This window comes from Nelumbo lutea, chromosome 3 (assembly GCF_056320005.1).
Source record: "Nelumbo lutea isolate HS-2025 chromosome 3, American lotus-T2T, whole genome shotgun sequence".
Lineage (NCBI taxonomy): Eukaryota > Viridiplantae > Streptophyta > Magnoliopsida > Proteales > Nelumbonaceae > Nelumbo > Nelumbo lutea.
Genome location: NC_142686.1, coordinates 45167783 through 45239871, shown reverse-complemented (window position 1 = coordinate 45239871; position 72089 = coordinate 45167783). Strand labels below are relative to the sequence as shown.

General features: G+C 40.5%; 2 protein-coding genes across 4 annotated transcripts in view; both read right to left on the bottom strand.

Annotated features, from left to right (window-relative positions):
* Window positions 1–1048, bottom strand: part of LOC148864651 (E3 ubiquitin-protein ligase SINAT2-like) — a 4720-nt gene extending 3672 nt beyond the window's left edge. The window contains exon 1 of one of the 3 annotated variants that reach the window (XM_088978909.1): window positions 693–1048. The gene's annotated coding sequence lies outside the window, so the exon portion shown is untranslated. Of the gene's footprint in view, window positions 1–390; window positions 469–509 lie in introns of those variants that run through there. The other 2 variants (XM_088978910.1, XM_088978911.1) reach the window with 2 other exon arrangements.
* Window positions 1049–21206: 20158 nt separating this feature from the next.
* Window positions 21207–62386, bottom strand: LOC148864650 (protein transport protein SEC23 B-like). The gene is made up of 5 exons (XM_088976327.1): window positions 62285–62386; window positions 59011–59172; window positions 58607–58870; window positions 54722–54826; window positions 21207–21569 (listed from the first exon to the last, which is right to left on the bottom strand). Exons 1-5 carry the CDS (start codon window positions 62384–62386, stop codon window positions 21429–21431), a joined length of 774 nt encoding a protein of 257 aa, XP_088832453.1. The 3' UTR covers window positions 21207–21428.
* Window positions 62387–72089: the final 9703 nt, after the last annotated feature.

The following is a 72089-nucleotide window of genomic DNA, read 5'->3' as shown; positions in this document are numbered from 1 at the left end:
TCCATCCATAACATGTAAAAGTTGAAAAGCTAACGAATCTAGCTTTCCTACTTGTTGATATTACCAATATCTAGAATATAAAAATAAACAGAAGTTAGAATCAGCAAGAAAATTAGAAAGAATTTACATAATAATTGTTAAGAAAACTAAAAATCCTGGAAATTATTCACAAAATATACTTTATTTCTTCTTAAAGAATCACTTATAAAAATTCAAAATAAATTCAGCTCAAGCACCCGTTTCACACGAAGGACTAATCTATCAGAGTCGAAGTAAAACATAAACAACATGCAATTCAGTTTCAAATACACAAATGTAAGTCCGAGTCCAGATGCTGCTAAAGAAACAGGAAATGCAAAAAATAAAAGGGTGAAAGGAATTTCCACCGACATAAACTCAACCAGACTCAGACCCCCTAAACTCACTGATTCAAACCATTCGACCAAAACCCATTTGAAATTCAAGCAAACCCTAATAACCCAAATCCCCAAATGTCACATTTCAAGTACCTGCGGATGGAAAGGGAAGTTCCACAACAAAACAAAGCGACAGAAAAAGAGATAAAGAGGGTCAAAACCCTAGAGAAAACAGTAGAATCTGTAACTCCACGGTTGAATTCAAGGACTAAACAAGCCACAAGGAAATCGAAGAGGATAAAGAGAAGAATCTAAAAGGGGAAAGAGATTCATCACCTCGACAACGGCCGAGAGGAAGATTACGAAAGCGCAGAAAAAAGAGAACCCTAAAAAGTTTGCTCCGACAACGCGTGGGGGTTTGATGTCGTATACGGTTCCCTGAGTTTCAGAAACAACGCGATTTGTTCTGTCTGCTTAGCCTTTGTCCATTTGTATGCGAGTCACCGCTTTCACTGAAGAAACCTTCTAAGTTGTAAGCCTAGCATACTACACACCGAGAGAAGAGGGGAGACGGTGGTGGTGTTGGCGGAACGGAATAACGTAGACCAGATCGTGCATTGGATTGGAATCTTTTTTGCTCCCCCCTCCTTTACTTTTTTCTTTTTTTCTTTTTCTTTTATGTTAGCGCCCCCCCCCCCCCCCTTTACTTTTTTCTTTTATGTTAGCCCCCCCCCTCTACCGTGAAACTTTGAGATTCCAACGTTTTACCCCTATCTAGTAATGGAAGAGATTCAGTGGATGTGGAATCATCATTTCATAAATTAACTAGTTAATTGAACTTTTGTTGTGTTGATGTCATTTTGATTGAACACATGTTATGCTTATTATAAAATCTTATTTGTTTTAACTGTTTGAAATGAATTGTTTGTTGTGTTTTAGATACTATTTATATTTAGATGATTTATTATCTATTGAAATATTATATTCAATTGTTTAATCTGTAAAAATTATTTACGGCAAAAATCAAAGTGAACTATAGGCATTGGTTTTCCCATTGTCAAGTGAGAGGGGATCATACTTCACAATGGTTCTTTAGGTATATATTTGGTATAGTTTCCGTTTATTAAATAAATGTTTATATTTGATTTGTTTTCAAAATCAAGAAAAGCATTTGATAAATCATTTATAAATAACTACGCATCATTAGGCACCTCATCATGGAATAGTGAATAAACGCTTAACCATCGAGGAAAATGTTAAAATGAACATTCCCCTAACGGTTGATGCACACATAAATCATACCTACTTTTGTGAATACCTATGCATACGGATCAACATGATGAGATAAATGATGATTTGGCAATAACATGCATGACACCATACAAAACACCGCCTATATAAACAAAGCAATATTTTGATACACACCAAATGCCACCTCAATCTCATTTCAATTGGCTAACTCCTTCAACTATGTCCATAGCATAACAACAAATATTTTGATTTTATTGTATTTTGTGGTTGAAACATGATATAATGTGTCTTATGGGTGTGGGTGTAGTTAGTAATGATCTTAATAGTCTTGAAGTGATGGAGGGATAATTTCTTAATTACTATGTTTGATTAGATGATTCAACGTACAGATTTAGCTTTACAAAAATTATGTTTCAGCCTAGGTTCGTTAGATAATTTCTTGCCATGGAAAGCATAGTTCAACATAATGCATGAGGCGTGAAGAACTCATATGGGCGCATTAAAAAAACATTTCATGCATGGGATGGGATGTGAGATAAAGCATGGGACATACGCTTAAATACATTATTAGTTTGAAAGAAAAATATAATTATAAGTTTAAATATATATGCATAAAGAGTTTATTATGGCTTATGACATCTCTTGGATTTCCATTTTGAACAATCCAATCGAACCGTTGGACGTATATCTTGATATATTTTAATTGTTGGGTCTCTAAATAAGCAAATATTGGTTGTTAGATAGGAAGCTAGCATAAGATAAACATCAACCTATGTTGGTGCAATATATGCGTCATATACTTTATCAAAAAAATCACCCACAATTGTTTCACTTCAAACCAAAATGAATTACAACGTGAAAACATTGCTACTTTTCCTATATGACAACGACAATATCAAACAACAAAAGTAGTGTTTTTGTGGTCATTTTTACGTCTTGTTTGATGATTAAGTACTTGTTTTATAATTATTTCTTAAAAGTACTTATTTTAACAACTACTAAGGTTGTTTGGTGATCTACTTTTCAAATCACTTATTATGTTTTTAATCCCTTATTGAGATGGCAATGTTTGGTAAGCTACTTTCCCCATAAGTGTTTATATTGACACAAATGACAATTTTAACTATCACTTCACTCATACATATATACAATGGTTTTCACATGTTATAGTATACATTTCAACTGACAGTCCATGTGGGCTGTCATGTGGATTTAATTAATAATAATAATAATAGTAATAATAATAATAATAATAATAATAATAATAATAATAATAATAATAATAATAATAATTACTATTAACAACAACAACAACAATAATAATAATAATAGGGGAAGACGACAGAGAATAGGTCTCCAAGTTGATGCAAGATGCCGACAAGTCCAGTCATAGCAACGCTTTCAAGTAGCGCTTCGGGATCATCTTTATTAGCAGCTCTGTACAGCTTCGGATCCGCGATGTTGTACTCGTTTCTTATCCGTACCTTGTAATGGGAATTTCGTCCAAGTATCACAAACCCTAGTTTCTGAAATTGAGTCTCCACTCTAATTTCACCGCAATATTTCCGCCATTAAAAGCCCCTAACAAATTTTCATAGGGAGGGAGAGAGAACAACATCAGGGCCTATAGGAAATGCAATACGCAAATTCAAAAGTTTTGATGATAGGAACCGCCACTGGGAGCAGTTATAGTCTGCCAAAATCCTTATTGAAACTGACAATGCGATGAAGATTCCAACGCTATTGAACTTGTTCTACATAGAAAAAAAGTTCCAACTAAGAATTGTAGTAGCAAGGAGAGAAATAGGGGAGAGATTGGGAGAGGAACTTACGAAGAGGGACCAAAATTTGAAGAATAGAAGAAAAGAAAGAAGAAAGGTTTCCAATGGCAAAGTTGGTCAGCGGGGAGGTGAGGTAGATGAAGGGACAGAGCAAGGGAGGGAGGGGCAGAAGGAAGATGATGAAGCTAAAACCGTGAAGCGTCAAATTGGGGAGTAGGGACAAGTCAAGGAAGAAGATGATGAATGGTGCTTTTTGGGCGTGGGGGTATTTTAGGCATTAAAAAAATTATCAATGACTGGTTCATTCTGTTTTTTTTAGAAGTACTTCTTCAAAAAGTACTTAAAAAGAGCCGATTTGAAGTCACTTTTCCAAAGAAGTACTTCCCCACTTTTTTACCAAACACTCATAAGTACTTAAAAACCACTTAATGTGTGGTTCCATGTCTTAAAAGAAGTACTTATTAACTTCTTTTAAGTGTTCTCAAACACTACCTTAGTGTGATATGGTGTTTTAGTTTCCTCCAAAAAAAAATGCCTCACTCGATGCTGCCATGATACCAAACACCATCTTAGTATCTTATTAATGAGTTCAAAGATAAAAAACAAAATTTCTAAAATGCCCATCTAACGTTTGATGGACTAAGAGTCTACAACTTGAGAGAAGAAAATATTAAAAGAAAAATCATGAAAATAGGCATGTTAATTAAAAGCCGGGTTAATTTCTCTTGTTGTATTTTAAATTTTTTTGCATGTTTCTATTCTTTTTTTTATTTTATTTTAATGTATTTTATCAATTTTCTTTGAAATTCTTCAAAATGGTCTCATGAAATGGGGAAAATCTATGATGCCGGAAAGACATGGTGTCAAAAGAGCCTTGACCAATCAAAAATCATAACCCAGATGTGAATTTTGATAAATACCACCCAATTGACTAACACATTTATGATACCAGTTGATTGAATTTTGATAAATATCATATCTTTCTAGTATCATAGTCGAACCCCATAAAATGTTATAAGGGTATTCTGGAGTTTTAGAAGCCATATGAAAAATCTTTTCTAAGTCAATTGACTGGATATTAAAGGAAGGGGCAAAGTGTTGGAATCTAAAAGTCTAGGATGGGTATTTATTGCAAGTGAAAGTCGAGGGAACTAAGTATGACTACCTCAAATTATAGGATGGGAATATGTAATATACCTTTTCCTTCCTCATTTTGGTCTGTTATCTAGTTTTATCTAACATATATAGGGCTGATTTGGCAAAACAGACTGTCCATTGATAAGGACATGTTGACTTTACATGTCAGCCCTACATCGGCTAAACCCCACCGCTCCACCCATTTATTAGAGTGATTGCTGAAAGTGAAATTTGTAACTGAAAAGCTTTCACCATTTTACTTTCAAAGACATAGCCAAGGAAAGGACTGGGTCTTGCCTTTGCCTCTTCTTTTTTTAGCCACCTGACAAGAGCCTAGGGGGCGGTAGGGGTTGAGAATTGTAATCCCTCCGATTGATAAACAATAAGAAAGAAAGGAAGTGAGTAATAAATGGTGAAGTGAACTCAAATTGAATATCTATCACTGCTTGTAAGGATGAATTGAGTGATGATGATGACAATGATGAAAGCTCTTATTCAGGGCCATCCTTGGGATACAAGCAGGGAAGATAATTGAGCATGGCAGCACAAATTTGGAATTCTGATTATTCTGTTGTATGTGTAATCCACATATTAACAAACTTTGATATATATGACGTTTGGGGTGATTAGTTGTTAATTAAATGGAATTGAAACCCAATTTCACTCCCACAATCTGATTTTGCAGAAATAGACATTTTAAGTTCATTAGAAAGGAACTGAAATGCTGTATTAGTTATCAAAATCAGTCGCATTCAAAACATTATTGGGCTTTTGAATACAATTTCCAAGGAATTTTTTCCCATCTGAAAGAAAAAAATGCATCATTTATACGTTACTAAGAGGTGGCAATTGGCTGGATTTGGCACGGGTTGAGGACCAACCCACCCACTAAAGTGCGGGTAGAATAGAGGGTGTTTGTGTGTAGGTGCAAGTGGAAAAATTTAGCCAAAAAGTTAAGCATGTAATTGAGTGGGTAATGTAAAGCTTCCAAACAGTCATGACTCACGACACGTTACAATAGTGTGGGGCAAAAGAGTATTTGCAACCAATATTCTTTTAGCCAAAAAGACAAGCAAGGAATTGAGTGGGGTAATGTGTCATGTGCAGGAAGCTTCCAAACAATTTGGGCTGTTTTTTTCCAAACAGGCAAAGTTTTCCCGTATAATTTGGGTTGAGGTAAACCCTAAACCAACCAAAGTTGTTGAAGCTTTACCGCTGATCTAAGTCATTTGGGTATTTCTTTACTTTATTATGCTCAAATGTTCTTATTTCTTAGGCTTAAGATTGATGGGTTAGGGTAACTGATTTTAGAATTATTATATATTGGAAGAGAGTTATGGTGCTTTAGGAGTAATATAATTAGGGACTGTTTGGTTCATAGTTGAAATTGGAATCAAAATTCCTCAGAACCAAAATCAGAATAGTCTAATATTTCCATAGTTTGTTGACTCTAGATCTCCTGCCCATGTCTACTCACAACACACTATCCCCATGAATTGGGAACATCTCCCCCTGCATAATACTATGTAGGAGGATGAGATGTTCTTCATGTGTGGCTGAGATGTTATGTGGGTAACATGGACAGAGTTTGTGTGGGCAGGAGATCCAGACTCTTGTTTGTTTGATTCAGTCAGGAATTGAAATCAGAATTGGATGACATTGGGCATTTCATTCCCAAAGAAGGGGAGTGAATGACCATTCCCTCAAATGGGGGAATTTCATTTCACCAGAAATGGAATGGAAATAGAATTCCAAAATAAGAATGCAATTCCAATTTCGTCTAACCAAACAATTGGAATTGGAATGACCCAATTCTAAACCCCTATTCCTGGTTCCTGCAACCAAATAGTCCCTTATGTCACACTAGTGTCAGCCGTATCTGTTGATATACAACTTTTTTTTTTCTTTCTATTGATATACAACTATTACAAACCAATGCATGCCACTACAAACCATTATAAAACCGATATCTGATTGCTATGTACAAACCATTAGGTAATAGGTATTATCCACACTCAACTTTACAAAATTGATATAAATCCCTAGTCAACCACTATAAACCTTAACCATTTTAAACCAATACTCAATTGATGCAATTGTTATAAACCCATAATCAACAGTCACAAATCATGATCAATTGTTATAAACCAATACTCAACCATTGCAAACTGATACTCGATTGGAGAAGCTTCAAGAACTTTCAGGGCAAATAATTAATTTTAGGGAAATTTCTTGATTAGTGATGAAAGAAGATTTGGCCCGACCTCGTAATTATGCAATACGTGGTAAAGGCAACAACTCGGCACAAAAGCACGCCTAAGGTGCAAGCATCAAAGGGAGGAACCAGCGGTCCGAACTCCCTACCAGCAACCCGAACTCACTACTGGGAACCCAAACTCACTACTGGGAACCTGAACTCGCTACTGGGAACCCGAACTCTCCCTTAGGCCCCGAAGCCAAACCCGAGCTGGCCTGCCCTGTGGCAGTTCGGAACACACCTCCGAACTGGCCTGCCTTATAGCAGTTCGGGACACACCTCACCAAACTGGCTTGCCTTATAGCAATTCGGGACACACCTCACCGAATTGACCTTCCCTATGGTAGTTCGGGACATACCTCCGAACTCAAGACTTCATCTCGCTCACCACTCCAGCACTTTGCCTCCAGGATGCCAAGCTGAACAAACCGTACCATGACTGACACCAAGGAAGTTCGTATCCAGGGGCGGCGCACCTGACTAATTTGGGATCTGACGCTTGACAGTTGCACTTCAAACGGCCACCGCCACCTGACACTGCCATCTCCAGTTACAGAGACGGCTCCGACAAGGAGCAGTGGCGGTTCTGTCCTAATAGAAAGGATGACACCCGAACTGGTAGAAACACAAAAGTAATCATACCCGACCTGACAGAGGCCTCAGAGTGAGTGCTCGAAGTGGTTATAAAAGGCTCCTACCCCCCACAACAAGGTATGTGAACTTTGCGCCATCTGGTCTTTATCTTGCCTTTGAGAGAATACTAACTTGAGCTTCGGAGTTATCTCACCAGGTTCCCCCTGGAGTTCCCTCATCTTCTCCATTTCAGGCTCCCCATTGCTCCAGTCAGAGGCAAGATCGTTGACAGCTAGGACCGGCCGGATTGCGCACCATCAATTGGCACCATCTATGGGAACGCTTCTAAAAGCCTCCCTCCAAATCTCTCTTACCTCTCTTACCTACTCTTCTTCCAAAAAACTCCAACACCCATGGCTTCCTCCAACAATGCCAGACATGGCACAAAAACGGTCGCCACCGGGGAGCAACTCCAAGTTCCCGTGATGTGTATCGGGCAGTTCACCATCCCTCTTTTAGTGGATGGGATCCCCAGCCTGAATGTGCCACGAGCAGTGGCGCCCCTGAACCTTCTTGCCTTGAGCACCCCTCTTCCACTCCCTATCGAAACAACCTTCACTGAACCAACTGTTGTCCCATTGGTGACCTGCCAGAACCAGTTGGACGACCTAATGCAATGCATGCAGGCAATGCAAGCCCAAATGCAACAATTCTAGCACCATCAACTCCAGCAGCACCAGGTACTACACCACCTCTCCCAACACCATTATCAGTAGTAGTTCCCTCAGCTAACCCTAAACCAGTCACTGCTTCCCCCCCGATACCCTGTTTCAAAGCCGGTTAAGGCCTCCCCTCAAGGTGGACGCCCTCACCGAGGAGAAGCTTCCCAACTCCAAAACCCCCTAATAGCCAGGCCTCATCCCCAGGCCGAAAGCAAAGAAAAATTACCCCTGCCTTGCAGCTCGCAAGTGGGTCGGGAACCTCGCCCACAAAGTCAGCACCTCGGTGCTCCAAGCCTGAGTTCCCACTCACGAAGAACCGGTTCAGCGCCCTAGTAGTAGACCAACATTCCAGGCCCATCAAGCTCGGCAACACGGAGGCCAGTAGCGCCAGCACCGACCCGCTCAACGAAGGCACCGACGAAGTCGCCGAACTGTTACCCGTGTTCTACCCGAGCTCAGAGGCAAGGAAGAGACGAGCTCAGACGAGGTAAAAACTATCCCAATTCTCTCAGTTCCTTCCCCCCTCACATCAGAACTTCTGGCAGTCCCCATGCCCAGAGACTTCAAGCTTCCATCTCTGGACAAGTATGATGGGTCCTTTGACCCCAACGACCACGTCGACGCTTTCCAGTCGCAAATGCACCTCAATAGGGCCAGCGAGTCATGCATGTGTGTGGCCTTCACCACCACCTTCAAGGGGGTGGCCCCCACTTTGTACCGGAACCTAGCCCCCGGGTCAATAAGAAGCTGGGCCCGATTCATGCAGATCTTCACCGCACACTTCGTTACCAGCAAGCAGTGCCCCAAAACCGAAGAAAGTATCTTCGGGGTAGTCCAGAGGGAAGGGGATCCATCCGGAGCTACATCAAGTGGTTCAATGAAGCATGCTTGCAGATACCGCGATTAGACCCCGCGGTATAGCTCGCGGCGGCCAAGAGAGGGGTAACACACAAGGAGTTCAAGTGGCACATGGTGGCTAGCCAGCCAGCGACTATGGTCGATTTCCTCAAGCTCGCGGACAAGTTCATGAGAACAGAGGAAGAAATCAACCAAAGAACCGAAGGCGGGGTCGAGAAAAGAAAAAGGGAAGGTGAGCCCTCCAACCCAGGCGATAGAAGAAGCAAGGCCTGAGAGGCGAAGCCAAGCCAGCCATCCCGAGCTCCCTTAGCAGTTCGGACGGATTATACGCCATTGAACACAAGGCGGACCGAGATCTTGATGACGATCAAGGACGCCCCCTACGTAAAGTGAACACCTCTCCTAAAGAGTAATCCAAACGAGAGAAATAAAAATCTATACTGTAGTTTTCATAGAGATCACGGTCATAGTACCGAACAATGTAATAATCTCTGGGACGAGATAGAGGGACTCATCCGTCGTGGATGCTTGAGAAATTTTGTACAACATAATGACAACAATAATAAAGCAGGTCGGCAAGGGGAGCACGGGAAGGATGCCCCGGAGTCCAACAATAGACCGGCCGAAGCGTTGCAGTGACCTCCTCCAGAAGAGAGGCCAATTCGGGGAACCATCAATGTGATAGTGGGTGGTTCGGTGGTAGCAGGTTGCACTTCGGCAGCAGCACGGATGTCAGTTCGCGAGGCAGCCCGAGAAGAGCAGAACCCTCCAAAGAGGCCAAAGATGGAAAAACCGATCTTTTTCACGGAAGATGACACGCGAGGTGTCCACTATCCCCATGATGATGTGCTCGTCATAAAACTAAGGATCAGCGACTTCGAAGTCCGGCGCGTACTTGTGGACTTAGGTAGTTCGGCGAACATCCTCTTCAAATCGGCGTTCGACCAGCTACAGTTGCAGAGAAGTGAGTTGAAGCCCGCAAACACTCCTCTAGTGGGCTTCAACGGAGAGGAAGTCAGCCCCCTTGGGAAGATAACAGTACTTGTGGAAGTCGGCACATGGCCTTGCGTGGTCAGACTCAACCATGATTTCCTGGTGGTCGCGACCCCCTCCCCATACAATGCCACAATAGGGCGGCCGATCACGCATATTCTGCGAGCAGTGGTCTCCACCTACTATCTGGCAATGAAGTTCCCCATGGACTTCGGTGTGGGGGTAGTGCGGGGCGACCAGCTTGAGTCCCACAAGTATTATGTTGCCGCCTTGAAGGGAAAAACCAAGGCAGCCGACGACCTCGAACTGGAGCAGCCTATGGAGCAGGGCGAGGAATGAGCTTCGCCCACTGAGGAAACGGTGCTTCCGTCAAGGGGCCTCTACGAACTGAACTAGTGAGTTTCTTACTTCAAAATTTAGATATTTTTGCATGGTTCGCAGTGGATATGCCCAGTACTGACCCTGGCCTTATAACTCACAAACTTAACACTGACCCTGTAGTCAGACCCATTAGACAGAAGAAATGCAACTTAGCCCTAGAGCGCTGGAGGGCGGTCGACGAAGAGGTTGAAAAGCTCATCGCAACAAACTTCATAAGGGAAGTTCATTACTCGAGCTGGGTAGCCAACCCAGTGCTGGTGAAAAAAAGCAAACGGCAAGTGGCACATGTGCGTTGACTACACCGACCTGAACCGAGCTTGCCCAAAAGACTGCTTCACCCTGCCCCGAATTGACTGACTAGTGGACGCGACCTCGGGACATGAACTACTAAGCTTCCTTGGACACCTACTCAGGCTACAACCAAATCAAGATGGACGAGTCCGATGAGGAAAAAACCAGCTTCATAACCGAGTTCAGCCTATACTGTTACAAGGTCATGCCCTTCGGACTAAAGAATGCTGGGGTGACCTTCCAAAGACATGTAAATAAGCTTTTTCGGCCCTTAATTGGCACGAAAATAGAATGTTATGTAGACGACATGGTTGTCAAAATGCAGTTCTCGCAGGAATTAATAAAAGACTTAGATTCTGTCTTCCAAATTCTGCGTCAATATAGCATGAGACTGAACCCAAACAAGTGTGTCTTCGGTGTCACATCGGGTAAGTTTCTAGGGTACATTGTCAATCGGCAAGGTATTGAGGCCAATTCGGACAAAATAAAGGCCATCCTAGATATGAGACCACCCCGAAAAGTAAAAGAGGTTCAGAGGCTAAACGGTCGCATAGCCGCCCTCAGCCGCTTCATGTCCAAATCGGCAGACCGCTGTCTGCCTTTCTTTAAGGCAATCAAAGGCAAAGGGTTCGAATGGACCCGAGATTGCCAGCTCGCGTTCGACGAGCTAAAGACCTACCTCGCCACTATGCCAACCTTAGCCAGACCCGAGGAGGGCGAGGTCTTAGAACTGTACCTCTCGGCGAGCGACGAGGTGGTCAGTTTGGTACTAATAAAGGAAGTAGATCGGGTCTAGTGGCCCGTCTATTATGTTAGTAAAATTCTATAGGGAGCAAAGGCGAGATACCCGCAGATAGAAAAGCTAGCGTACGCACTGGTAATTGTAGCTCGGAAACTCCGCCCATATTTCCAGGCTTACACCGTTGTCATCTTGACTGACAAACCTCTTAGGCAAGTCTTACTAAAGCCTAAGGTTTCAGGTCGGCTAACGAAGTGGGTCATCAAGCTCAGCGAGTACGACCTCCAATATAAGCCACGAACTGCCATTAAGGCCCAAGCCTTGGCAAATTTTATCGCTGAGTGCACATTCAACCTCAAAGACCCTGGGCCGGTTGAGCCTGAGATCCCCAGTTCGGGTGAACCCGGAGCTCCCAAGCCAATAGAGTCTGAACCCCGTGAAGTAGCAGCCAGTGTGACATCTCTCCTGGTTAGGCCAAGTGTGAATTGGGATGAGGAGCCCTGGATCCTTCACGTAGATGGCTCCTCGAACCAACAGGGTAGCGGGGCTGGAATAGTCTTATGCGGCCCGGGTGGCACAAAATTGGAATACGCACTACGCTTTGAGTTCGCGGTGTCCAACAATGAGGCAGAGTACGAGGCACTGATAATCGGGCTGAACCTAGTGCAAAAGGTAAGAGCAAAGCACATAGTCATCTGCAGTGATTCCTAGCTCGTGGTCAACCAGGTTACGGGCGAGTACGAAGCACGCGAGATCTCCATGATCGCACACTTGGCATAAGTAAAAGAGGCTCTGCTCAACTTCCAGTCACACTTCATCAGGCAAATCCCGAGGTCAGAGAACACTGAGGCCGATGCCCTGTCCCGATTAGCCAGCATGAGTCACAACACCATGAGAACGGTGTACATAGAGGACTTACCTCGGCCTAGCATTCTTGGTGGGGCAGAGGAGGTCGCTCCCATCCTTGAAGCAGAGCCGAGCTGGATTGACCTACTCGGGAGCTTTTTGCTAGATGGAACCCTCCCTGCGGACCGCAATGCAGCCAAGAGGGTGCAGCGCCAGGCATCCAAATACGTCATGATAGACTAACGGTTGTACCGACGGTCCTACACGCTCCCCTACTTGCGTTGCCTGCGACCTGCCAAAGTCGAGCTAGTACTCTATGACACTCATGAAGGTCTGTGCGGCGGACACCTGAGGGGCAGAGCCCTCGCCCAAAAGGCACTTTGACAAGGATACTACTGGCCAATGATGAAAGCAGAAGCCATCGAGCTCATCAGAAAATGTGACAAGTGTCAGAAGCACGCCAATATCCACCATCAGCCTGCTTCCAACCTCAAATACCTCACCAGCCCATGGCCCTTTGTGCAATGGGGCATCGACCTCCTGGGGACATTCCCGTCAGCAACAAGTGAGAGAAAGTTCCTAGTGGTGGCAGTAGATTACTTCACAAAATGGATAGAAGCTGAACCTTTGGCAACAGTTACATCCCGGAATATACAGAACTTCTTTTGGAAGAACATAGTATGTCGCTTTGGGCTACCTCGGGTACTGATTTCCAACAACGGCAAACAGTTCGAGGATATCAAGTTCCAAGAATGGTGTAAAAATATGGGAATTCGTTAGAACTTCACATCGGTTGCACACCCGTAGGCAAACGGCCAGACAGAAGTAATGAACAGGGCCATCCTCCGCAGACTGAAAGCATGACTAGACCGAGCTAAAGGTTTGTGGGCGGACGAGCTACCAAGTGTTCTATGGGCTCACCGAACTACAAAAAAAAAACCGCCATGGGAGAGACCCCCTTTAACCTCACCTACGGCACTGTAGCGGTAATCCTAGCGGAAATCAAAATACCTACACTATGACTAGAAGCATATGACGATCAGACAAACGGAGACAAATTATGTACCAACCTCGACCTACTGGACGAGATAAGAGACCTCGCGCACATCCGGACATCGGCCTACCAGCAGTAAGTAGCTCGGTACTACAACGCTAGAGTAAAGAAGCGAAACTTCTAAGTCGGCGACCTGGTTCTCCGTAAGATTATGGTGCCCGAACCCGGCGTGGGCAAACTTGGACCAAATTGGGAAGGGCCCTACATAGTAAAGAGAGTGCCCGAAGGGGCATACGAGCTCGAAACCTTAGAAGGCAAACAAGCACCCTGAGCGTGGAACATCGTTAACTTAAGGCGATACTGCCTATAGACCGTCGAGCGAAGTGGACGAAATTGCTACAAGAGCCTAAGAGCCAGGATGCTGAGCTAACGGAGGAACCTCGGCATAGGCAAGCAAAGAAAAGTCAGCCAAAAGACTAAGGTGAAGCGGAGACTAAGTATTAAACACCGAAACAGGTCGCGCGAGTGCAATAACCCAGGCAAGAAACAGATCGGGCATATTATCAGTTCGGCAAAAATATCAATTCGGGAGAAAGAACAACACTTCACCAAAAGAAAAATCCATTCCATTGCAAGATGAGGAAGAGTACATTTGAAAAAAAAAATCACAAGCCCAGAGCTACTTCTTCCTCATCAGAAGGCACTTCAACGACACCCGAAGGTCCTGCCTCACCCTCGGAATCCGGCTCGCCATCAGTAGCGTTGGCCATCTCGTGAGTTATACGCGAAGTGAATATGGCACTAATATCGAGCTCGGGGTACGTGTTCCGGATCATCCACCAGCTCAGTTTGAATCCCCTTCTGTAAGAATCCACCATCAGGTCATCAAAGCGCGGCGAGGCGATGTAGTCATCAACGGCCTTCTTCTTGGCATCTTCGATGCCTTGGCAAAAGATTTGTGTTTTTTCCCTTATGTCCTCCTGAAGGTATTCGACCTGATGCTGTAGGTCCAGCCTCAGGTCCGCCATATGCTTCACAACCACCCCCATGGCCTCGGCATCCCTCTGAGACCTCGTCTGCCTGGCCATAGCAGAACGAGCAGCCTCATTAGCAGCATGAGTAGCTGCCTCAGCAGCCCGGGTAGTCACCTCGACAGCACGAAGGGCCTCTTCGGCAGCTCGCGCCTGCCTCGAGCTCCTCTCCACCTTGGCCGCTAAGGTATGAATAGAAGAGTTCACCTACCAAAAGGAACAAGAGATTAAGAGCGATAGCAAGAATGATAAAAACAAAGAGGACCGAAAAGAAATTTAACTCACCACCATAGCATGAGTTGCAGCACGACGGGCGATCTAGTTCAGGGGAAGATCGGTCCACACCACGATCTCCTCAGGGAAAGTGGCCTCCCTACTCTTCTGAAGAGCGTAGTTCGGCGACAGCATGCTCCTGAACTCCCCTTGAGTTTCCGAGCCCAAGGACCCAACTCGTGTATGAGCGGACCAAGAGTAAGCGGGAGCACCCGTGTGAGTTGTCTCGGCATAAGGGGCCCCTGCTGCTTCCTGCATTGAAGAAGCCACCTCGGGCTCCCTAGGTGGATCCTCTGACGTGTAGTCTAGGGCATGAGGCTCCGCATCCTGAGGCAGCTCGACACGAGTTCGCTTGGCGACATGCTTCCGCTTCTTCATGCCTTGGAACAAGTGCCCATCGCGAGTCCTCTCTGAGTCCATCACACCTGCAAAAAGAGTTCGACATCAGAAAAAAAATGAAAGAACAAAGCGAAACAAGAAAACCTGAGCAAGGAACCTACCCGAACTCAGGTCGGCCGCAATGAGCTTGGCCTCTGTCAGGTACCGATTGCATTTTAGCCCTAGCTGTGCCCATTGCCGGAGGCCCTTCACCGTCTCCTTATCTAGAGTGACACCGGAGTCAGGAGCGGCCATCCCCCACCCGGTCTAAAACGGCCACCCTAGTACACTTCACACCCCAAAGTAGTCCCGCTTCCATGCCGGGACCTTGTTAGGAAGTTCGTGCAATAGCTTAAAACCTGGGTGAGGAGACAGGTAATACACCCGCCTACTCCCAGGAAGAGAACCCGCTTGTTTCCTAAGCATTAAGATAGAGGAGAATACCTCCAAGTTTAAAGGAATACCTTGTTCACAAAAAAGGGAGATTGTCCCCACCAAGTTACGAATGGAGTTCGGGTGAAGCTGGGCGACGGTAATGTCGAAGTGGTTTATGATCTCAACAAAAAGAGGGTGGAAAGGCAGTCGCAGCCCTGCAGCGAGTTGCTCCCGGAATATCACGATTTCTTCAGGTTCGTGTTCCCAAGGAAAGTTACCCGAAGGAATGAAATAGGCGTACTCCCCAGGCAAGTTGTAATAAGTAATAAGGGATTGGAGCCCCTCAGGCATCATGGTCGAAGGACCAAACCTATCTAACATCCAACCTCGATGAGAGGTAGATGCCAGATTGCCCGAAGCGGCTCGACTTACAGGCTCAAACTCTTCCTCGAGTTCTACCTCAGGTTCACTAAGGCCATCAGAGGATGTAACTCAGTTCGTAGAACCTGCATCTGACCCACTTGAAGAATCATTTGAGCTATCCAAGCTAGACATGGAGGAGAAAAGATGGATTCCAGGAAAGTACTCACCCGAAAAAAGGTTTGAACAAGACTTTGGAAACCGGAACAAGCAAAAAACCTTGAACGCGAAGTGAAAACCTGGACGCGAACTGAAAAGTTGGACGCGAGCTCAAGAAGCAAAATGTAGAAGTGACAAATCAACTGGGGTCCCCTACTATTTATACCTATAGTAACCGAGAACCAACAGTGCAGATCAGAGCCAATCCGACGGCCCACATTCGCGCTAACCGCATGTCCCTTGAGACCGAGACGTGATTGGCGTATGTCTTTCTGAAACTGACGAAACGCCAACACACGTCTTTCTGAAACTGATGTGACGACGGCGCACGTCTCTTTCTGAAACTGACAAAGTGGCCAGCGCACGTCTCCTCGCCTTTCAAACGGTTGCGGCGCATCTTTTCAAAATCAAAAAGACCCGCTGTCACGTCTCCCAGCGGTGCGCTTTTTGAAATTTGAAATAAGCGCGCGCCGCCACGTCTGTCAGCATTTGTAAGCAGGTGGGTGCATCTCCCGCCTTTTGGGCACTCGAGAGACCTGAAGAACCTCGACAACGCATCTCACGCTATCAAGATTCGAAGTACAGGACAAATCTACCTACCACCTTGCGAACTCCCCGCGCCAGGGCAAGACTCTTAGCGTGAGGAGTGGGAGGCAATTGATGAAGGAAGATTTGGCCCGACCTCATAGTTACGCAACACGTGGCAAAGGCAACAACTCGGCACAAAAGCACGCCTAAGGTGTGAGCACCAAAGGGAGGAACCAGTGGTTCAAACTCCCTACCAGTAACCCGAACTCACTACTGGGAACCCGAACTCACTACTAGGAACCCGAACTCACTACTAGGAACCCAAACTCACTACTGGGAGCCCGAACTTGCTACTAGGAACCAGAACTCTCCCTTAGGCCCCGAAGCCAAACCCGAACTGGCCTGCCCTATGGCAGTTTGGAACACACCTCCGAACTGGCTTGCCTTATAGCAGTTCGGGACACACCTCCCCGAATTGGCCTGCCTTATAGCAGTTCAAGACACACCTCACCAAACAGACCTTCCCTATGGCAGTTTGGGACATACCTCCGAACTCAAGACTTCACCTCGCTCACCACTCCGGCACTTCGCCTCCAAGACGCCAAGCTGAACAAACTGTACCATGACTGACACCAAGGAAGTTCGTACCCAAGGGCGGCGCACCTACTGATTTGGGATTTGACACTTGATGGCTGCACTTCAAACGGCTTCCTACCACCGCCATCTCCAGTTACAGAGACGGCTCCGACAAGGAGCAGTGGCGGTTCTGTCCCAGCAGATAGGATGACACTTGAACTGGCAGAAACACAGAAGTAATCATACCCGACCTGATAGAGCCCTCGGAGTGAGTGTGCGAAGTGGTTATAAAAGGCCCCCTACCCCCCACAACAAGGTATGTGAACTTTGCGCCATCTGGTCTTTATCTTGCCTTTGAGAGAATACTAACTTGAGCTTTAGAGTTATCTCACCGGGTTCCCCCCGGAGTTCCCTCATCTTCTCCATTTCAGGCTCCCCGTTGCTCCAGTCAGAGGCAAGATCGTTGACAGCTAGGACCGGCCAGATTGCACACCATCAATTAGTATCCTCTACTTTGGGCCTAGTGTCACTTTGGTCTCCGAACTTTAAAATTTGACAATTTAGTATCCAAATTTTCAAAACGTGTCAATCTAGTACCTACCATTAACCATTAACCATCTGTAAATCAGCCATTGAGTGACATTTGAAAAAAGCACAAATACCCTTCGAGTGTCATCTAATTTTCTTTATCAACCATCCAAATGTTGACAAAAAATTAACAATCCTAAATCCTTGCCTTTTTTTATTCAAGAAAGTTAGGGTCACGTCTCAATGGGCATTCTGGACCCCATCTTTCTTGAATAAAAAGGGCAAGGTTTTAGGATTGTTAATTTTTGTCAACGTTTGGATGGCTAATAAAGAAAATTAGATAACACTCAAAGGGAATTTGTGTCTTTTTTAAATTCCATTTAACGGTTGGTTAATGATAGATATTGGATTGACACATTTTGAAAATTCGGATACTAAATTATTGCATTTTTAAGTTCGGAGACCAAAATAATCGGGAATTTTCCCTTAATTTTAAAAGTATAAGGCTTTTTGATGAGTAAGGGAGCTCATCATAAATGTGCTAAAATAGTACAAAGACAAATGGGGATTAATAGGTTGGAGTGTTCTAAATATTTGGGAGTTCCTTTTGGTGTTGGGTAGGAAGATGACTCAAGCAACTGTAAATTTTATTTTAAAATTTAATCAGAAATTGAATAGGTGGAGAGCTGCACATGCTTTTATCTCAAGCTGAAATATTAACTTTCATCAAGTCAAGTTTTGCAAACTTTGCCGAATTATTATATTGTCAATCATTGAATTTCTAATTCCGTTTTGCAAGAAATGGACAAATTACAAATGAATTTCTGGAGTGAAGAACAAGGAAATAGAGGCTATTATTGGTGTTCATGCGATCAATTATGCTGTAAGGATGAAAAGGGTGGGGTTGGATTAAGAAAAGCAGAACAGGTTAATAAGGCATTGTTATTGAAGTTGGGTGGGAGATCTATTAATTCAAAAGATGAATTATGGACTAAGCTTATAAAGTCCAAATATTTATCAAATTATGAGTGATGCCCAAGGAAAATTGAAAAAAAAAAAGCAAGGCTCACCTGTTGAGAAATGCATAGGAAGGAGCTTAATCAAATTAAGAAAGGATATTGACATTCAAGTTGCTAGAGATTCTGAGATGTCTAATTGAGGGAATATGTCGATGAAGGGTGATTAAAGCTCAATTTAAAAAATTCTGATCTTATGATGAACAATAACTCTAGTCAAACAATAAGCTTAAGATTTTAATCAATGAAGTGTGGAAACTAAAAATTCCTCCTAGATTTAAGTTATTTAGGCTCACTTTGGAAGGAATACAAATGCAAATATGTATGGTGTAAATACATACAAAATAATACAAAATATAGGGTTTTGCACTCTACATATTTGCATTTGTACTCCTTCTAAACTCAGCCTTATGTAAAAGGTCTATGAAGGTTTTCTAGGAATTAAACTTAGGAGATTAGTGTCTGATTTTGTGTGGCAAATTTTAGATTCTATAAAAGACAAAAACTCAATGAGACATGCAATGTCTTGGGAAATTATCACCAAGGTTCAAAGTATTGATACACCCAATATGAATGAATTTGCATACTGGGTGAAACAAAGGCACACAATTTTTTTATTATTTTTTAATTTTACTGGCGTCGGTCAGGGGTGTCAATAGACCGATTTTAGGTTGGACCCCATCCAAACCAAAATCAATTTGGACAGATTGGATAAATCAATAAGATATATTGAATTGAACTAATCCAGACTTGATGGTCGAAAGTATTTATTGGATTAGATTGAACCTGGTCCATCTATAATGAATTTATATTGGATTGAGTGAATATCTGGCCCCTTGATATAAGATAAGAATATAGGTGTCAATTGACCAGGTTTAGGTTGGAATTTGGAACCAATCTAAATTAAAACAAATTTGAACAGATTGGATGGTCCAGACATTGAATTAGACGGGTCCAAAATATTCATTGGTTTGGATTGGACCTGGTCCATTTGTAATGGACTCACATTGGACTGATCGGATTGGACCAAATCTGGTCCAATTGACACCCCTAGGTCGGTCTCAGACCCGATTACCCCCTGGAAATATAAAAAACCCAAAACCTTGAGTATTTAGTGTATCGGTGTGTAGCTAGAATGATACGATATGCTCAATACACCCGATATGTTGCAAAGTTTTGATGCTTGGATATTACCGGTTATTATTTTTAGTTGATCAGAATTAGGAAAAAATTTCAAGGTAAGTAAGCTTCTGTTAGTAGAATTGTAAATCAGATCAAAAATATTTTTAATAAGTGCGATAGCTGGTGCTTGGATAATTGTAGAGATCCTCCTGAGTTTATTAATTTGTATTGAGATAGTCGTCTGAAAAATGAGAGTGAAGGCATTGTTGCTTTTGTTGCCAGAACTGATGGATTATTAATTTATTATTATTATCTTTAATGTTACAATACAGATGAAAGCAGTATCCATGGAGAAAATACGCTGAAAAGTGGAAATGGAGTTCTTAGCTATTCTTTTTACAATTAAATTGGCTGAAGTTTTGGGATGGATTCTCTTTTGGTTATCAGAGCTTTATATTTACATTTCGAAAGTGCTGTTTTGGACATGTAGTTCTGTTTTGGGTGATATTAAATCTTTATGTAATTCTTTGATGATGACTTGAGCATGCAGGTAGGAATCTAGATAGATCAGCCCATACTGTTGCTCAATATGTGAAAGGTTTGAATGGACTGTTTATCTGGTGGTTTGAATCTTTTGTTGTTTAATTAATATTAAGTTTTATTCAAAAAAAAAAAAAGAGAAAAAGAAAAAGTGCATTCAATTTAACTGACAAAAATAAAGAGCTTAAACCACCTGCTTGAACATCAGCGACCAGGAGATCCTTATACATGTGAATGCATGTGAAAAATGTGTGATAATCTTTTCTTTTTTTCTTTATTTTTTTGGGAAAATATAGATCCTTTTTATTTGGCCAAGATGGCTAAACATGGACCACCTTTACATCATCTCCAGACAATCTTAAAAGGGATCCCTCAGTGGGGTTTAGAACTTACAAGAGGACAAAACTTAGAAAGCCAAGCAGAAGTTGAGTTCGGTCTTCATGGTATACCGTCATCAGTCCCAAGCGCTGCATCATTCCCTGGCATTCCCTGAATAAGATTATGTCCAGCCCAGCCACCAGCATCTGAGTGTCCTTGTCCTGTAGCCTGTAGTGTACATAATATACCACCCAAGTAGAGTCAAGACTCAAGATTCTATTATCAGATAATGAAAGCCACTGATTCTTAACGAGTGTACTGTACCACATCAAAGATACCAGTGTTCTTCCCATGTAGGATTAATGGATTCGAATAATTGCTCAAGCTTGTGGATAGATGGAACTAAGGCTGGGGCAGATCATGGATCTCTTTCTCCATTCTATTCCTATCCTTGCGGGTACAGCAGTCTTCCTTATTTCTCATCTAGGTTAATAGAATACACAAGATTGCAGACTCGTAAAATTACCCAGAAAATCACAGTTATTCACAGCAGCAAAAAGCATGCAACTTGGGTCCCTCTGGGCTGATGCGTATCGATACTTGAAACCTTGACTAAGTGAGTTTTAGATTAGACAGCCATTGAAAAGATGTCGTATTGGTGAAACCATGATATTAGAGATTTCATTTTACTCTGGAGTATAGTCAGTATAGTATACTCTCTCCTTGATCTTAGCAGCCTCAGCATCCAACTCGAAGATGGTGGGTGATTATGAAATGAAATAATATAGATAAAAAATAATAATAAATATTAAGAAAAAAATATGGAGCATCCAGAAAATACAGGCCTTGTACAGAAGGCATAGTCCATTAGAAAACACAAGGAGCTGAAGATTTCAGGTAAACAAGAAGGATATACTCTAACTTGCTGTACAAGGAAATAATAGGAAATTATACAAACTCGAGGTAGCTTTCTCATACCCGATTACTATTGAACAGCTAGCCTCTGGAGATGATCCAAGAATACCTCAAAGCTGACATCATCTGTGAAAATTACATTTCCTCCTGGTGAGGGAGCATTTAAGTTGTAAGTGGCTGAAGGATTCAATTTAGCCAAAAGAAAGCGGGCCTGCATTAATTCACAGCATTGTCAAATTCATACTAGAAAGAAAACCCCATTTTGTACTACTTTTTGGGGTGTGGAATCAAAAATAAAATAAGCACATATGTAAATGTAGGGGCTGTTCAGGTATATTATAATTCCATGATAGCATGCAGGGAGAATTTCTCAGTTGCACATGTGGATGGTTATTCCAATCAGGCATCCATTAGAACTAAACTAATCAATAAGTAACAATAACAGAAACAGTTAAAGAAAATGAAAAAAGACAAAGGTCAAAAAACAATTTTATCACAAATGTTGCATTATATAACAAAATATATGTAATAGATAACATTGATCCGCATAATAACAATATTTATCATATTAGACAACCTTAATAAGTATATAACCACCGGAAGAAGAAACATAATTTAGACAGGCAAATTTGAATAGTTATCCTATGCAGCATCTACTGTATAAATTTATAGGTATTTAAAAACACCCAGCAAGGTCAGAAGAAACCGGAAAAACTCCATTGATGTTCTTGGACACCAACACCTCCCGTATGTTTTGAGTTTAGCATATCTACCAAAAATTTGTTACTTTAGGGTAAAAAAATGAACAAATGTCATCCTGGTTATTTTGAACACTTATTACTCATCCTTGGTTTAGTCATTGGACAAAGAAAAAAATCTGTTGTACTCCTAAATTTGTCTCTTAAAGAAAGTACCAATGGAAATGATAAATTTGTCTTTTCTACTCAGAAAATGGCCAAAGTATATATGCATTTTCTTGAAGATATACATTTTGACTGACAATGATGCACGGATTTTCACTTTTTTCAACAAAGAAATTCATTAAGCATTAAAATAAATTTAAATTTGTAACAACATGTTGGAGCACTCCAACTAAGCCTAGATGCACAGAGCATACTTTTGCTCAAAAAACTGATGACTATTGACCCCTGTTTATAGCCAGTACATCAGCCGTTCCATTTGCAGTTCTTCTAACCCAATTGAAAGTGATGTTGAGTTCCATTGAGAGGTAGGTTATCTCTTTGAAGGCATGCTTGTAAATCCAAAGAGCTGAATTTGTTTTTCTTGTTTAAGATATGACTTGAATCCCCTTCCACTTTCAACTCTTGGCGTTCAAGCTGTTTTGCTAATCTTAATCCTTGAAGCAGTACTGTCAGTTCAGCTATAACTGAGTCACCAGTTCCAATTGGCCTAGAATACAAAGCCACCATCGAGCTCAAGTGGTTCCTGAATACACTCCCTATGCCCTGCCCTCCCCAGATTACCCATGGAGCTACCATCAAACTTCAGCTTTCTCTTGTTATCATCTGGTTAATTCCAATTCATATGCATATTTTCTTTCCTTGTTCCTGTTTGAGCCACTTCTGTCCAAGTCCTTACAATATCATCGACTGAGAATGTTTGAAAGAGTTCAAAGTTTTTATCCAAAGTAATGGATTTTCACCTTTCTAATAAAGGAAGTGATATAATTGTCAAAACATTAATGAAGGTTGGCTGATATTTAAGAAACTTGAGGGCAAACAATTTTCAAAAACACAAGGGTAATTTCCAAAACAAAAGCCATAAATAAAATCTCTTAAATATTAAATATATAAGCACATGAATTGTAACATGTAGGTATGAATGGGAAGTACCATCTGTTGGATCTTCTGTAATTATCACAATTTAGACCATGCTATGACACTAACTTCCAGTCTCACTAAATTAAAAGCAATTAATTTCAAATAGGTAAACAATGATTAACTGGACCTACATCATACAGTGGCATAAGAGAGCAGTTTAAAGATCTGATATAGATCATACATTCTTCTTCTTCTTCTTGTTCTGAAACCTTTCTAGAAGAAGTTCTGGATGTAGCTTCCAACAGGTATCCTTGGTGTGTTTCGGTTTTTTACAGTATTCACATATCACATCTTTCTTCTCAGTAGGCCCCTTTGACTTCATCCCTGCATGTGCAAAATGCTTTGGGGAGGTGGTCCTTGTAACTATACTTTCCGCCCACTTTCTTCACTACTAACCATGAAATATGCTTGAGCAAGAGTCACTTCATCATTTGCTAAAATATTCTGCTTAGTGATATTGAACTCCGAATTGAGTCCAACGAAAAACTCAAACACCATGTTCCTTTCCACCAACTTTCTATAAGTTTCTGCATCTTTGGCGCTCTCCTACACAAATGTTTCCATCACATCAATTTCCTGCCATAGAGATTTCAACATAGAGTAATACGCAATTACACATTTCTCCCCCTGTCTTAGGTTGTTCACATCATTCTTCAATTTATAAGATTTGGAAACATTTAATTTCTGCTGAGAATATGTTTATGTAACACTGTCCCAAATCACCTTGGCTAAGTGCACCCAGAAGTAATGCTGACTTATGTGAGACTGCATAGAGTTGACTAACCACCTAATAACTGTGTAATTCTCCTGCATCCACTTCTCATATGTGGGATTAATCTCTGCTAGTTTCTTCTCACTTCCTGTAAGATACCCCAATGTTAAAATACAACTTTGTTTTAGGGTTATTTTAGTCTTTTTTCTTCTTTAAATCAGTGTTTTTGTCTCTATTCTCAAGCATTTGTATATAGGGGTAATAGTGTAATTTTACCTTTTATTATGAATTAAACATTATGGGCGGCAATTCTCTTCTTTGATAGAAACTGTGAAGCCCTATTCTATTCAACCTTTATTCTCCATCTCTTCTCCTTCTAGGCTCATACCAGAAGCCTTCTTTTTATTTATTTAACTAAATACAAGCCTGGTAACATGGTATTAGAGCCAGGTTGGTCGAGTTTCCAGGTTTAGGGGTTGCGGCTATGCTATTGAAGTTTCAAAAACAATAGTTAAGTTGGTTGGATGCTGTTATTGAGTCGAGAAGGTGTTTGTCTAGGGAGAGTGTTGCAGAAGTAACTGATGGCTACCTCTGGCAATGAATACAAAACTAGTATGAAGGTACAACTTGATTTCATGGCTGTACAAATGACGCTGGTTAAACTTAATGGTACTGACTACGTACCAAGGGCAAAGCTTGAAGAGTTTGCGGAATGAATTGGATTCGTATCAGCCTCTTTCGATTGATCTCAAAGTGCAAAAAGAACAGAGAGATCAGTTGGATGTGGCGCGTTTTCTTTCTGAATTGAGGTCTGAATTTGAACCAATGCATGCCTAGATTTTAGGTAGCAGTGATATACATACACTATCAGAAGTCTTCTCCAGAGTAAGAAGGGTTACGAGTCCACATATCGATAGCTCTCTAGTATTAGAGAAGCCAGCCCTAGCCGCAACCAGCGGTGGTAGAGGTGGCTCACGTGGTAGAAGTAGCTATCCCAAAGGTAGTAACTTTGGTGTGAGAGGAGGTCGCAATGGTGGTAGAGATGGGAATTTTAGAGGTTGTGGTGTCAGCATTGCTGGTCGAGGAATGATCAAAGAATGCAGCTATTGTGGACGGGAAGGACACACTGTGAACTACTGTTATGATTTGCATGGCCCATCTTCTACTTGGGCCAATCATGCTACTGTAGAAGGAGATAGTGGTACTATGAGAGATGGCTCCATTTCTTTAGGTACTGGGAAGGAGAAGGAAATGGTTTCCATCACCTGAGAAGAGTATGAAAAACTTCATCTGTCTTCTTCTTCTTTTGGAAATACTACAACTCTTACAAAGTCAGGTACAACATGTCTTGTTTCTTCCTTTGAACCATGGATTGTTGATTCTGGGGCCTCAGATCACATGACTGGGTACTCTCAGACCCAGAAAGGATATAAGTGCTACAGTCCTTCACTCCTTCCTTTTGGCGCTCCTTTGTTATTCCTAATATGACTTTCTTTGAAAATGTTCCTTTTTTTCCTCAATTGAACCTACTTCTCTTAATACTCTATCCCCACCTCCACTTCCCTTACCAATGGAGGAGGTGTTTGTGCCTACTCCTGCTGTTCAAGAGTCAATGCGACCACCGATCCATCGAGTGTATGCTCACGACCCTCGTGGTATTGTGTTTCAGCCTTCTCCAGCTCTATCTCCGTCATCAGAGGCTCCTCTGTCGATGGATCCATCTCATTTCGATCTTCCCGTTGCGCTTCGCAAAGGTAGGCGTGCTTGTACTGAACATCCTATATCTCGTTATGTTTCATTTGCCCATTTATCTCCATCCTATCGGAATTTTGTATCCCTTTTATCGTCTGTGTTTGTTCCTTGATCTCTTCAAGATGCTCTTCTCTTTCCGGAATGGAAAAAGGGCGATGGATGAGGAATTTCATGCTCTTCAATCTAATCATACTTGGAACCTCACTTCTTTGCCTCCACGAAAGAAAGCAGTTGGTTGTCGGTGGGTTTACACTGTTAAGCATCTTGCTCTCGCCAATGGTAGTGTGGAGAGATATAAAGCACGCTTAATAGCCAAAGGGTATATATAGACCCATGGTGTTGATTATACTGAGACCTTTTCACCTGTAGCTAAAATGGGTTCGGTCCGGATGCTTATTTCCTTGGCTGCACACTTTGATTGGCCATTCTAGTTGGATATTAAAAATGCATTTCTTCACAGTGACCTAGAGGAGGAGGTGTATATGGAGCAACCTCCAGGGTACGTTGCACAGGGGGAGGAAGGTAAGGTGTGTTGGTTGAAGAAAGCAATTTATGGGTTGAAGCAATCTCCGAGGGCCTGGTTTGGGAGATTTAGTAGTGTAGTACACAAGTTTGGGATGACACAATGTAGGGTTGATCATTCAGTGTTCAGTAGAGACACCACCTCTGGGAAGATTGTGTTAGTAGCCTATGTCGATGACATCATTATCATAGGAAGTGATGAGTATGGCATTGAAAAGCTTAGACGGTTTTTACAAAACCAGTTCCAGACTAAGGACTTGGGGCACTTGAAATATTTTTTGGGCATAGAAGTAGCATGGTCAAAGTTGGGAATCTCTTTCTCACAAAGGAAGTATGTGTTTGACCTGTTGGAAGAAACTGGTCTTTTAGGGGAAAAGCCAGTGGATACCCCTATAGATCTGAATGTGAAGATGTCTAATAGTGAGGGGGAACGCCTAGATGATCTTGGACAGTACAAGGGAGTAGTTGGAAAACTGATTTATTTAACCATTACAAGACCCGACATTTCCTTCAGTGTTGGATTATTGATCCAATTCATGCAAAACCCAAAGATAATCCATTGGGAAGGTATTGTTAAAGTTCTACGCTATTTGAAGGGGGCTCCAGGTAAAGGGTTGTTGTATAAGAAAGATGGAGAACTTTCCTTGGAAGGATACACAGATGCTGATTAGGCAGGGTCGGTTACTGGCAGGAAATCAACAACTGGTTACTGCACTTTTTTGGCAGGGAATTTGATTACTTGGAAAAGCCAGAAGCAGAATGTGGTGTCTAGGAGTAGTGCTGAGGCCAAGTACAGAGCCATGGCCCACACTACATGTGAGTTGGTGTGGTTGAGACAATTGTTACAAGAGATGGGAATATCAGTCACAACCCCCATGAAGCTATTTTGTGACAACTTGGCTGCCATTCATATCTCTTCCAATCTAGTGTATCATGAGAGGACCAAACACATAGAGGTGGATTGCCACTTTGTTAGAGAAAAGGTGGTCAGTGGAGAAATCATTACCCCATATGTGAAGTCTGAAGATCAACTAGCTGATTTGTTTACCAAAGGCTTAAGTGGTGCTCGAATGAAGTACATTTGTAACAATTTGGAGTTGTATGATATATATGCTCCAACTTGAGGGGGAGTGTTAAAATACAACTTTGTTTTAAGGTTATTTAGTCTTTTTTCTTCTTTAAATCAGTGTTTTTTGTCTCTTTTCTCAAGCATTTGTATATTGGGGTAATAGTGTAATTTTACCTTTTATTATGAATTAAACATTCTGGGCGGCAATTCTCTTATTTGATAGAAATTGTGAAGCCCTGTTCTATTCAACCTTTCTTCCCCTCTTCTTCTTCTCCATCTCTTCTCCTTCTAGGCTCATACCAGAAGCCTTCTTTTTATTTATTTATCTAAATACAGGCCTGATAACACCTAATTTGCCTCTGCTGCAAACATAAATCCGTATGATTGTGCCTAAGCCAAGTAATTTGTTTCATCTAGCTTAATTGTTGTCACAACATTCAGCATAGGTTCTGCTGGATCAATCCCGGATTCTGCGTTTTGTTTCCAAACTGCTCCATTAATCGAACAAAAATCCAAAAATGATATTTCTAGCCCAGTGGGGTGGGTAAGTGAGTATTTACTATGAAACATAGAGCTAATGGCATAGTGGAAGGATATAAAGCTAGGTTGGTGGTAAAGGGATTCACACAGGTGTATGCAATTGATTATGCTGAAACTTTTGCCCCGGTGGCTAAGATGAACTCCACTAGAGTCCTCATTTCCTTGGTTGCCAACTTTGATTGGAAACTTCACCAATTAAATATTAAGAATTCCTTTTTGAATGGTGATCTAGAGGAAGAAGTATATATGGTCCAACCTCCTAGTTTTTGTGCTAAAGGTAGTGAGAAGAAAGTGTGCAAATTGAAGAAATCTTTGTATGGCTTGAAACAATCACCGAGGGCTTGATTTAGCAGGTTCCACTTAGCTATGCAACAAATTGGTTTTAAGCAGCATTAGTCTAGTCATACATTATTTGTGAAGAGGGGGTGAAAGTAAAATTGCAACAGTAATTGTGTATGTTGATGACATAGTTGTCACTGGAGATTGGACAAGTAAGGTTGTAAAGTTGAACAAATTCTTAGCTACTCTGTTGGAGGTGAAAGATCTAGGCCCTTGAGGTATGTTCTTGGAATTGAAGTTGCCTGCTCAAAGAGGGGTATCTTCATTTCTCAAAGGAAATACATCCTAAATCTTCTTTAGGACATAGGTAAACTGGGAGTAAAGTCAGTTGATTCTTCTATTGATCCCAATCACAAGTTGGGTAATTGTGATGGGGAGGCAATAAAAGATGTGAAACAGTTCCAAAGGCTTACGGGAAAGCTTTTGTATTTACCTATGATTAGACCATACATTGCAAATGTTGTAGGTGTCCCCAGGTAGTTCATGCATGCTCCAAAAGTTGCTCAAATGGAAGCCACAAAGGTGATTCTTAGGTATCTCAAGAAGTATCTAAGGGCTGGTTTACTCTTCCAGAAGTATGGACATCTAAAGGTGGAAGTGTATATAGATGCTGATTGGGTGGAAACTTTGCCACATGGAGGAGTAAGAAGCAAAGTGTGGTTGCAAGATCTAGGGCAGGATCAGAATATAGAGCTATGTCCCATGGTGTTGCTGAAATGTTGTGGATAAAAAATTTGTTAAATGAGTTGGGATTTGCTATTGGCAGTCCTATGCCATTGTATTATGAGAACAAGGCATCCATCAATATTGTCGCCAATCCAGTTCTCCATGATAGGACTAAGCACATTGAAGTGGATAAACATTTTTATCAGGGAGAAGATTGAAAGTGGGGAAGTTTGCACCCCTTATGTCTATTCTGAAGAACAAAATGCAAATATCTTCACAAAGTGTGCCTGTCCTTAGAAGAAAAAATCACTTTTACTAAGAAAACATCTCTTTTGTATCTCTCACCCCCACAATGTGTGCACTTGAGGTGCTTTTTGTCTGAACCCTTCCCTCCTTTTGGCTTGAAGAAATCAAAGATGAATGCTCAACATACTACAAATGGGTGTCTACTTGCATCTCTTTCCTTCTAACCTCCTCATTCCATACAAGATAACAAACATGCTATAAATCCAAAAGCTCATCCCTTCCCAATATTTGAGATCTTATCCCTTTGTATATAGGGTCTATGCCAACTAGCAACTTAAAAGCTCTATCTTCCTTTGTCTGTTTATCATGCTTCTCCTTATCTTTTGCATTCTCCCATTCAATCACAAGATGATGATCTAATTCCTCTCACAACCCTACTAAAGTTGCAATGTAAGTTGCTATAGACATATCCCCTTGCTTTAAGGAAGCAATATCTTGTGTTCACCTGTAAATTCTTGCATTGTTCTTCTGCGATCCATAGGTCTTATACACTTTTTCTTGGATCTTGAAGGTATTGGGAAGTGTTGAACAGTTCTTGCTACCCTTAGAGTCATTAAAGCAAGTAACCAAGGCATAACAATAGCATTTTCCCTACACCAAGTCGAGAATTCAGCACCCCCCTCCTTGGGTTCCTTCTTCTTTCCATTTATATAACCCATAAGATCCCGGGGGGTAATGAATAACTTGAATGAAACAGGCCATTCTCTGAAATTATATTCATCCAGCAACATATTCATTATTTGTAGACTATGCAGGTTAGGATTGTCAAGGTTTGAGGCTCTTGCAACAGTCCTATTGTCCTTAGAAGACTCTTCTCCTGAGGTTGTTGACATGCTTCCTTTCTAACAACAACACAACAGCTGCTGCCACAAAAAAAAAAGGCCAATACCCTGCTGAAACTGAGGCCGAACTGATAATAGTACCTTGCTGGACAAAACAACAACACTTGCAGCCTCCCTACACCTTCCAAATTCTAGAACCTCACAATTGTAATTGGCTGGCACCAGGAACTACCCTCCAGGATAAATCCAGGATTGTCCACTCAGTCTTCCTTCTAGATTTGTTCTAAACAGATCTCTCTAGTAGTCGAATGGCTACTGGCTGCTGTAAACAAGTTCTAGTAGGGCATACACAAACTGAGAAAACTACTCTTTGTCCCTACGCCCAAAGAGAAACCCTAGATACAGACCTCTTTGTAAGTAACAATCAGACCTTGGGCTTCTTCACAAGAGCCAGAAAAAAAAGAAGAAAAGAAAACAGTAGAGAAAAGAGAAGAAAAAAATGCTAGAAATAACCAACAATCAGGTTGATTTGCTTTGATACCATGTTTGCTGATTTTCTAGAGAAGAAGAGAAGAGTAGAGAAGAATGAATGGGCAATAAAAGTATTTTTATCCGACCATAGAACTTAATTTATATTAAGATTTGAACATTACATAAAAAGACTAGAATGCCTCTAATTAGTAATGGGACACCTAGACGATAAAACAATAAAACTAACCTAGGCCCATAACAGTGAAAGGGACTGAAATATTGTTAGAATGCTCGAGTCAGGGGTATTTTCATCATTCTGGTGTATCTTATTGAAAGTGAAATGTCTATTGTATCTGAGTTTAAGTTATGTGTCCCATTTTCTATGAGGGACAAAATTTTCTTTCTTGTAACTCAAGTTTTTCATGAATAAAAGTTAAGTGGGTCGGCTAGGAGAGGTACTTTAGTACATCGTCTCTTCTAGTCTGGCTGAACACTCTTCTCCTCTCCTTCTTCTTTCTCTTTTCTTTCTTCTTTCTTCTTCTCTACTTTGACCTAGAAACAACTAGGATTTATTCACATGGTATCAGAGCATTAAGGTCTGGTGTTCGTTTTCTTGCTGCTGTCTTCTTCCTGGGTTCGCCGCCAGCTTCACAGTAAGTTTCATCATCCTACAACTGATCTGATTGAAGACTCGATAAAGGGCTGAAAAGGAGTTGTCATTTTGAGGGCCTAGAGGTGAGAATGCCTCTGGCCGGTGCTGTGGTGGTCGTTGAAGTGGTATACTAGACCCTCTATTCAGTGTACAAAGAGGGCTGGTCGTATATAGGTATGGACACTGCTGTCGTGTGTTCAGAAATGGACTGTGAATGCTGATTTTTTTTGTGTGCTTCGAAAGTTAGTTGTTGTGGTGCTGGGTGAAACTGATACACATATCAGTCATGTTTTCTTGTGTGTTTTCTTGCTCACATGTGTGCTGAACGAAGAGTGGTAGACTGATGATGTCCACGACAGCAGTGGTGTGGTGTTGATTGTGTTGTGGTGAACCCCTAGACCTTGTGTGTAATCAGTTCTGCAGTCTGCAGAACAAGTGTTCGATGAAATGACTGAGTAATTTCAGTAGTGGTGTGGTGGTGGTAAATGGTCCTGCAGTGTGCAGTCCAAGTGTTTGATGTGTTGACTGAATGATTTCAGCTTTAGAGTGTAGTGTGTAATGTGCAGTTGAAGAAAGTGGGTTGGTGGTATTGTAAGTGAGAGAAGTCTTGTGACAAGTGTGAGATTGTGGTGTATATTTAGAGGAGACATAATTGAGATGGCTTCAACTGTAGTTGGGAATGACAACAAAACAGGCATCATGCTCTCCTCAGATTATCTAAGTATTCAAATGACATCCATCAAGTTGAATGGTGAGAACTATGTACCATGAGCAAAATCTGTGGAGATGTTCTTGAAGGCCAAGAGAAAAGTAAAACATGTGAGGGAGGAGAAACCTTCCTCTGATTCTCCTGGGTTTAGTGATTGGGAACAAGATGATGCACAGATAATGACATGGCTTTGGAACAACATGGAACCAAAGATTAGTGTGAACTTCATGTTCCTAGATACAACCAAAGTGATTTGGGATCATGCTAAAAAGTTGTACTCTGGACAAGACAATACAACTAAGGTATATCAGTTATACCAAGAGTACTTCAATTTGAAGCAAGGAAGTCAAAGCTTAGAAGAGTTTTATGCAAGTTTGAGAAACATCCGCAATGAGCTAAATGTGTATCACCCTCTCACATCAGATGTCCAGATTCAACAACAGCAACGTGAACAGCTTGATGTGACTAGGTTTCTTGTGGGCTTGAAGGCTGAGTATGAGCCTGTCAGAGCACAAATATTGGGGGGATCAGCTCCCCCCTCACTTGAAGAAGTTTTTGCCCATCTTAAGAGGACATCCATTGAGCCAGTGGAACATTCTTCCTTCTCTGATAGATCTGGTTTGGTAGTGACTAAAGGGAGTGGTCGTGGAAGTAGAAGTGGTGGTGGCAACAGTGGCCCTCCAAGCAACTGTGGTGGGCACATGTTTAACTGGGCCAGTGGCCGGACTGGAGGCCGTGAGTCAGGGGGAGGCCGTGGAAAAGGAAGGGGTAATGCTCAGAGAAAATGTACACATTGTGGCTTAGAGGAGCACACAGTTAATTTCTGCTATGATTTGCGTGGTCCACCCAACACTTGGTCTAACCATGTTACATCTAAGAGTAGTAGCACAATTACTAAAAGCCAGCAAACTGCACCAACCCCCTCCACACCCACTTGTGCTTCCGGGCAAGAAATGGTGAGTGTACCACGGGCAATATATGAGCAGTTCCTTCAAACAACTCAGCAGAACACAGCTACACTTGCCCATTTAGGTATGACTTGTTTAGCTTCCAAAGCTTCACCCTGGATCATTGATTCTGGCGCCTCGGACCATATGTCTGGGACTCCTGATGTATTTTCTTCCCTTTCTCGCACCTCCACATCTCAGACAGTTACACTTGCTAATGGTTCTACATCTCCTATTTGTGGTGTTGGTGATGTTGATCTCTCCTCATTGTCTTTAGCATCTGTTTTATATGTTCCTAAGTTCCCTTTTAACCTTATGTCTGTTAGTAGATTAACCAAGTCACTTAATTGTTCTGTAACCTTCTATCATTCTTCTTGTGTGTTTCAGGATCTCAAGACGGGGACGAAGATTGGTGGAGGGCATGAAGCCGGTGGTTTGTACTACCTTGATGGTGGTGGCCCTCCAGTGGCTTTTCAGTCGTCTCTTACTCCTCTCCAATGGCACTGCAGACTTGGTCATCCCTCTCTCAAGGCTTTGAAGCTGCTAGTTCCTTCCTTGAGTCATCTTTCATCATTAGATTGTGAGTCATGTCAGTTGGGAAAACATCATCGAGTCTCATTTAGTCCAAGAACTGATAGTCGTGTCTCAAGTCCTTTTGTTTTAGTTCATTCAGATGTATGGGGTCCAGTTAAAGTGGTGTCATACAATGGGTTTAAGTATTTTGTATTCTTTGTTGATGACTTTTCAAGAATGACATGGATCTATCTTATGAAAGACCGTAGTGAATTGTTCTCTATTTTTCAGAAATTTCATGCTGAAATATGCACTCAGTTTGGTGTTCATATGAAAATACGCTCCGATAATGCCAAAGAATACATCTCCTCATCGTTTCAGCAATACCAAGAACATCATGGAATAATTCATCAAACTTCTTGTGCCTACACCCCACAACAAAACGGTGTAGCTGAACGGAAAAATAGACATCTTCTTGAAACTACTCGGTCCTTGATGATCAATATGCATGTCCCAAAGCATTTTTGGAGTGATGCTGTTCTTACATCCTATTTTTTGATAAATCGGATGCCCATGTCAATCCTTGGAAGTCAATCCCCTTTCTCCGTGTTATTCCCCACTTTGTCTCCCTTTCCTCTCACCCCAAGAGTCTTTGGCTGTGTTTGTTTTGTTCAGCACTTGGGGCCTGGAGTAGACAAGCTAGATGCTCGGGCTACAAAGTGTATTTTTCTTGGCTACTCAAGGACTCAGAAAGGGTACAAGTGTTATAACCCTAAGTTTCATAAATCGTTTGTGTGCCCTGATGTCACCTTCTTTGAATTAGTTCCCTTTTTCTCCAATGTCGGGGTCTCTTCTTCTCCCTCTGTGGTTCCTCTTCCTGTTCCAGTTGTGGACCCCCTTCCCGTAGTTCCCACTCCTACTGCAGATGCACATCATATGCCGGTTAATACAGAGAGGCACCAATTACTCAAGTGTATACTCGCAGAAGTGCTTCGGCTCCTCCTCCACTTCAGCACCCATCGATAGATCCTGCTACTGCCCTTCTCCCTCAGATCTTCATCTCCCTATTGCTTTGCGGAAAGGTAACATACTTTTACTTCTCATCCTATTTCAGACTATATTTCCACTGCTCACCTTTCTGCTTCCCATTGCAAGTTTATATCATTACTCAAATCGGTTCCCATTCCCAAGACTGTACAGGAAGCCCTTGTCTCTCCAGGGTGGCGGCAAGCCATGGAAGAAGAACTCTCTGCTCTACAACATAATCATACGTGGGAACTCACCACCCTTCCTCCTGGTAAGCACACTGTTGGGTGTAAATGGGTCTATACAGTGAAACATCTTCCTGATGGCAGTGTGGAACGATTGAAGGCATGGTTAGTGGCCAAGGGCTATTCTCAGTTATATGGTGTGGACTATATGGAGACATTCTCTCCTGTGGCTAAAATTGGTTTAGTTCGGGTGTTGATCTCATTGGCTACTATGTATGATTGGCCTCTCCTACAACTTGACATAAAAAATGCCTTCCTACATTGTGATCTTGTTGAGGAGGTGTATATGGAGCAACCACTAGGGTTTGCTGCTTAGGGGGAGGCTAGTAAGGTGTGCAGACTCAAAAAGGCAATCTATGGACTGAAACAATCTCCTCGTGCATGGTTCAGCAGGTTCAGTGAAGTGGTGAAGGCCTTTGGGATGAAACAGTGTCAGGTTGATCATTCCGTGTTTAGCTATAAATCGAAAGATGGAAACATCTTGCTAGTCGTGTATGTGGATGATATTGTCATAACTGGAAGTGACAACAATGGAATTGACAGGCTGAAAAAATTCTTACAGGACCACTTCAATACGAAAGATCTGGGGAAGCTAAAGTATTTCTTAGGAATAGAAGTTGCGAGGTCAAAACAGGGGATCAACCTATGTCAGAGGAAATATGTTCTTGATCTACTTTAAGAAACAGGGTTGTTAGGTGCTAAACCAGCAGAGACTCCTATGGAACTCAATGCCAAGTTAAGTGTGAATGCAAGTGAAGAGTTTGATGATCCTGGAAGGTACAAAAGGTTGGTGGGAAAGTTGAACTACCTGACCATTACCCGACCAGATATATCATTTGTTGTGAGTGTGGTGAGTCAGTTTATGCAACATCCCCGGGTTCCTCACTGGGAAGTTGTTCTGAGAATTGTTAGGTACCTAAAGGTGCTCCAGGTCGTGGTTTGTTATACCAAAAAGGAGGACCTCTTGAGATAGTAGGGTACACAAATGCTGATTGGATTGACTCTATATCAGATAGGAGGTCAACCATAGGGTATTGTACCTTCCTGGGTGGCAATCTTGTAACTTGGAAGAGCAAGAAGCAAACAGTGGTGGCAAGAAGTAGTGCGGAAGCAGAGTACAGGGCTATGGCCCATACCACATGTGAACTAGTATGGCTGAAGAACCTACTACAGGAGATGGGTTTCTCATTTGACAAACCCATGAAACTATACTGTGATAACCAAGTTGCTGTTCACATCTCATCCAATCCTGTTTTCCATGAAAGAACTAAACATATTGAGGTGGATTATCACTTTGTGAGAGAGAAAGTGATAAGTGGGGTAATAACTACATCTCATGTGAGCTCAGGAAATCAGTGGGCAGATATCTTCACAAAAGGATTGTCTCGGGGAAGAATAGATTACATTTGTAACAAGCTGGGACTATATGATATATACTCTCCAGCTTGAGGGGGAGTGTTAGAATGCTCGAGCCAGGGGTATTTTGGTCATTCTGGTGTATCTTATTGAAAGTGAAATGTCTGTTGTATCTGAGTTTAAGTTATGTATCCCATCTTCTATGAGGGACAAAATTGTCTTTCTTGTAACTCAAGTTTTTCATGAATAAAAGTTAAGTGGGTCGGCTAGGAGAGGTACTTTAGTACATCCTCTCTTCTAGTATGGCTGAACACTCTTCTCCTCTCCATCTTTCTCCTTTCTTTCTTCTTTCTTCTTCTCTACTTTGACCTAGAAACAACTAGGATTTATTCACAAATATAAATAAGACGAATAGTCCCACAAATACACAACCACTCGTTACAACACTATGCACGTTCCCAAATCTTGTTCTACTCTTTCTCATTTCATCGTCTATTGGAGCTACTCCTAGGTTCTTACAAATAACTTCATTCTTAATCCTATCCTTTCTAGTTTTTTCACTCATCTATCTTAGCATTCACATTTCTGCCACATTCATTTTATTCTGGACATTTTGTTTCTTAACTGCCCAACACTCCGCTCCATACAACATAGCTGGCCTTACAACTGCTCTATAGAATTTTCCTTTTAATTTAAGTGGTATTCTCTTATCACATAAAAGTCCAAATGCACCCCCTCCATTTTTCTCATCCTGGTCTAATTCTTTATGACATCCTCTTTGATCTCTCCCTCGATATGAACTATTGAATTAAGGTATTGGAAATTGTCACATTAAGTTATCTCTTGGCCTCCAATCCTAAGTGTATCTTGATTTACACTCCTATTATTACTAAATTTACTTGTAATATACTCTGTTTTAGTCCCACTTATTTTAAAACAGTTAAAGTAATCAAGAAGAAGAGGAGGAAGAAGAAAGGGTTTGTCGAAAAACTTAGGTGTGTTACTATTCACATCTTGAAGAATGCCTTTTCTTAACATTTGAAGAAAATTACAAATAGGCCCTTGAATAGGCACCCAAATACAAAAAAAAAACATGAAAGGACATAAATGCCCTTACACTCTCAACACTCCCCCTCAAGTTGAGCATAGATATTTGTCATGACCAACTTGTTCAAATTGTTGTTAAGCTATGATTTGGAGAGACCTTTAGTAAGACAATCAGCCAACTGATCTTCAAACCTCACAAAAGGTAAACAAATCTCTCCACCGGCAACTCTTTCTCTAATGAAATGTTGATCAACTTCTATATGGTTTGTATGATCATGTTGAACAGGACTGTGGGCTATGTTTATGGCTGCTTGATTGTCACAATATAATATCATTGGAGTATCAAATCTACACTCTCATTTCTGTCAACAAGTTCTTCAGCCATAACAATTCGGAAACTCCACGAGCCATAGCTCTGTACTCTGCCTCTGCACTAGATCGACCACAACTGATTGTTTCTTACTTCTCCAAGATACAACATTACCACCCACCAAGGTACAATAGCTAGAAGTAGACCGCCTACCATCAATACAATCTGCCCAGTCAGCATCAGAATAAGCCTCTACCTTGAGATGCCCATGATTAGAATATAACATTCCTTTTCCTAGACATCATTTTAAATAGCAAGTATTCTATTCACTGCTTGCTTACGAGATGATCTAGGCTTGTGCATATATTGGCTAACCATACTCACAACATATGATATATCCGGTCTAGTCAAACACAAGTAGAGAAGGTGACCAACAAGTCTTTGATACACAACTTTGTCAGGAAGGACATTTCCATCATCAACTCCCAACTTATGATTGGGATCAATCAGAGTTTCAATTGGTTTACAATTCAATTTCCCTACTTCCTGAAGCAGATCAAGGACATATTTCCTCTGAAAAACATAAATGCCTCTCTTTGACCTTGTGACTTCAATCCTTAGGAAATCTAAAGATTTCCAAGATCTTTAATTTCAAATTCAATAGCAAGAAAAGACTTTAGTTCAGCAATTCCAGAGATATCATCCCCTATGAAAACAATGTCATCAATATATACTATCAACATAGTCGCTTTTCCATTTGCTCTCCTGATAAACAAGGTATGGTCAGCTTGAGATTGAGAAAAGCCAATTTTTAAGATAGTTTTTCTGAATCTGTCAAACCAAGCTCTAGGGGACTATTTAAGACCATAAAGGGATTTCTTCAAACAACAAACCTTTCCTTCACTCCTAGGGATGTTCACTCCAGGAGGAAGTTCCATGTAAACTTCTTCCTGAAGGTCGTCATTAAGGAAGGCATTCTTAACATCCATTTGATATAAGGGCTAAGAATAATGGATAGCAAGAGACATGATAACTCAAATTGAATTCATCTTGGCTACTGGAGCAAAGGTTTCCTGATAATCAATGTCGTAAGATTGAGTGTACCCTTTTTCCACAAGCCAATCTTTATGCCTTTCAATTGATCCATCAGCTTTATGCTTCACTATGTAAACCCACTTACATCCAACAGGAACTTTGCCCACTGGAAATGAAACAATTTCCCATGTATGATTTTTCTCAAGCGCCTCCATTTCTTGGTTCACAGCATCATTCCGATGAGGGAACTACACTGCCTCAGTAACACTGTGAGGGATAAAAACAAAGTAATGGAAGAAATATAGAAACAATAAGAGGGAGATAAGGTACCATAAGAGAACATAATTTGAGATAGGATATTTAGCACATGTCCTTTTTACTTTATGAACGGCAATAGGAAGGTTAAGGTCAGAAACCACAATAGAAGGCTCAATAACAGGTTCACTACAAGTATTAGAAACAAGAAGAGGTTCAGAATCTAGATTACCTAAGTCCGGGAAGTCGGATTGTAATGGACATTCAATCTTGTTAGAGTGAGCCGAATAAAGGTAATTTAGTAATCTTATGTCAGTTAAGTACTTTGCTTATGTGGCTGTTTTATTAGAGTACTCTGCCCCACACTTAAGTGAGGGCAGTTTAGTCTTTGTAAGTGTAATTAGAACCTAATAAACACAAGGGGGTCGACTGAATGGGAGACTAATCAGTTCAACTAAACCCTCCTGTTCTCTCTTTCTCTTGTGTTCTTTCTCATCTTCTTCTTCCTTCTTCACTGGTTCGGACTACTGTAGCTGCTCCAAAACATGGTATCAGAGCAAGGTTTCTGACCTGCTTCCGCTTGCAAAGCATCTCAGCTGTGTTCGTGACACCCTCCTCTTCGTTTCTAGTTGGTTAATGGAGAGAGCTGGTTCGCCCTAGGTCTGAGACATCACAGTTCGTTGCTCTCTGCTGCACACAGTTTTCTTCATCAAGGAAGGTGATTTCAGCAGTGAATGGTTGGCTGATACTCTCAAAGGAAGGTTGATTATTTAGTCCTCTTGTGTTGCTGGTATTTCTGGGTAGAAACCCTCCAAGAATCAGTTAGTACTGATTAGAACCTAGAGAACTAGGTTCATTGTTGCCCTAAAAAGGGCTGTGTGTGCAGTAGCCGAATGGTGTAGGGCTGCTGTGAGTTGTTGAGTGGTGTTAGGCTGCTGTAGGTGGCCGAGTGGTGTAAGGTGGAATGCAGTGACCTTGCCAAGCTCCTTGTGGTCGTGTAATGCCCTCTTAAGTGTGTTAAACAAATCTGAACTGGGTGTAGCAGTTTGACTGTGTTGTGGTGCTTGTGATGCGCAATTTTTTTTATTGAGTGGTTGTAAGAGGGCCTACTGTTGTGTTGTGGTGCTTGTGATGCTTATGTGGGTCGTAGGTGTGTGAAGTCAGCAGTAGTGTAAAGAAGAACAAGTGTGTGCTCCCACTGTTGTGTTTAGGGGCTGCAATAGGTGCTGAAGTATCAAACTATGAACAACATCAATAAGCTTGTAGCTGAGAAGTAAGGTTAGAGGCAACTGTGAAAGAGTACAATGGCAGCAATAGGAGATGGCTACAATGATCAGAAACCTAATGTGGTAATTTCTTCCGACTACCTAGGGGTACAAATGACCTCAATTAAGCTGAATGAGGAGAACTATGTTGCATGGGTTAAATCAGTGGAAGTGTTTCTCAAGGCAAAGAAGAAAGTAAAGCATGTAAGAGATGAAAAGCCATCGGAGGACTCTCCAGGGTTTGATGATTGGGAGCAAGAAGATGCTCAAATCATGACTTGGCTGTGGAATAGTATGGAACCTAAAATTAGTGCCAACTTCATGTTTCTTGATACGGCTAAGGATATATGGGAGCATGCTAAGAAGCTATATTCTGGACAAGATAACACAACAAGAGTGTATCAGCTTTATCAGGAGTATTTTGATTTACAACAAGGAACCAAAACACTAGAAGAGTACTATGCCAACATGAAGAATATAAGGAATGAACTCAATGTCTATCACCCCCTTACTCCAGATATTAAAGTTCAGCAACAGCAAAGGGAGCAACTAGATGTTACAAGATTTTTGGTGGGGCTGAAGTCGGAATATGAACCAGTTAGAGCCCAAATATTGGGGGGCTCTACTCTTCCTACACTTGAGGAAGTATTCTCAAGGCTTCGTAGAATCTCTTTGGGACAGACAGAGAACTCCACACAGTCTGATAGATCAGCACTTGTGACAGCTCGAGGGGTTGGATATAGTACAAGAGGGGGAGGTCATGCTCCCCGAGGAGGCCGTGGCAGTTCCATGATTAGTCGGGGTGGTCGTGACTCAGGGGGAGGTTGTGGCAGAGGGAAGAATAACTCTACAAGGAAATGCACTCATTGTGGTAGAGAGGGACACACAGTGAATTTCTGTTATGATCTACATGGCCCTCCCTCTAAATGGGCTAATCATGTTGTAGCGGGTGAGGTTGATATCAGTGACAGTAAACCGGCAGACCGAACTCATCCCACATCTACATCTACCTCTGGAAGGGAAATGGTGAGCGTACCGCGTGATAAGTATGAACGGTTCCTTCAAACTACTTCACAGCATACCACTGCCACACTTGCCCAATCAGGTATTGCTTGCATGTCATCTAAAACCTCTACCTGGATTATTGACTCTGGAGCCTCAGATCATATGACCGGGACTCCAGGTGTGTTCTCTTCTCTCTCTGAAACCTCCACATCACAAACTATTACACTTGCCAATGGGTCCTCATCTCCCATATGTGATGGCTCCTGTGCCCTTATCATCTGTTTTATATGTCCCTAAGTTTCCATTCAATCTTATGTCTGTTAGTAAAATAACCAAAGCTCTTAACTGTTCCGTTACCTTCTTTCCTTCCACCTGTGTTTTTCAGGATCTCAAGACGGGGAAGAAGATTGGTGGGGGGCATGAAGCTAGTGGACTGTACTATCTTGACGGTGGTGGATCTTCAATTGCTCTTCAGACTTCGCTTACTCCTCTACAATGGCATTTCCGACTGGGACATCCATCTCTCAAGGCTCTCAAGATTTTGGTCCCGTCATTGAGTCATTTGTTAGTTTTGCAATGTGAGTCATGTCAGTTTGGGAAACATTGTCGTGTGTCCTTCAGTCCAAGAGTTGAGAGTTGTATGTTGAGTCCTTTTTCTTTGGTTCATTCAGATGTTTGGGGTCCAATCAAAATAGAGTCTTATAATGGGTACAAGTATTTTGTCTCCTTTATTGATGATTGTTCAAGAATGACATGGATTTACTTAATGAAAGAAAGAAGTGAATTGTTTTCTATTTTTCAAAAATTCCATGCTGAAATACGCACACAATTTGGTGTTCCAATCAAAATTCTCCGTTCAGATAATGGTCGTGAATACTTTCTTACTTCATTTCAACAGTATTTAGAACAGCATGGCATTATTCATCAGACATCATGTGCATACACCCCTCAACAAAATGGGGTAGCTGAACGGAAGAACCGTCAGCTTCTTGAAACTACTCGGTCTATTCTTCACCACACGAATGTTCCTAAACGTTTTTGGAGTGATGCTGTACTCACTGCATGTTTTCTCATTAATCGGATGCCCTCCTTCATTCTTCATGGTCGGTCCCCCATCTCTATCTTGTTTCCCACTTTATCTCCATTCCCATTAATTCCTCGTGTCTTTGGTTGTGTGTGCTTTGTCCACAATTTGAGCCCTGGAATAGACAAGCTAGATGCACGCTCAATTAAATGTGTCTTCCTTGGCTACTCACGGACTCAGAAAGGGTACAAGTGTTATAATCCCATTACCCGGAAGTGCTATGTCTGTCCTGATGTCACCTTTTTTGAGTCAGTCCCCTTCTTCTCAAGTCCTGAAGCACCCTCGTCTCCACCCGCACTTCCTCTTCCTCTCCCTGTCAGTGATCCAGTTCCAGATGTTGTTGTTGGAGTAGACTCATCACCTCATCCCATGCAGATCACCACCGAACGTCCACCAATCCGGCAAGTGTATACACGTCGAACGGCACCGGCCCCTCCTCCAGCTTCTACCTCATCTGCGGATCCTCTCATGGCTCCTATTGTTGAACCCTCAAACCTTGATCTGCCCATTGCCTTACGGAAAGGTAAACGCAGTTCTACCTTCCATCCCATTTCCAATTTCGTTTCATTATCTCGTCTTTCTACATCACATCGCCAGTTTGTTTCCCTTTTATCCTCTATTTCCATACCTAACAATGTCCAAGAAGCTCTCAGTTCACCTGATTGGCGGCAGGCAATGGAGGAGGAACTTTCTACTCTTCAACATACTCAAACGTGGGAACTTACTACTCTCCCACCTGGTAAGCATGCTGTGGGATGTAAATGGGTGTATACTGTGAAATACTTGCCAGATGGTAGTGTAGAGCGTCTGAAGGTCAGACTTGTTGCTAAAGGTTACTCCCAGTTGTATGGAGTAGACTACATGGAGACATTCTCTCCGGTGGCTAAGATTGGTTCTGTTCGTGTACTAATTTCCCTGGCAGTTATGTATGATTGGCCTCTGTTTCAGCTTGATATCAAGAATGCCTTTCTCCATGGTGATCTTGTGGAGGAGGTATATATGGAGCAACCACCTGGGTTTGTTGCTCAGGGGGAGGATGGTAAGGTATGCAGATTGAAAAAGGCAATTTATGGGTTGAAACAATCGCCGCGTGCTTGGTTTGGGAAGTTCAGTGAAGTGGTGAAGGGTTTTGGAATGAAGCAGTGCCAGGTAGATCACTCAGTGTTCAGCTATGACTCAGAAGCTGGGAAGATTCTATTAGTGGTTTATGTGGATGATATTGTCATTACTGGCAGTGATAAATTGGGGATTGGCAAATTAAAGTTATTTTTGCAAAACCATTTCCAAACAAAAGATCTTGGAACATTGAAATATTTCTTGGGAATAGAGGTTGCCAGGTCAAAACAAGGTGTAAATCTGTGCCAAAGAAAATATGTTCTTGATCTATTGGAAGAAACAGGACTGTTAGGTGCAAAACCGGCTGAGACCCCTATGGAACCAAATGTTAAGTTGAGCAGTGATACAGGAGAAATATTTGAAGATCCTGGAAGGTATAGAAGACTAGTGGGGAAGCTGAACTATCTAACTATCACGAGACCCGACATATCCTTTGCAGTCAGTGTGGTGAGCCAATTCATGCAGGACCCTCGTATACCTCACTGGGATGCAATTCTTAGAATTGTGAGGTATCTGAAAGGAGCTCCAGGCCATGGACTATTGTATAAACCAGGAGGAAAACTTGAAGTAGTGGGGTATACAGATGCAGACTGGGCAGGCTCAGTGAATGATAGAAGATCTACTACGGGCTATTGCACATTTCTTGGAGGAAATCTTGTGACGTGGAAGAGTAAAAAGCAGACGGTTGTGGCCAAAAGTAGTGCTGAAGCTGAGTATAGGGCCATGGCACATACTACCTGTGAGTTAGTGTGGTTGAGGAATCTTCTACAAGAAATTGGGTTTCACATGGATAAACCTATGAGACTGTATTGTGACAACCAAGCTGCACTCCATATCTCATCCAATCTTGTATTTCATGAGAGAACAAAGCACATAGAGGTTGATTGCCACTTTGTGAGGGAGAAGGTCCTTGCTGGAGAGATAAACACAGAACATGTGGGCTCGAATGATCAATGGGCAGATTTGTTTACAAAAGCTCTAAACTCAGGGAAAGTGAATCATCTATGTAACAAGCTGGGATTATATGACATATATTCTCCAGCTTGAGGGGGAGTGTTAGAGTGAGCCGAATAAGGGTAATTTAGTAATCTTATGTCAGTTAAGTACTTTGCTTATGTGGTTGTTTTATTAGAGTACTCTGCCCCACACTTAAGTGAGGGCAGTTTAGTCTTTGTAAGTGTAATTAGAACCTAATAAACACAAGGGGGTCGACTGAATGGGAGACTAATCAGTTCGACTAAACCCTCCTGTTCTCTCTTTCTCTTGTGTTCTTCCTCATCTTCTTCTTCCTTCTTCACTGGTTCGGACTACTGTAGCTGCTCCAAAACAAATCTCAAGAGTCATCCTCTTTTTCTATCTAACAAATAACTGGTGCCAAGACCGAGGAATAGGAGGCACGAGAGTATTACTACCACCACAATGAGGCATAGAAGGATTGACAATACCCATTACAGCTAGAGCAGGAATCGACATACAAAAAGGAGTCTGATCTTCACTAGCATTCTCCCCCTGAAGAGAAGGATGAGAAGAGGAAAAGGAGTATACTCAAAGAATGTGACATCTTTGGACACGTACCTTCTTCCAGAGTGAGGGTCATAACAACGGTACCCCTTTTGGATTGAAGAATATTCCAATAAGACACACCTAACAGACTTTGGATCAAATTTCAACCTAGAAGGACTCGTGTCATGGACGAAACAGACCCACCCAAAGACCTTAGGAGGAAGATGGAAGGTATCCTCATCAAGAAGAAGAAGCTGATGAGGAAACTAGAGATGAAAGGTCCGCGAAGGAAGTTTGTTAATAAGATATATAGTTGTTTGTGTGGCATCCCTCCAAAATTGAGTTGGGGCATGCATCTGGAATAACAATCCCTTGGCAACTTTAACCACATGTTTGTTTTTCCTCCCTAATACCCCATTTTGTTGGGGGGTATGAGGACATGAACTTTGGTGAATTGCTCATTTCTCTTCAAGGAAAGTTTGTAAGTGCTTTTCAAAGTATTCCTTGGCATTGTCAGATCTAATAATCTTAATCTTCTTTTCAAATTGTGTCTCTACCATATTAAAAAAGCCTTTTATAATTAAAGGAACTTCATCTCGGCTCTTTATCAAATACGGCCAGGTATACAACGAGTAGTCATCAACAAAGAGAATGAAATATTTATAACCACCCATACATGGAATAGAATAAGGTCCCCAAACATAAGTATGTATTAAATGGAAAGCAACATTACTTCTCTTATTACTTGCAAAATATGTGGTTCTACATTGCTTTGATAGTTGACAGACTTCACATTGTAGATCGGAACTAGACAATGGCTCAAAAAGACTAGGAAACAAAAACTTCAACGAACCAAAAGACACATGCCCAAGACAGTGATGCTGCAATTTCAATTGACTTGGTTTTTCATCATGACAAGACTCAGACTGACACATTAACCCAAACTTTGGAGACTGATCAAGAAAATAAACTCCATCGGCTTCATGTCCACTACCAGTCATCTTCCCCGTACTCAGATCTTGGAAGACACAATAAGATGGAAAGAAGGTTTTAGAACAATTATGGATTTTGTAAGTGAGCTAATAAATAAGAAATTTCTATGAAGTTGTGGGACATGGATAACTGATTTCAGAGAAAGGTTGTTGGTAAGTTTAACTTCACCCAAACTTGAGATTGGGGTCTGAGATCCATCAGCAATAGTAATCTTACCTTTCCCTGAAAAATGTTTATACGTGGTAAAGTAGGAAGGCATACCAGTCATATGATCAGTAGCTCCTCTGTCAATTATCCAAGAGCCAGAAGACGAGGCATGACACGCAAGTGTAGTACCTGATCTTGCAAAGGCACTAGAAGGTGTATGTGAACCAACAGATGTAGGCAACCCATTGTTTTCAAGATGGAGCAAGATGCCTCTCAATTTTTCCATCACACCAGAGGTGTCATGACTATATGCCTAAGTAGAAGAATTTCCCTCAAGCATGTGAGTTTGAGAATCATGATTAATTGTAGCAACATGAGCATTTACCTTCTTTCCGATTTTAAACTTCTCAAGCTTTAGGTGGGGATTTAGTTTCCAACACCTATCCTTGGTGTGCCTTGGCTTCTTGCAATATTCACAAACTACCTCTTCAAGTTTACCAGAACTCTGTTTGGGTTTTGTAGACACAAGAGTTGTATGCTCACTGATAGGAACTTGCATCATGGCAATCCTCCTACTTTCTTCATTCTACACCAAAGAATATGCTGTGGAGGGCGACAAAATATCAGCACTAAGGATGTGTTGCTTGGTGAAATCACAATTCAAACGCAAAATAGGGGAAGCGATAGAACAAAAGAAAAGGTGTTGGCGACAAAATAGGGGAAGAAAAAAAAATTCCCAAAAATGTTTTACGGATCCAAAAAATCTGAGACTGCTTCTTGTAATTTAAAAAATTTACCACAATTCAAACGCAAGTGGATTTAATAGCAACCAGCCCACCATGCGAGCATGCAAGCCCTAAACTCCAAATCTGTATTTTTTTTGCCAATTTTCATCTAAAAAATCCAACAAAAATGTAAAAGAGTTTCAAACCTCCATGAAATGTATATCAAAATTCCTCTAAAAATGAGGCACGTCAATGGGTGTCAAAACTACAAATGGACGCCGCCGACTGTACGGGCTGCTGACATCAACCGGTGGCGTGCTGACGTCAGCGGGTTCATCTCTGAATCACGACCAACGGTTGATGCTCTCCTCTATCTTCCGATGCTTTGATACCAAGAAAGGGTTTTGTCGAAAAACTTAGGTGTGTTACTGTTCACACCCTGAAGAATGCCTTTTCTTAACATTTGAAGAAAATTACAAATGGGCCCTTGAATAGGCACCCAAATACATAAAACATGAAAGGACATAAATGCCCTTGCACTCTCAACAAAAACCTCTTGTTTCTAAAGCATTTATCCATAAGCTTAATTTTTCATTTAATCCTTCATTAGTTTCATCAATTAAAACAATGTCATCTGCAAAAAATGCACCATGGAACTTCCCCTGAATATGTTTAGTCAATTCATTTATGACCAATGCAAATAGATAAGAGCTAAGTGTTGAACCTTGGTGAAGACCCATAGTAACTATAAAATTTGAAGTCTCTCTCATTAGTGTTCTAACATTGGTTGTGTTTCGACTGTTGCTATAGTAGTCCGAACAGGAAGAGGAGAAGAAGAAGAAGGGTCTGTCGAAAATCCAATGGGTTCTCCCATTCAGTTGACCCCCTTAATCTATATTAGATTCTAATCATAGTTACAAAGACAGAAATGACCTTACTTAAGTGTGGGGCAGAGTAACTCTAATAACACTGCCACATAAGCAAGTTACTTAATAAACAGAAGAAGACTAAACTACCCCTATTTGGCACATCTTAACACTCCCCCTCAAGCTGGAGAATATATGTCATATAATCCCAGCTTGTTACATAGATAGTTCACTTTCCCTGAGCTTAGAGCTTTTGTAAACAAATCTGCCCACTGGTCATTGGAGCCCACATGTTCTGTATTTATCTCTCTGGCAAGAACCTTCTCTCTCACAAAGTGGTAATCAACCTCTATGTGCTTTGTTCTCTCATGAAAGATAGGATTGGATGAGATATGTAGTGCAGCTTGGTTGTCACAGTACAATTTCATAGGTTTATCCATGTGAAACCCAATTTCTTGTAGGAGATTTCTCAGCCACACTAATTCACAGGTAGTGTGAGCCATGGCCCTATATTCGGCTTCAGCACTGCTTCTGGCTACAACCGTCTGCTTTTTACTCTTCCATGTCACAAGATTTCCTCCCAGAAATGTGCAATAGCCTGTAGTAGATCTTCTGTTACTCACTGAGCCTGCCCAGTCTGCATCCGTATACCCAACTACTTCAAGTTTTCCTCCTGGTTTATACAATAGCCCACAGCCTGGATCTCCTTTCAGATACCTCACAATTCTAAGGACTGCATCCCAGTGAGGTATACGAGGGTTCTACATGAATTGGCTCACCACACTGACTGCAAAGGAGATGTCGGGTCTCGTGATAGTTAGATAGTTCAGCTTTCCCACTAGTTGTCTATACCTTCCAGGATCTTCAAATACTTCTCCTGTATCACTGCTCAACTTAACATTTGGTTCCATAGGGGTCTTAGCCGGTTTTGCACATAACAGTCCTGTTTCTTCCAATAGATCAATGACATATTTCCTTTGGCACAGATTCACACCTTGTTTTGACCTGGCAACCTCTATTCCCAAGAAATACTTTAATGTTCCAAGGTCCTTTGTTTGAAAATGATTTTGCAGAAATACCTTTAGTTTGCCAATCCCCAATTTATCACTACCAGTGATGACAATACCATCCACATAGACCATTAATAAAATCTTCCCAGCTTCTGAGTCATAGCTGAACACTGAGTGATCAACTTGGCATTGCTTCATTCCAAAACTCTTCACCACTTCGCTGAACTTCCCAAACCAAGCACGTGGAGATTGCTTCAACCCATAAATTGCTTTCTTCAGCCTGCACACCTTACCACCCTCCCCCTGAGCAACAAACCTAGGTGGTTGCTCCATATATACCTCCTCCACTAGATCACCATGGAGGAAGGCATTCTTTATGTCAAGTTGAAGGAGAGGCCAATCATACATAACTGCCAAGGAAATCAGGACACGAACGGAACCAATTTTAGCCACCGGAGAGAATGTCTCCATATAGTCCACACCATACACCTGTGAGTAACCTTTAGCAACAAGTCTGGCATTCAGACGCTCCACACTACCATCTGGCAAGTATTTCATAGTATACACCAATTTACAGCCCATAACATGCTTCCTAGGTGGAAGAGTAGTAAGTTCCCACGTTTGAGTATGTTGAAGAGCAGAAAGTTCCTCCTCCATTGCCCGCCGCCATCTAGGTGAACTAAGAGCTTCTTGAACATTGTTAGGTAGGGAAATAGAAGACAAAAGTGAAACAAACTGGCGATGTGAGGCAGAAAGACGAGATAATGAAACAAAAGTGGAAATGGGATGGAGTGTGGAACTACGTTTACCTTTCCGTAAGGCAATGGGTAGGTCAAGATCTGAAGGTTCAGCAATAGGAGCCATGAGAGGATCCACAAATGAGGTAGAAGCAGGAGGAGGGGCCGGTGTCATTCGACGTGTATACACTTGTCGGATCGGTGGTCGTTCAGTGGTGACCTGCACTGGATGAGGAGATGAGTCTACTCCAACAACAGCCTCTGGAACTAAATCACTGACAGGAAGAGGAAGAGGAGGTAAGGGTGAGGACAAGGGTGCTTCATGACTGGAGAAGAAGGGGACAGACTCAAAAAATGTGACATCAGGGCAAACATAGTACTTTCGGGCAATAGGATTATAACACTTGTACCCTTTTGAGTCCGAGAGTAGCCAAGGAAGACACATTTAATTAAGCGTGCATCTAGCTTGTCTATTCCAGGACTCAGATTATGAACAAAGCACACACAACCAAAGACACGAGGAGTTAATGGAAACGGAGATAAAGTGGGAAGAAAGATGGAGAAGGGGGACCGGCCATGAAGAATAAAAGAGGGCATCCGATTAATGAGAAAACATGCAGTGAGTACAGCATCACTCCAAAACCGTTTAGGAACATGCATGTGGTGAAGCATAGACCGAGCAATTTCAAGAAGATGATGATTCTTCCGTTCAGCCACCCCATTTTGTTGAGGGGTGAAAGCACACGAGGTCTGATGAATAATGCCATGCTGTTCTACATACTGTTGAAATGCAGTAAGAAAGTATTCATGACCATTATCTGAATGAAGAACTTTGATTGGAACACCAAATTGTGTGCATATTTCAGCATGGAATTTTTGAAAAATGGAAAATAATTCACTTCTTTCATTCATTAAGTAATCCATGTCATTCTTGAACAATCATCAATAAAGGAGACAAAATACTTGTACCCATTATAAGACTCTATTTTGATCGGACCCCAAACATCTGAGTGAACCAAAGAAAAATGACTCAACATACAACTCTCAACTCTTGGACTGAAGGACACACGACAGTGTTTACCAAACTGACATGACTCACATTGTAAAACTGACAACTGACTCAATGATGGAACCAAAATCTTGAGGACCTTGAGAGATGGATGTCCCAGTCAGCAATGTCATTGTAGAGGAGTAAGGGAGGTCTGAAGTGCAATTGAAGATCCACCGCCGTCAAGGTGATACAATCCACCAGCTTCATGCCCCCCATCAACTTCTTCCCCATCTTGAGATCCTGAAAAACACAAGTGGAAGGAAAGAAGGTAACAGAACAGTTAAGAGCTTTGGTTATTTTACTAATAGACATAAGATTGAATGGAAACTTAGGTACGTATAAAACAGATGATAAAGGGACAGAAGCCAAGTCAACATTACCAACACCACAGATGGGAGATGAGGACCCATTGGCAAGTGTAACAGTTTGTGGTGTGGAGGTTTCAGCAAGAGAAGAAAACACACTTGGAGTCCCGGTCATATGATTTGAGGCTCCAGAGTCAATAATCCAGGAAGGAGTTTTAGATGACATGCAAGCGATACCTGATTGGGCATATGTGGCAGTGGTATGCTGTGAAGTAGTTTGAAGGAACCGTTCATACTCATCACGCGGAACACTCACCATCTCCCTCCCAGAAGTAGATGTAGATGTGGAAGGTGTTAGGTTTGCTAGTTTACTGTCACTAATAGCAACCTCGCTTGCTACAGCATGATTAGCCCATTTAGAGGGAGGGCCATGTAGATCATAACAAAAATTCACTGTGTGTCCATCCCTACCACAATGAGTACACTTCCTTGTAGAGTTATTTTTTCCTCTGCCACGGCCTCCCCCTGAGTCACAGCCACCCCTACCAATCATGGAATTGCCACGGCCCCCTCTGGAATGACCTCCCCCTCTTGTACTATGTCCACCACCTCTAGCTGTCACAAGTTCTGATCTATCATACTGTGTGGGGTTCTCTGTCTGGCCCAAAGAGATTCTATGAAGTCTTGAGAATACTTCCTCAAGTGTAGGAAGAGTAGAGCCCCTCAATATTTGAGCTCTAACTAGTTCATATTCCGACTTCAGCCTCACTAAAAATCTTGTAACATCTAGCTGCTCCCTTTGCTGTTGCTGAACTTGAATATTTGGAGTAAGGGGATGATAGACATTGAGTTCATTACTTATATTCTTCATGCAGGCATAGTACTCTTCTAGTGTTTTGGTTCCTTGTTGTAAATCAAAGTACTCCTGATACAGCTGATATACTCTTGTTGTGTTATCATGTCCAGAATATAGCTTCTTAGCATGCTCCCATATATCCTTAGCCGTATCAAGGAACATGAAGTTGGCACTGATTTTGGGTTCCATACTATTCCACAGCCAAGTCATGATTTGAGCATCTTCTTGTTCCCAATCATCAAACCCTAGAGAGTCAACCGGTGGCTTCTCATCTCTAACATGCTTTGCTTTCTTTTTTGCCTTGAGAAAAACTTCCACTGATTTAGCCCATGGAACATAGTTCTCCCCATTTAGCTTAATTGAGGTCATTTGTACTCTTAGGTAGTCGGAGGAAATTACTACACTAGGTTTCTGATCATTGTAGCCATCTCCTATTGCTGCCATTGTACTCTTTCACAGTTGTCTCTAACTTTACTTCTCAGCTACAAGCTGATTGATGTTATTCACAGTTTGATATTTCAGCACCTATTGCAGCCTCTAAACACCACTGCTGACTTCACACACTTGTTCTTATTCACACTGCTGCTGGCTCCACACACTTACGTCCCACATAAGCATCAGTTTACCATTCACTAATCACAAGTAGAGGCCCTCTTACAACCACTCAAGCACCACAACACAGCCAAATCTGCTGCACCCAGTTCAGACTTATTAACACACTTAAGAGGGCATTACACAACCACAAGGAGTTCGGCCAGGTCACTGCATTCTACCTTACACCACTTGGCCACTTACAGCAGCCCTAACACCATTCAACGACTTACAACAGCCCTACACCATTCGGCTACTGCACACACAGCCCTTCCTAGGGCAACAATGAACCTAGTTCTCTAGGTTCTACTCAGTACAACAACTTCTTGTAGGATTTCTACCCAGAAATATAAGTAACACTAGAAGAAGAGAGAACCGACCTTCCTTTGAGAATATCAATCAACCATTCACTACTGAAGTCACTTTCCTTGTTGAAGAAGGTTATGCGCAGCAGAGAGACAAGCTGTAATGTTTCTGACCTAGGGCGAACCGGTTCTCTCCATCGACTGATCAGAAACAAAGGTGAAGAGTCACGAACAATGCTGAGGTGCTTTACCAACTGACTTAGGTCAGGAGCATGGCTCTGATACCATGTTTCGACTGTTGCTACAGTAGTCCGAACAGGAAGAGGAGAAGAAGAAGAAGAAGAAGAAGAAGAAGAAGAAGAAGAAGAAGAAGAAGAGAAGAAAAGAAGAAGGGTCTGTCGAAAATCTGATGGGTTCTCCCATTCAGTCGACCCCCTTAATCTATATTAGATTCTAACCATAGTTACAAAGACAGAAATGACCTTACTTAAGTGTGGGGCAGAGTAACTCTAATAACACTGCCACATAAGCAAGTTACTTAATAAATAGAAGACTAAACTACCCCTATTCGGCACATCTTAACAGGTTGTTTCCCCCTCATATATCCTTAATTAGGTCTATATACATATTTTGAACCCCTTTCTTTTCCAAGACCCACCATGTTATCTCTCTAGGAACTCTATCATATGGTTTGTCTATATCAATGAACACCATATGAGGATCTTTCTTTTTCTCTCTGAACTTTTCTATTAATTGTCTCAAAAGAAATATAGCTTCCATATTTGATCTCCTTGGCATAAATCCAAATTGGTTCTCTAATTCACTTGTTTCAAGTCATAATCTTTATTCAATTATTCTCTCCCAAAGTTTCATGGCAATGGTTCAAAAGTTTAATACCTTGATAATTATTACAACTTTGTATATTGCGTCGTCTTTGTTTTTAAATAAAGCGCCATACAATTGTTTCTCCAATCATCAGTCATCTTCTTTTCTTTCACTATCTTATTAAATAGCTTTGTTAGCCATAACGAGCCTACCTCTTCTATTCATTTTCATACTTCTATTGGAGTCCCATCAAATCCTAATGACTTTCCCTTCTTCATCTTATTTAGTGTCTCTTTTACTTCAATAGGCCTAACTCCACAAAGGTACATATTATTTTTAACACTACTAGTATTACCAGATTCTGCTCCATTAGCCCCCTCTCCCTGCTATTCATTTAATAATTTTTCCAAATAGTTTTTCTATTTTTGTTGATTTCCTCATCTTTTACCAAGAATCTTTGATCTTCATCTTTAATTCATCTCTGCCTTTCCTTTCCCTTAGCTTTACAAGTTTATACATTCCTTTTTCTCCCTCTTTAGTGCTTAATTTATGGTAAAACTCATCATAAGCCTTACATTTAACTTCATTTATTTTCCTTTTAACTTTTTTCTTATGGTTTTATATTTTTCACAGTTTTCTACATTTTTAGATTTTTGTCATTCTTTATAGCATGCTCATTTTAATCTAATTATATTTTGAACCTCTTCATTCCTAAGACATCCTTTGCTACTTTCTTTATATCGTTTTCCAATTCAAGCCAAACATAATTAATCTTCCCATTTAAATTTCAATTCCCTTCTATTATCAATCTATCTCTAAATTAAGCTAGCTTTTCCCCTTTCAAGTTTTCCCACCTAAGGAAAAAAATTCATTTGATTTATGTTTGACCCCCTTATAAATGTTATTAAGTGTTCATCATTCTTTTGGAAAAAGGTGTTTAAAATTACCATATCATGAGCCCATTGTACCTCTTATTTCATTCCTTTCCCCAAACCCAAATCCTCCATGCACCATATCATATCCTAAACTTCTTTTCTCTACATGCCTATTTAAGTCTCATCTTATAAAAGTATTCCCTTTATTTGGAATTTCTCGGATTAATCCTTCTATGTTTTCCCAAAATTGTCTTTTAATGTTTTCTTCTAGACCCACTTGAGGTGCATAATCAATAATTATGTTAATGATTTCCTTACCTAAAACAAGTCTAATTACACCCCCTTAGAACTTTGCTTCTCTTAATATATAAGTTATTACAGAGCTTAGGAGGAGAACTCGACCAGTCCTAAAGGAGAGTTCGAATTACCCTAATATGGTGCCAAACTGATCCAAAACTGAGTGCTGAAAAACTACAAAAAAAAGTTAGCAGTGTGATTTCCATTGGAGGAATCAATTTTGCTAGTTGGATTGACTTTATCAGCAGAATTTTTCATCAAATAATTCAGATTTGGGGAGCAAATTTTGAGCAATTTACAAATATGAAATAAGCAAAATTAAAAACAGTAAGATAATACATGGTAATCTTGTTGATAATGTGAATTAAAATTGCTTTATTTCTTGGAATTTCACTTTAAGTTCTGCCGGTCTAGCTTAGGTGCAACAGAGGTTTTAGAAGCTTATTTTCTGGTTGAGGCAATTAACTTTGATGGTTCATGTTTATGAAACCTATTGTATATCTTGACTTTGAGGCCTTTCCTGGTTAATATGGTTTTTGGAGTTTTTCTTTTTGTTCCTAGTATTTGGTTCCTATACTATGGATACCTTATTTACTCTTAATAAATCTTCTGTTATCAATTTATAAAAGAAGATGATCTAAAGTATATTGCAAACAATTTTTTCCAATCTTTATAATTAACACTGCCATTGGTATGGCAAGAAAAAAATAACCTGAGAGCCATATTGATCACAAATAACTAATCGAGTGACTGGAAAGCGCTCCTTGAGTATTGCATCTGCATCATCACGAGGATCTTGCAGCAACTGGGCAAATGCCTGCAAAGTACATGAACTTAAAATATTAGAAAGAAGCAATAAATTACCTTGCATCACTAGGTTGAACGCTTGAAGATACTTAACTGCATTGGATAACAATGTCGTGTTGTCAATGCTGCTAATTAATTGAAAATGTTAGTTAGTGATTTAATGTATGACTTCCAAAGAAACATTTAATGGGAGAATGGTTAAAAAAGGAAAAATAGTAATGGTAGACCTGTGATTTGGAACTATTGGCTTAGGAGCAATGATTGGTTACTCTCTTTCTAAATGGGACAGAAAACATAGAGGTAAATGGTATTATGAAAATAAAATAGATTTATTCTCAGAAGAATTTCAGGGAATGGTCTTCTTAAAGGCAGAACAGAAAAGGTGAAATAGATACTTGGGTTAGAAGAAGCATAATGCAGTAAGAAGGTTTAAAAACAAGAAGCAACACCGGATTATCCAAGTTTCAAGAGTTTCCAGCAGATTAAAGGTGGGACTTGTGGGGGTTGGTCCTACCAAGAAAATAAATAAATCTAGGAAACAAAGGCTGCATTATCATGGTCAAGGGGGGGGGGGGGGGGTTAAGAGGGTTCTTGTTGGGGTTTGGGTTGGGTATTGAAGTTTTTTTGTTGGTTGGATCTTAAGGGGTTAGGGTTGATTTTTATTTCTTGGGCATGCTCTGTCGGGACTTTTGCTTTGAGTGGGTTTTGGATTTTTGGGTGCTGATTTTGGTTTGATTGGAAGGGCTTATGGTTGGTGGATTGCTGGGGTCTGTATTCTTTCTTTTTTGTTGGGTGATGTCTAATCACCATCTTTGTCATCTCTTTTTTCCTCTTAACATATTTTCTTTTTTATTTATTTAAAAAAGTTAGAGACAAGGGGAAGAGAAAAAAAAACTTGCTGTTATCCATCAAAATACAAAAAGGGAAAAAGAAAACAGAAATCTTTAAACAGTAAAAGAAGTTGTGCATCAAAAATGGCATTTCTGGAGTTAGCATGATGACCTACATAAGTCAAGGTAACTATTGGATATTTTGGAAATAGCTTGAGTGCAAAAGCTGTTTTTCCTACATTAGAAAGCTCTTATTGATCTAGTGCCTCCATTTCGTCAAGCATTGAGCATTTTGACCCCTCAAGCAATCCAACCCAATGGTCCCAACCCAAACCCGACTCTACTATTTCTATTGTACATATGTATTATAGTTCCACAACATACTATCATAATCCATTTGTCATAACCCTTAAGCCCTAAACTAAATGACAAGTTGTTATTAGTGATTTTCATTCCTTAATTTTATGATTTTAGATTTTCAATAGGAGATCTATCATAATTCATAATGGACTAATCATTTGAAACATTCCTTCTTTCATTATTGCACCAAAAGAACCAATAAAAGCATATAATAAGAAAATACCAATAAAAAAACATGGTCAATATATGATCATAGAACTTGAATTTAGGATCCTAATCAAAGATCAAAAGAATTTAAGAGATTTTAAGAGGATGGGAGAATGGTAGGGTTGGGTCCAACCTGATCCCAACCCAACTCGAAGTTAGGGGATTTTAGGTTGGGTTACAAGATGGGTAGGGGTTGGGGGATCAGAACCATGGGTTGGGCTGGATTGAAGAAAAATCTACAATAAAAACGGATGAATCAACTAGTCCAAAAGGCTTTTATGGAGATTGGATGTTAGCAACAGGTTACATGGATTCATGTATAAATGTCCAAATGTAACATGCACAAGGTGTCTGAGTTACAACTACCAAAAACAAGGGTTCAAGGATTTTTGTAATATTACTTATTTTCAAATTGTTTTTAGAATATGTTTTGTTATCAGACCTGTATTAAATCAAATAAACACAGAAAAATGCCTATAGAAGTTTCTGGAAGAAAGAAAACAGAGACGGGGAAGAAGAGAAGGGAAACAAAGAGAATAGGGCTGAACAGTCTCTCCCAAGAGAGACAAAACTTCTGCCCCCTATATGTTTCATTCATAATGAATAATTAATTTACAATATTACCCCTGATGCTATACTTCAAGAACAGAGACAAAAAACAGTAAAAAGAAGAGAGAAAAAGACCAAAATAACCCTAGAACAAACACTGAATTTTACCATGTTTCTTATTTTTGAACTTGATTGAGAAGATAACAAATTAAAGCATAAATTAATGTAAAAATCCTAAAGCTTTATAAGAACTCATAGTGGGCAATGACTTGTGTACGACCATTTCTGATAAGCAGGGAATACCCTAATCAATGATAAAAAAAGTTTCCTGAAATGCAACAATGCCTAACATTTACAATTGTAAACCAGCAAATGTTTTGTCTTTCCACCTGGGTCTTTCCTGTTCAAAGAAAATGGATCTTTTCAGTATTAAGTTTTATCAAAATCATAAGTTTACAAATTATTCCCAGGTTCTAGCCTAAGAATTTGAGATCTTGTAGTCACATTTCGGAAAGATGGTAAAAAGAAGAATCCCCTCAAGTTCATTTTGATATGTGTCTGTGCATAGGGACTTATAATTCTTTCAATGTTCCAAAGAGTTCACTTAATATAGTTAAAAAGTTCAAAAAGAATTCAACTAAGAACTAATTTATCAAAGGGTCCATTAATGCATATTGTTAGAAGTTAACAACGTCTTTAATCAAAGAAAATCAGAACAGAAAATGAGGAAAAGATGTTCAGAGCTAGAGAAGAAGGAAGTGGAAGAAAAGCACAATGAAGAAAAGAGAATTGTAACTCTCTTTAGCCCCCTCGATTCTTCTATTAGATTCATAATAAAGAACATAAAATTACATAAACACTCTTATAGGGTGTCAGTTAATAAACATAAAGGTAAATAGTTAACAGGCCCATTAACATAAAATAAAATAAAAGAGGCTGTCTAAGAACTATTAACAGCTGGACCATCATCTCTACAATCAGGTTACCAAAAAAAAAAAAAAAGACTATCCTTAAAAACTCCCTGCCTACAAAGGCTATCTACAAAAATACCAGATAATCTTGGACCCTAGTGGAATGAAGGATGCAATTTCAAGAAGAACAACTAGCCTCTACATAGGTCCTACAGAGTCCCTTATCCTCCATAAACAATCTGTTGATTTACCTCAAGTATAATCGTCTTGAATCCCCTAAATAAGGATGGTCTAATATCCTTTAAAAAATAAGAAATACTTTACCTGAGAACAAGAGAGAAATTTTGATTATTTGAACCAAGAACAAAGGCTGTTTTGAGGTTTCTAAAAGGAACATATAATTGGTTAAAATTTCCATTTGTACAACCAAATTTTAGGTTTCAGAAGAAATGGAATGGATAGATGAGGGCTTGTTTTGAAATATCATACTTCATGACTTGTATTAAATTGGATGTGAACTAATTCTGCAGGAACTTTATGTCTCTCATCTTCTCATTAGTGTTGCATGATGGTCCCAACTGAACGAATGGACAGAAAATGGAAAGGAAAAAAGAATGTAACTGAAGGCTTCAAAGTGTGTAAACAAAACTTCTCACCATATTGCATCAATTGAGATAAAGTAATGCTGATAAACTGTTTAAGATGCCTTGAGGTCCAAATGAGCACAAAACCTTAACTAGATGTACATAACAGGATTCCTCAATTAGTAGCTAATGATGTGCAAGAAGATGCTTTACACATTTTCTTATGGTAGTAAGTATCTCTGATCATTTTAGGCCTTGAGAACTACAACTACGTTCCTACCCATATGACAATTGAAGTACTCTCACCGAAAATATGAAGAGCCATGTTTCTCCTGTGTGTGCATAATACCTTATGTTCTGGCAGATCTTGGTATCCAGCATTTCGCCATTGTGCAATGGTCATTCCATGAAATATAACAACAGTAAAGTATGAATCCAGTAGTAGGATCCTATCAGCACCAATGGCAGCCACATCAAGAAGAGCTGGTTCTGGGTTCTTCTGTAATGTGTAAGATATCAATGATGGTTGAATCATAACAACTGAATTGGAAACATTTTCTCGGTACAAGATCATTCTAAAATATGCAGTTTCATCTGGGATATTGTTAAAAATCTGCACCAAATAGACAAACCATTATTTTAAATGGAATTTTATACAAGTATGGTACTCAAAAAATAATCATACAAAAATAGATCTAAATTCCAAAGAATACCTAAAGTGGTGAACAATAACTTACGAAGACTGCAATGTACCTGGACAAACTGAGAACGTCGTAAATGGAACATAAATTGTGGAAATATTGAAAAGCGTGGAGACAAGCTGAAAGTGGATGGCCTATCTTTTTGGTAATCACCAAACCGAGAACATAAACGCATCAATGACTTATCCAGCCATTGGATAGGATCAAACTCAACCTGCTTCGAAATAAACACTTCTAATCATAGATATAACAGTTAAACAAAGATTGATTAGGAAGAATGCAATTTTTTAAAGATAAAGTAAAATTTTTTGTTGATGAAAATTTACAAGCAGTACAGAAAATCCCTCCTAGAGCAAAAGCTATAGGCTGGGGATTCCATCCAAATAGATCAGATTACTAATACAATCTCAAATAATATACATGCTTCTTTCATTTGAAATCTGAAAAGGTGATTAGTGAGCAAACTCAGTGGTTGCAGATAGCCAAGAGCCAATCCTCCTCAAAACCCTTCTAAGGATATCATCTTCATTTCCAAACTTCTCAAAAATTCTATCCTTTCTTTCTGACCAGACTATCCTTACCACCACCACAGGAATCGACTCTCAAATGATCTTTCCTCTGCTACTAAGGCCTCTAATGGGTCAGATGGACAATAAATCTAACACATATCTAGGCATGATCCAACCATGATTGGCTGACATAATAAAATGCATCCAGATTCTAACTTGTCTTTTGTGAGGCATTTTCTGAAGGTAATTGACCAAATCAGAAAGGAGATTTTAGGAGGAACATTTGACCTCCAAATAACTCTGAGGAAAAGCAGAACCCTTCTCAAATTCTTTGCAAAAGGCTTAACCAAAAAGCTCCTACTCATCAACTCCATCATAATTCCCAATCTTGGAAATTTCGATGGAACCAGGGAGTCCATATCATGCTGCCTCCCATTCCTGTTTTTTTTCTCTGATAGTAAAAGGAAAATTACATTACAAAAGGATTCAAACAGGTAAAGAGATTTCACCACAAAAGGAGTATATCCAAAGATCCCAAAAACCAAAAGAAAGACATGGAAAAACAAAAGCAAGGATCTATCCACTATAATACTCTAATAACTCCCACAACTTCTCCCCAAAATCATTTCTGCTCAAATTTTTGAATTTGGAATGAGCAAGGGCCCACTCCATCAAAGAAGGACCAATATCTGTCATTAACTTGACATCATCTCTTGTCTTCAAAGATTCTCTTATTTGGTTCTCTCCAAATGCCCCAACAAACTGCAAAAGGAATGATCTAAAATGCCCCAAAAAAATCTTCAGTAGGCCATATGCATGGCACTACCTCGTGTATATAAGAACCCTAGTGAACGGGTTGTAAGTGGTGACATTTGTTAACCATTTGTGAATTCTAATGATCAGTTAGCTGATTTCTTAACTAAAGGGGTTTCTTGGTCCAAGTTGGAAGACAATATCTGAAAGCTTGCAATGTGTAATATCTAAGTTAAATGTATTGAGAGGTGTCACTGTGAGGGTACTTTTGTCACTTTCAACATTATACTAATTGAGGGTTAAGTTTTGATTTTTGTGTTAGTATAAATGATAATGAGAGGACTGTGCCCCATATTTTTGCCTCTTATAAATTTCTCATTCTTTTCTCCTCTCCTTTTCTTCTTAAACTAAATCACTGACAAATATATCTGAAAATCATGTCTTTTTGCATGTTAGTTTTCACAAGATTCAACTGATGATGCATTGAATAATTCAGTCCTATTCTTGCTCTTGGTGACCATATTTTAGGATAGGCAGAAATAGTTAATGGTGGGGCAGGCAAACTGAATGGTTTTTTCCAAGAAGTTTGAATGGGGTCATATCTTATTTGGTAGCTGAAGTAGGGGTACAACTTGGGTGGACTTGGTTGAACACAATGTTTTAAAAGCGCAAGGTGAGGCACAAACCTTTTTGAAGAAAGACAAAAAAATGCAAAAAATGGTAAAAATCAAGAAAAATCCAAAATATCCAAAATATTAAACACGATATTAATTAAAAGCATAAACTTAAATTTGAAAATAAATAAAAACTATTATCTCAAATTAAAATACTTATATGACATAAAACATATTTAAAATGAAAATTTAAAAATAAAATCAAGCATAGCATATAAAACATATTCCAGCCTAAACATTATGCATTCTTGATTCTATGAGCTGCCTTTGTACCAAGCCCCTTGAGGCCAGCCTAAACAAGTCCATATTAAGGTCTTAAATTCTTAATTCCTATAAAAAAGGTTTTATAACTTTAGGTGTCTTTGAAAAATATCTTTTATCAAGATGAATGAATGAGAAACATTAGCAAATATGGACTTGTTTGGGCTTGCCTCAGGGGGTTTGGTACAAAGGTGGCTCATAGAATCAGGAATGCATAATGTTTAACATCACATTATCTATTTAAAGTAATGCAATTGGGAAAAAATAAATAGATTAAGAGTTTACATGATTGAATATGCTTTATATGTTATGCTTTATTTTATTTTTAAATTTTCATTTAAAATATGTTTTACATGATATGTTTATGTATTTTAAATTAAGACAATAGTTTTTAAAATATTTATTTTAAAATTTAAGTTTATATTTTTAATTATATTGTGTTTAATATTTTGAATATTTTTTGGCTTTTATTGAATTTATTTACCATTTTTTGCATTTTTGCATCTTGCTTCAAAAAGGCGCGTGCCTCACCTTGTGCATTGTGCGCCTTGGGTGCAAACTGGCCCTTGCATTTTTTTTTCTTTTTGCACATTGTGCTTTTAAAACATTGATCACAACAATTTAAAACTTTATTTTTGATAAAATGACCTTAATAAAAATGATAAGAAGTGTTTTAACCAAAATTATCTTATATACAACCTATGAAATTTACCCTTTTGACAAATAATATAACAAAATTTACAAGAAAACCAGGAGGCTTTTATATGTTATTAACCATATAATCAGCTTGGAACAGCAAGAACCGGTCCCAACCCAATTATTAATTGGGACAAAACCACAGAACTAGAACTGACATAATCGGTTCAGTTGGTTCAGTTCTGTTGGGTAGACCCCACCCAAAGGTAGACACATTGTCCTATTATGAAAATTTTAAAAAGTTTCACTTAAAGCCTAGATGACTTCATACATAAAGCCTTGTTAAAGATGATGTACATAAGTAAATAAGCACTCAAATATCTACTAAACAAGATCATTCATTAATGAAAAAAAATTAGGTGTTCCGGGCAACTATTTCTAATATCCAACCAAGTTAAGTAATGAACAGAATTATGTAATTGATTTGCAATACCTCAGTTTCCATTTTCAAAGAAACTAGACGTGTCATGACTACCGCAGCTGCTTCTTGGTCAAACCCAGCAATTAATTCCTGAAAAGAGTCATCAGTTTCCATGTTGAATTGGAACTTTAAAATACTGGAATATTTTAAAGGAAGCAATTGAAAAACAAACCATAGGAGAAGCAGGAAAACCAATGTAAGATTACTTACAAAGATCTCGTTTCTCTAGAATATATAATGTTAATTGATTTCTGTAGAGATGATGTGCTGAATGGGCCACGGTTTCCTTCTTTTTATTTAGTTCTGTTTATGCTTTATTTTTGTGATTAATGGTCCTTAGTTATGGGCCTCCTTTCTTTCTTTTCTTATCGCTTTTAATGCTGGCCGCCCTATTAAGGGTATTCATGTAATTGTATTCACATTACAATCAAAAGAATAAAAGATCATTAGGAGGACTGGAGAGAGAGGTTCGTTGACTCTCTTCCTTCTTCCCTTTCTTCCTTTCTCTTCCATCTTATTCTTCTACACTTTTTCTCTTCCATCTTCCTCTTTCTTTTCTGCTTTATTTTTGGATTATACAGGCGGGGTTCACAACTTGATATTAGAGCCAGGTTCCTACCTTCTTTTTTTTCTTCCTACTTTAGTCCCATACATATAGGTTGTACGGAGAGCTGATTGGTTGATTGATTAACAATTATTCAGCCCAATTAGAGGAGGTTTCTGGAGAAGATTGTAGAGTTTCCATCTTCCTTCCTTTCTCTTCCATCTTCCTCTATACCCAAGGCAAGTTCTTGGAGAGTTTCCCAAAAACCCTAGCTAATTGAAGAGTTTTTGGATTAAGGGGTATAGAGGGAGTTTGGAAGTGACGCTTGGGGCAAGAAATAGAAGTTTCTTGATTACCTTCGAGATCAATCCAAGTTGGAGAGGCTTCTAGAGCCTCTGGTAGGAGCGGCTAGACTTTCTCCCTTTCTCTCGAGTTGGGTTTGGTGAAATCCTATTTTTGGCTGATTGAAGAGCAGTTTTGGCCTTAGGGCAGTGAGTCTTGACTAGTAACACCTTAATTTTATTTTCATTTGTTTCCGTTTGGCCAATGGAGCAAACTGGAGGTGAGATGAAACGACCTACAAACTCCAGGTTTGACCTAGGAGGGTTTGTGAAGACTCTATTGGGGGAATAACCTTAGTAAAGTTAGACGGGACTAATTATTTGGCGTGGTCTCAGTCAATTAAGATCCATGTCTACCATGGAGGGAAATGGGGGTACACCACTGGAAGTAAGAAGCAACCTAAGGAGGATAACCCTACCTATGAAAGGTGGATGTAGGAAAGTTATACAATTGCAGGCTGGTTAGTAAATTCCATTCAGTCTCATATCAGCCAGCATTATCTATGAATGGATATTGCAAAGGAGGTGTGGGATAGAGACACAAAGACTTATTCCCAAAAGTTAAATGTTACTAGGGCTTACAAGCTAAAGAGTGATGTGAATAATCTAAGACAAGGAGAGAAGCCTTTAGCTATTTACTTCTCTATGCTTAAACCTCTTTGGTAGGAGATTGACCTGATGGAGACTGTTGTGTGGAGGTGTATCAAGGATGTTGAGACTCATAGGAAGTTAGTGGAGAGGAACCGGGTTTTTAAGTTTCATATTGGACTCAACCCAAAGTATGATATTTTCAGACTAAATATTCTAGCAAAGGATGAAGTAACCTTATCTCAGGCTTATGCTATGATTAGTAGTGAGGAGAGTAGGAGATAGGTGCAGGTTGCAGAAGTCCCAATTGATCACTTTGCCAATGTTGGAAACATGGAATGAAGCCAAGGGCTACCACTGAGAAGAAAGATGTAGTGTGTAAGTATTGCAAGAAACCTAAGCACATGAAAGATACTTGTTAGAAACTACATCTAGAGCTCATATTCTTAGATTCAAGAACAATAATAATGGCAAGAAGAATGAAAGTGGGAAAGGTGGCAATGCCAATGTAGCCACCTCTTCTAAGATTGAGAAAGGTTCTAGTGATGAAAAATTAGTAGGGGAACAACTTGCAGGCACTAGAATAGAGTATGAAAAGTATGGCCAACTCATTAGCCACTTAAAATCTACCATTGCAAGTTTGCAACTACTACCTCCTCAGGAAATGGTTCTTCTATTTATGCACATTCAAGTAATCGTAGGATCCTTAGATAATTGACTCTAGTGCCTCTAGCCATATGACCAGTGTGTCCCATTTATTTTCTACTTACTACCTTTTACTTGGTCAAGACAAGTCACCTTATCTTCATTTCTTCATGTTCCTAAGCTTAAGACTAACTTAATTTCGGTTAGTAATTTGACAAAATCCATAAACTACATTTTAACTTTTTCCCCTTTCTACTATGTTTTTCAAGACATCTCGAAAGGTGATTAGGAGTGGCCATGAGGTGATTGGGATATACTTGTTGGATATGCCTAAGCAAAGTCAAGTATCACCTCAAAGAACAACCTTTGGTTCTAATGTGTCAGAGTTAGTTAATCGTATTATGTTATGTCATTACCATTTGGGTCATCTTTCTTTTTCTTCATCGAGTCTTTTGTTTCCAGCTTTATTTAAAGAAACTAAGTTGTCAAGTCTATATTGTGAGTCATATGATTGTCAAAGCATTGTAGATATTCTTATCCTACAAGTAATAAAAGATCTACAACAATGTTTTAAAATGCGGAGGCGTGACGCGAGGCGTTCCACTACCTAGAGGCGTGAGGCGTAATTCAGAATGCAAGAGGCATAAGCCTCCCGAACACAAGGAGGCGTAAACCTTCTTAAGAGGAGGGGGGTTAGGAGGAGGATGAAGAGGAAGGGGGGATCTCATTTTTTTTCTTTATTTTTAATAAAAATATTTTATATTAAGAAGAATAAAGAACTGACATGTTGAAGTAGCCAGGAGTATCCTTTTTGCCCCCCATGTTCGAGTGAAATTTTGGGGTGACGCAATCATGACAGCTAACTATCTTATTAATTGCATGCCTTCTCTAGTCTTGGGGTTCAAATCCCCCTTTGTTGTTTTGTTCTTGATGGTGATTGTTAAAGTGAGCCGAATAAGGGTAGTTTAGTCATCTTATCTTTGTTAAGTTGTATGCTTATGTGGCAGTTTTATTAGAGACACTCTACCCCACACTTAAGTAAGGGCAGTTTAGTCTTTGTAGAGATTAGAGACTAATTACTATTAAGGGGTCGACTGATAGGATTTACCCATCAGATTCGACAATCCCTTCTTTTCCTTCTTCTCTTCTTCTTCCTCTTCTTCTTCCTCTTACTGGTTCGGGTTACTGTAGCAGAAGTCGAAACATGGTATCAGAGCCATGTTCCTGACCTACTTCAGTTCGTGAAACATCTCAGTAGTGTTCGTGACCTCTCTTTCTTCGTTTCTGGGCTGTCAATGGAGAAAACAGGTTTGTCCTAGGTCCGAAACATCTCAGCTCGTCTCTCTCTGCTGTGCATAACCTTCTTCATTAAGAAAAATGACATCAGCAGTGAATGGTTGGTTGTGACTCTCAAAGAAGGTCAGTTATTTCTTCTCCTTGTGCTGCTGGTATTTCTGGGTAGAAAATCTTCAAGAACCTGCTAGTACTGATCAGAACCTAGAGAACTAGGTTTATTGTTGCCCTAGTTCTTGGAGAAAATCCCAAGAACGGGCTGTGTGTACAGTAGCCGAATGGTGTAGGGGCTGCTGTAAGTTACAGAGTGGTGTAAGGGCTGCTGTAAGTGGCCAAGTGGTGTAAAGTGTAATGCAGTGACCTAGCCGAGTTCCTTGTGGTTGTGTAGTGCCCTCTTAAAGGTGTTAAACAGGTCTCAACCGGATGTAACAGATATGACTATGTGGTGGTGCTTGTGATGCATAATTTTTATTGAGTGGTTGTAAGAGGGCTTGCATGTGATTAGTAAGTGTTGAATTGATGTTTATGTGGTTCGTGGTGTTGTGAAATCAGTAGTAGTGTGAACAAGAACAAGGCTTGTGTACCTATTATTGTGTTTGGGGGCTATTATAGGTGCTGGAACATCAAATTCCTAATAACAACACTCAGTTTGTAGCTGAGAATTCAGGTTAGAGGCAACGGTGAAAGAGTACCATGGCAGCAATGGGAGATAGATATAATGATCAGAAACCTAGTGTGGTGGTTCCCTCTGACTACCTAGGTGTACAGATGACCTCAATTAAACTGAATGGAGAGAACTATGTTCCATGGACGAAATCAGTGAAAGTTTTCCTTAAGGCAAAGAGGAAAGTGAAGCATGTAAAAGAAGATAAACCACCGGCTGACTCTCCAGGGTTTGATGATTGGGAACAAGAGGATGCTCAAATCATGACCTGGCTATGGAATGGTATTGTAGAGAAGATGGGCCGAATGGCCCATAGGTTGTTACTATATATTATCTTTATGTTCTTCTCTGTAATGGGCCTTATTCTGGGCCCATACTCTTTTATGTTCCTCTTTTGTAATTTCTTGTCCAACTAAGGACCTCTCTTGTAATTACTAAAAGATTAACTTAATAAAAGTGTATTAGAGAGTTAGAGGAATGTTAAGTTCAAACTCCTCATCCTCTAACCCTTCTTGCCGCAACTCTCTCTTCTTCTCTAATCTTCTCTTGCTAGTTTTCTTTGTTTCAAACACAGTCCCTTCTTCTAGGACTGTTTTTCAACTAGTATGAAACCCAAAATTAGTGCCAACTTCATGTTCCTAGATACGACTAAGGATATATGGGAACATGCTAAGAAGCTGTATTCTGGACAAGATAACACTATAAGGGTATATTAACTTTATCAGGAATACTTTGATTTGCAACAAGGAAACAAAACCCTAGAAGAGTACTATGCCTGCATGAAGAATATAAGGAATGAACTCAATGTTTATCATCCCCTCACTTCAGATGTTAAAGTTCAGCAATAACAGAGGGAACAACTAGATGTTACAAGATTCTTAGTGGGGTTGAAATCGGAGTATGAACCAATTAGAGCCCAAATATTAGGGAGCTCTACCCTTCCTACTCTTGAGGAAGTATTTGCACGGCTTCATAGGATTTCTTTGGGACAGACAGAGAATCCCACACAGTCTGATAGATCAGCACTTGTGATAGCTAGAGGAAGTGGACATGGTACAAGAGGGGGAGGACATGCCTCCCGAGGAGGCCGTGGCAGTTCCATGTTTGGCCGGGGTGGTGGTCATGACTTAGGGGGAGGCCGTGGCAAAGGAAAGAGTAACTCTGCAAGGAAGTGTACTCATTGTGGCAGGGAAGGACACACAGTGAATTTCTGTTATGATCTACATGGCCCTCCCTCTAAATGGACTAATCATGTTGTAGCTGGTGAGGTTGATATCAGTGATAGTAAACAGGCACACCTAACTCCTTCCACATCTACATCTGCTTCTGGGAGGGAGATGGTGAGTGTACCGCGTGATGAGTATGAACGGTTCCTTCAAACCACTTCACAGCATACCACTGCTACTCTTGCCCACTCAGGTATTGCTTGCATGTCATCTAAAACCTCTCCTTGGATTATTGACTCTGGAGCCTCTGATCACATGACCGGGGCTCCAGGTGTGTTCTCTTCTCTTTCTGAAATTTCCACATCACAAACTGTTACACTTGCCAATGGCTCCTCATCTCCCATCTGTGGTGTTGGTAATGTTAACATGGCTTCTCTTCTTTTATCATATGTTCTATATGTACCTAAGTTTCCATTCAATCTTATGTCTGTTAGTAAATTAAGCAAGACTCTTAACTATTCTATTACCTTCCTTCCTTCCTTCCTCTTGTGTTTTTCAGGATCTCAAGACGGGGAAGAAGATTGGTGGGGGGCATGAAGCTAGTGGATATTATCTTGATGGTGGTGGATCCTCAATTGCTCTTCAGACTTCACTTACTCCTCTATAGTGGCATTGCCGACTGGGACATCCTTCTCTCAAGGCACTCAAGATACTAGTTTCGTCTTTGAGTCATTTGTCAGTTTTACTGTGTGAGTCATGTCAGTTTGGGAAACATCGTCGTGTTTCCTTCAGTCCTAGAGTTGAAAGTCGTATGTTGAGTCATTTTTCTTTGGTTCATTCCGATGTTTGGGGCCCGATCAAAATAGAGTCTTATAATGGGTACAAGTATTTTCTCTCTTTTATTGATGATTGTTCAAGGATGATATGGATTTACTTAATGAAAGAAAGAAGTGAATTATTTTCTGTTAACAGGTGTATTATATGTATTGTACACAGGCTTAATACCCATAGGGGTATTTTTGTAACAATGTAGACATATTGTTATGTACGGCCAGAATAGTATAAATACAATGCTTCACTCGACTGAAGCTAAGTTTTGTTTAGGCCTTAACTCAGTTGCCTTTTCTTCTTCTTCTTCTTCTTCTCCTTCTTCTTCTTTCTTCTTCTTTTCTTCTTCTCCTTGATCTCCTGCTCAACATGGTATCAGAGCAGGACCGTCCAGTCCTAGAAAACAACTAGTTGAGGTCTCTCTCCACTGTTGTGTAGGAGCTATAGTCCTGATGATTGAAGACAAGGAAGATGAAGCTTTTCTAGTGCTGCGGTCAGTCTCCACTGCCGAGTAGGGCTCTGCTACAAGTAAGTTGACTGTTCAACTTCCTAGCGCAGAAAAAGGGTTCGACTACATGTTTTTTTTTGCTGGTAACTAGGGTTGTTTCGGCTAAGAGGACTGTAGAAAACCATCCCATATGTTCGAAGGAAAGCTCTAAACTATTTTTTTTCCTGTTTATGGTTCTCTTCTTGCATGACTGTTAATGTCCCAAAATCTGAGTAGGGACTGTTCTCCTTCCTCCGATTGTATGTTGCCCTAGTCAGGTCTTTAAGGGGCTGTTGATGAACCCCAGAACTTGAGTGACTATTCGGCTGCCCTGGAAAGTGGATATCAGCCGATTAGGTGTGGTGAATCATCGATCGTATTGTTGTTCCTACTGTGTTTTTTTTTGGGGGGTTGAGAAGCTATATCAAAGTTGTGGACTGTAGGTCATTCAGACCTGGTTACACTGCATGTGCAGTTCATATATTGTTCTGTGGACTCCTACACAGTGTAGGTCATAAACCCTAGTACTGCAGCTACAGTGTTTGTGCTTGGTTCTCTGTGAGCCCGAAAATCAGCAAGTGTCTAGTTGTGGACTATTGCAGCTCTATAAAACTGTGCTTTGGTTTTGTGTACTTCTAAACTTAGAATCATGAGTAGTGAAGATTCAGCTACATCCGGAATCTCCACAATGCTGAATGGAATGAGTAGGAACAGTGTTTTATCCTTCCCTATGGCTGTTGTTCCTCTTGACGAGTTAAACTACCTAGAGTGGTCAAGGGGGATCAAGCTATACATAACTGCAAGGGGAAAAATAGGCTACATAAATGGAAGAATCAAAGAACCACCTTCTGGAAATGCAAAACATGATAGATGGGATCAAGAGAACAGTATGGTTATGTCATAGCTTTTGATCTCCATGCAACTGCAAATAAGGAAGAACTTCATGTGGGCTGAAACTGCAAATGAGATCTAGGATCAGGCAAAGTCCACATATTCTGAACTTCGACACTATGCCAAGATTTATCAACTACAAGCAGCTTCATTTATTTGTAATCAGGGGAAGAGGAATTTATCAGTTTATTACTCTGACTTGACAACTGTTTGGAAGGAGCTGGACCATTACTAGAATATTGAGTGGAAGTGTGAGGAAGATGCAAAATTGTATATGAAGCTTGTCTCACAGCAAAGGGTGTTTGCCTTTTTACATGGTCTCAATCCTACCTATGAACCCATCAGGGTACAAATTCTAAGTTCTAAGGATATTCCTTCAATTCAGGAAGTCTATGCTCTTGTCCAGTCTGAAGAGAGCAGAAGGAACTTGATGAACAACACCGGAGGGGATGCAATTGTGTTGGCGGCAAAGGGGGGTCTCTCTACTAGTGGTGGACATTCTTTCAGGAGAAGGGGATCTCCAGAAGAAAGCAGAAGATAAGGAAAATTTGTGGTGCATTAATTGTCAGAAGCCCCGACACACCAAAGATACTTGTTGGGATCTCCATGGGAAACCGAAGTGGGCTCAGGATTTACCTAAGAAGCAAGGCTCAGATGTTATTAGAAGACCCAGGCAGCAAGGTACCAATAAACACCACATGGTCAATATGGTTACTTGGGAGAATCAGCCCTCCACCTCCACTGTGACTCAACCACCACATGGCCAACATAACTACTCTGGATCCGACCCAAGGGAGGATATTGTAAACTCCTTCCGTGACCATTAGGAGCTTTATGGTAGAACAATTCGCCAAGTGGATGCTCCTCCCACCACCTCTTTTGCATCCACATCAGGTAATCCTGCCACAACTTTCCATGTTGCTTCTCATGACCTTGACTCTCCATGGATCATTGATTCTGGAGCGTCAAAACACATGACTGGTATGTCCTCTTTCTTTCAAACTTATCACTCTCTTTCCGGAAGAGATAAAGTGAGACTAACTGATGGATCATACTCTCCCATAGCTGGTTGAGGAACTCTCTCTCTTCCCCTTGGCCTTACTCTTTCTAATGTTCTTCATGTTCCAAAATTTCCTATGAATCTGTTTTCAGTCAGTAGTGTTACAAATTCCTTAAACTGTTCTGTGACTTTTTTTCCTTCCTATTGTGTGATTCAGGATCTGGCCTCGGGGAGGACGATTGGTAGGGGTCGTATGGTTGATGGACTCTATATGTTGGAGAATACGGCTGGCCTTCTTGTTACAGAGTCTGTGAGTCAGTTCAGAAAGAGTAAAATGTATTTATGGCATTGTCGTTTGGGTCACTTGTCTTTTGAGTCCTTGAAAGTTGTTTTCCTAGAACTGTGTAAGTCCGTGTTTGTTTCTAATTTTTCTTGTCAAACGTGTCAGTTAAGCAAGCATTGTAGAACTCAATTTCCTCAAAGAAATAGTAAATCTAAGTTTCCTTTTCACATTGTGCATTCTGATGTGTGGAGCCCTGTTACTTTACCTTTTGAGAGTGGCTACAAGTACTTCATTACCCTTCATTGACGATTATTCCAGATACACTTGAGTATATCCAATGCGAACCCATGAGGAAGTACCAAAAATTATCCAAGATTTTCAGCGGATGGTCTTCACACAATTTCAGACCGAAATTCAAGTATTTCAATCAAAAAATGCAAAAGAATTTTTTCATAGTGACCTCACGGAGTTCTTTGCTTCACATGGCTCTCTTCACCGGAGCTCTTGTGCCCGCACGCCACAACAAAATGGTGTAGCTGAACGGAAGAACCGTTACCTTCTTGAAGTGGCACGGGGTTTACTACTCCACATGAATGTTCCCAAATGTTTTTGGCTTGAGGCCATCCTTTGTTCTACATACCTCATTAACCGAATGCCCACTCGTTGGTTAGAGTATAAAGCTCCACATCAGCTTCTCTTTCCTAAGGCCCCTCTTCTTTCTATTCCTCCTCGTGTTTTTGTTGTCAGTGTTTTGTCCAAAACCTATCCCCCACTCGGGGAAAATTGAACTCTCGTGCTATCCCGTGCATATTTCTTGGCTACTCATTCTCTTAGAAAGGGTATCGTTGCTTTGATCCTGTTTCACAGAAATTCTATGTCTCCATGGATGTTACCTTCTTTGAGAATGAGCCCTTCTTCCTTGTTTCTTCTCAGGGGGAGTGTAGGTATGAGGAGAAACTGGTTCAACTTCCTCCTCTTCCTCCTCTTCCTACTACTTCTCCTTCTCCCCTTTCTCCTTCTGATCCTTCACCTTTCTGTGTTTTTTCTCGTCGTTGTAAAGGCCAATCAAGTTCAAGAGTTGAGGAGA

Coding starts and splice junctions, on each gene's coding strand:
- LOC148864650 (XM_088976327.1), bottom strand. CDS start 62,386: ATGGAAACTGATGACTCTTTTCAGGAATTAATTGCTGGGTTTGACCAA. Junction 58,871..59,010: donor GACGTTCTCAGTTTGTCCAG/GTACATTGCAGT, acceptor TATTTGGTGCAG/ATTTTTAACAATATCCCAGA. Junction 54,827..58,606: donor AAGATCTGCCAGAACATAAG/GTATTATGCACA, acceptor TGTACTTTGCAG/GCATTTGCCCAGTTGCTGCA.